Raw genomic sequence first — 72,089 nt, 5'->3', positions numbered from 1 at the left:
TATGTCCACTACTATTTCGTTTGGATTTCTTCCTTGTTTGACTTTGAAGTCTAATATTTTGGTTATTTATTTTGACATTGTCAAGATTTTTTGCGTCGCTTATGTGTATTAACATTTAGCGTTATACGCGAAGTACTTGAGGAGGGGATCAGTCTCCTAAGGTTTTTGTTAAGGGTCGTGCCCTTTGTTTAGACCACTTGGGTCTTAAATATATTTGTCCGTGGCCACGTTTTAGAAGTAGCACCTTGTGAAACAGTTAAAGGGACTTAGATAATCCAGCTGGCCAGGCTATACGGATTATCTAAATATCTCTAAGTGTTTGTAAGGTTATTGAACTCGTGGTACTAGGTAATTCGTGTAGATGTAATATCACAAAGGGTAAAGCAAAAATAAACTTGATTAATTCGATGATAGCAAAAGTGCACTGATACAAGCCTATGTGAGGCGAATGTAGATAAATAGTTAATGCGATAGGCCTACGTGAGGCGAAGGTAAATATCTGCTACTAAAGCAAGTAAACTGATTCGATAAAAAAAATTCTAAATGATTGTACTACACTTATTCTTCTTCCACGTCTTCCTTGTACTCGTTCGTTTCGCTGTGCTGATGGTAAACTGAATTCATTTGGAGTCTCTATGCCTGTCAAGTATAATTGAGGAAAAGGAATTTAGTTTAAGCATTTGTATTGAAGACTTAGTAATTGAAGCTGAGGGGATGTGCATTGCCAATCCACATACCCTACTATGGGGATGTTTTTTCTTCCTCGCACTTCGAGATATGAAATCAACTCGTGAGTCGATGTGCTTTGCTGTGTGATCATGCCTGCTAGTGGAATTATTTTTTCACGTTAGTAAGAGTAAACAAGAGCATGCGTGTGTTGTAGTCTAGTGGAAGTATTGTTACCCTTGGCGATGTGGTATGGAGGATCCTGGCTCTTTGGGCCATTGATTGAGTAATATGCATCCTCTCGTAATTGGTTCTCAATCTGTAATAAGATGGTGAGGTGTGATTATGCATTGCTGATGTAAATAAATTCGCTAGCCCCCCTATGTAGGTAAGATGTTAACGCACCTAGTTATGTAGTGGAAAATTTCCAACCATGTAGGAACAGCTTTACAAGACGAGTGACGTGAAAGGTCGTGGAGCCTGCAGGGGTGACAATTTGTAAGTAACTTTCATATAGGAGGGGTATGGGTGGTGACCCCATCTGATCTGAAGTAAAGGTGGATGCATACCTTAAGCGTAGAACCGTTTGAGGTTTCCTATATTCCATGTTCTGGGTATAGGGTTTCCGTCAGCGTTCTCGAGGCGATATGCTCCAGTGTTATCCACTTTTGTGATTTTATATGGTCCTTCCCATTTTGGATCGAGTTTACCAATGGGGTGAGAGGCTTCAGCTTTCCGGAGGACTAAATCTCCGACTTGAAAGGAGCGAGGACGGACCTTTGAGTTATATGCCTTGGCCATGCGTGATTTGTACATCTGTTGTCGGATGTATGCGATCTCTCGTAACTCATCTACAAGGTCTAGGCTTCCTCGCATAGCTTCTTCATTAGCTGCTGGATCATAATTGGTGACTCTCCAAGATGGTTCACCTATTTCAACGGGTGCTATAGCCTCTGTGCCGAAAGCTAGATTGAATGGCGACTCTCCGGTTGCTGCGCGTGGGGTTGTGCGATAAGCCCATAGGGCGTTAGGCAATTCTTCCACCCATTTCCCTTTGGCACTTCCAAGCCTTGTCTTAAGGTGTTGGAGGATGGTGCGATTTGTAACCTCTGTTTGGCCGTTAGCTTGTGGATTTGCTACGGATGTGAAGAACTGTTTGATGTCCAAGCCGATGCACCAATTCTTTACTTTGTCACCGCAAAATTGGGTTCCATTATCTGAGATAATGGAACGTGGGATTCCAAAGCGACACACGATATTTTTCCATAGAAATTGGATGACCTCTTCTTCTCGGATGCGTGCTAAGGGTTCAGCCTCCACCCATTTGGTGAAGTAGTTCACTGCTACAATGAGGTATTTGCGTCCTCCTGTGGCGGGCGGGAATGGTCCAACTAAATCCATTCCCCATTGGGCGAAAGGGATGGGGCTGTCGATTGGTTGCATTAATGCTGCTGGCAGGTGAGGAATATTGGCATGCTCTTGGCAAGGCTTACACCTTCGGACTAATTTTTTCGCGTTTTCATGCATCGTTGGCCAATAGTAGCCTTGCCTCAGTAGTTTGAGAGCTAAGTTTCTCCCGCTCAAGTGATTGCCGCAGATGCCTTCGTGTACTTCTCTAAGTACGTAATCCGCTGTGGTCGGGTCGAGGCACTTGAGATAGGGGAATGAGAACCCTCGTTTGTACAACTCTTCTCCCACTATGACGAAGCGAGCAGCTCTCGTTTTTAACTTTCGTGCTTCGGTGGGATCCGCTGGAAGTTCTCCCTTCTTGAGGTACGTCTTGGAGTGAACCAGCATGGTTCATCCTCCTCGGTGTACTGTACTTCAGTGGGTGAAGTTATCTCCGGCTGAGGTGAGGTGAGGAGCGTCACCTTCCGACTTCCGATGCTAGCCATGGAGCTTCCAAGCCTAGCTAATTTGTCAGCATGGACGTTATTGGAGCGAGGTACTTGTCTTATCTCGTAGCTCTCGAATTTGGATAAGAGAGTGTGCGCGAGAGCTAAGTATTTGGCCATGGTGTCTTCTTTAGCCTCGTAAGCTCCTAGTACTTGGTTGACGACGAGCTGAGAGTCGCTTTGGATTAGGAGCTTGCGCGCTCCGGCTGCTAGGGCGAGGCGGATTCCCGCTATCAGTGTTTCGTATTCAGCTACGTTGTTTGAGGCTGTGAATTCGAATCGTTGAGCATATCCGAATTCGTCTCCGTCGGGGTTCGTTAGGACCATACCCGCTCCACCTCATGTGGCAGTGGAAGATCCATCGACGCTGACGGACCAAGTTGGTAGAGAGGTGCTTTCTTCTACTGAGGTCATTTCGACTAGAAAGTCAGCCAATATTTGCGCTTTGATAGCCGGGCGGGGTTTGAATTCCACTCCATATTCGCTTAGCTCTATTGCCCATTTTGCTAATCGCCCGGATGTCTCGGGACTTCTCAGTATCTGCTTCAGAGGATAATTGGTGAGAACCACCACTTGATGCGACTGGAAGTAGGGTCGAAGCTTCCGAGCTGCGTTGATGAGGGCGAGATCGAGCTTCTCCATATTGGTATAGCGTTGTTCGGCTCCTTGGAGGGCGCGACTTATGTAGTATATGGGTTGATGACCTTTTCCTCCATCTCGGATGAGGACTGCGCTGATGGCATCAGCCGAGGTAGCTAAGTACAGCATGAGGGTGGTGATGCGAGGTATGACTTTAGCTCAGTGAAGGCTTTTTGACATGCCTCATCCCACTCGAACTTTTTTCCTCCCCTTAAAATCTTGAAAAATGGGAGAGCCTTGTTCGCTGATCTTGAAATGAATCTGTTCAGGGATGCCAAACAGTCGTTGAGCTGTTGAACTTTCTTGATCGATGTTGGCGGAGCCATGGAGGTGATTGCTTCGATTTTCGCGGGATTAGCTTCGATTCCTCGCTGCGAAATCATATAACCCAAAAATTTGCCTCCCCGAACTTCGAATGAACATTTGAGGGGGTTGAGCTTCATCTTATATTTTCGCAAGGTGGCGAAACACTGATCCAGATCAGTTAGGTGGTCCGAGACCTTGACACTTTTGACGAGCATGTCGTCGATGTACACCTCCATATTTTTACCGATCTGATCTGCGAACATTTTGTTCACTAGACGCTGGTAGGTGGCTCCTGCGTTTTTTAACCCTAAGGGAATGACTTGATAGCAGTAGATGCCTTGGTCAGTGATGAAACTAGCCCTCTCTTGATCTTCTGGCGTAAGTAAGATCTGGTTATACCCTTGGTATGCATCGAGGAAGCTGAGGAGCTCGCATCCCGAGGTCGAATCGATGAGTTGATCGATTCTAGGTAGAGGAAAAGGGTCCTTAGTGTTAGAGTAGGTGACCGGCAAGCCAACTTGTGGCTGTGGTCTTTCTCTTTTCTTTGTAATAAAACAATCGTTTTTCGTTCGTAATAATAAAATATCTTATTTGGCATTCTATATCTGTTATCCCATGCAAGCAGCATAGATATAGTCCTAACGAGTTACTCTATTACTGTGAGTTGATCTAGTAGAATCGTGAGATAACTCAGCAATGTAATGTAACTGTTAAACCTTGTTCCTAGTCGATGGGTTACGCCAATAATGAGGATACCGGCCTTTCCCTTTTGAGACTAGCACTTAGTGTATGTGTACTGCGTCTCATCAGTCCTCGGTGTTGTGACATCGGCATACTTGAGTGGGTGCTCATACTGGATGAGTTCACTGAACTCCCTCGCCCTAGAAATCTATAAGTGGTTCTCATTCATCGAGTGATAGGTTTCTAAGATATAGTTGTACACCATTAGTCCTTAAGACCCAGACATCACCGTGACTTCACTAGAGGACCGATTGTATCGTGACCTGTCCCTGAGTCCCACCGCGGACCGCTCCAAGGGCCAACGTTCGTGCAATCCGAAATCTAGTGTGAAGTCTGTGCATTGTAGTAGGGGATTCGAGCGCTTGAGTAGTCATGGATGTCCTGTGTGTTCTGACGGTTTATAATCCATGGAATCTCTGGCCAGAGTTGATAGTGGGGTGATTAGGGAAATGTGTTTCCCTAAGTCGCACACGAACGGATTTATAATACCTAGAACGTTCGCACGGTTATTGAACTTTATAAGAGGTCTCGGTGAACCAATGCCTCTAGTTCAATCGGGACATGTGCTACGAAGAGATCGTACTGTACGCTAACTATATCATAAGGTTCTTGCAGGCACTTCATTTGTATCTAGGGAATCATGATGCGTAGTTGCTAGACGCCAATCTTGATTCGTTGGGCACCGATTTGATCGGGATTAGGTAAAATGAGTTTTACTCTAATCGGAACTCTTGGGAGGAGTTCGTATAAGAGCAATGTGTTGTTCGAATCACAAAGAGTTGTGAGCCCACGGCTAGCATACACCTGAACCATTGAGGGTCACACTTCTCGTGTAACATGGATCCTTGATAACAATGAGCATAGATTAATATGTTAATCTTTGCAAAGTTGGAGGTCAATATGATTGAGTCCAAGATTCGTGATTGTGGATTACGAGTCGGAATAAACGTGGAGAAAGAGAAATGCGGAATTTAGTGAACTTTCTAAATTGGGAAGTTTCCCGATTTAGCAAGTCCACTAAAGTGGAAGTTTCCAATTTTGGAAATTGGAAATTTCGAAGAGGCACTCGTATCGACGAGGACTTTAAGCTCGTCACAAATATAATTTTGTTATAATTTTGTGGACGATCGTTTATTAGAAACGAGGCCGACGAGGGAATGGGCTTAATGCATCAGTGGGTCAAGCCCAATGACTTAAGCCCGCTAGGGTTGAAAACCCTAGGTATAAATAGACCTCAAACAAGAGTTTGAGATCAGATTTTTACACACCAAAACCCTAGCCGTCCAGCCCTAGCCGTCCAGCCTCTCGGCCGTTGCTGCCCCGCCGCACCACCGCCGTCCGCCGCCGGAATCCGCCGGTTTTTCCCTCTCCTTTCTCTATCGTATTCCCTTGTTATCTAACCCCTTTGTATCTAGTGCTACAGTAGGGGGAGATCCGTTTATTCGAGGTGAAACCTAATTGGAGAGGAGCTGCTGCCCCGACGGAATTGCCACACCGCCGCACGCGCCGCTGCACCGCCCACGCGCCGCCGCCGTTGTCACGCACGCGCCGCCGTCGCTCCACCTTCGGACCAGCTGCCGTTCGGTGGTGTTCCTGCAGCCCCGAGGATTGGTAATCGCAGCTTGTACGTGATTGGTTCTTGATTTCGATTCGTCGAAATCTCACGCTACAAGAGGTAAACAAATCGAAACTGTCGTAAATTAATTCGAACATGTTTGTATGAATTGTAATTTATGATTATGAGTAATATGCGATTACATGTTTCGATTTCATTACATGATGTATAAGCATGTTTCGTAATTTTCGGTTTTACGTATTTTTCAATTAAATCGATAATTACCATATGTATGGCGGAAGCGTTAAGGTACGTTGACTATGTGATTAGTTTATGCATGTAATCGAAATTAGTTCGATCTAAAATTTTTAAATTCCGCTGCGTATACATGCACGATCCCCAACAGTGGTATCAGAGCCACGGGTTAATCGTTTATTTGTCAACGTGTTTATCGTTTTCGAAAGCATGCTTCGATTTGTTGAATTGTTGAATTATTAGTGTTATCTAATTGGGTGTTTTAATATTAATTAAATATTTTGAATATTTCAGAAAATATAAAATTTTTAATTTTGAAAAATTCGATTTTTGCTGCTGTTTTTCAGCTGACCGAACCGGTCCGGTCGGACCGGTCAGCACAACAAAAAAAAAAAAATTCTAATTCGATTTTCTGAAATTAATATTAAAAATTAATTGATTTTTAATTTTTGAAATTATTTATCAATTAAACCCAAATTAGATAATTGATCCATTAATTTAATTTGAATTCAAAGAATAGTGTTGGATTAATTATTTAATTTAATCGTTAAATTAGTTGAATTAATGGAACACAAATTAGATACCAAATAATTAATGGACTTCATTCTTATTTGATTGATTTATGAATGAAGGGAGTCCGTTAATTATATTTGCAATTTATCGTATTAATTAAATAATTCATGAGATGAATAATTGTGATCAAGTACGATGATGATCGTATGTCTCTCTTAGGATCAATATGCGTTTCCACATACCTAGAGAACATAGTTGTAGGAATCACAAACGATCATAACCTAAAACTTCCGATGAGCTAATAAGATTTAATAAATAAAACCCCTCATTCTTAATCAAGAATAATTATCAAGCTATAAAGAAAAACCAAATTGTTGAATTTTTCTTTCCTTCTACCAACAATTAAATTATGTGTAGCCTCTCATAATAGTGCAGTAAGCCGTGTTAGCGGGGAGTGCTATTGTGGGATAAGCTGTAATTTAATTGACATCAGATGGAGATACGGTCATAGATAAAATTATATTGGATTAATGTGGTCGGCTATATTAACTAGGGATTGCATTAGTTTGATATAGTTGGATCTATGACATCTCATATTGGTAGGCTAGACTTGACACACGAAGATTTTGATATTCGCTAGATTAACTTAGGTCATTATCAAGTGTGAGGTAAAACGAACTTTAGGGTCACATAGTGATGTGATTGATAGTACTCTACCTTTAGGCTTATGTAATCGGGATAGATTAACTACGGGTTACATTAGCGCTATTGGACCTAAAGCCCATTAAAGAAAAATAAGTTTTCTCGATTATCTGCTAGAGGGTGGTGGAATTCGATAAAATTAGTGGGAGAACAATTAAAACATAAAAGTCCAAAATTTTAATTGTAACGATTATTACGAACTAAACTCTAATTATTGTCTTCTTAAAATTTTCTCAGCAACAATGTCCAAACATCCCCTTTCCTCAATCCTCGACCAAAACAAACTCACCGGTCCAAACTATTTGGATTGGCTTCGCAATCTGAAACTTGTGCTCCAAGTCGAGGAGCGTCTCTATGTGCTCAATGAACGTCCCCCCGCTGCTCTTCCTGCGACTGCTACTGCTGACGAGACTGCCACTTTCGAGGCATGGAAGAAGGACGACCTCCATGCGAGGTGCTACATGCTAGCATCCATGGTGCCAGAGCTCGCGAGGAAGTATGAGTCTCACGTGCATGCTTATGATATCAAGCATCATCTTGAAAGCATGTACAGTGAGAATACTAGGGCATCGAGGTACTCAGCTACCAAGGAGTTGATCACCATGAGGCTGCGTGAAGGGGCTTCGGTCCACGAACACGGTCTCAAGATGATCACTGTCCTTGAGAAGTTGGTGAACCTTGATGTCACCCTCCCGGCCGAGCTCTCGGTGGATTTGATCCTACTGTCCCTTCCTAGTTCTTATGAATCGTTCATAGTGAACTTCAACATGAACAAGCTCGATCCACCATTGGATGAGTTGTTGAACATGTTGGTCAGCTATGAATCCACGATCAAGAAGGAGAAATCAGTTCTCCTAGTTGCTCCTTCTGCAAAGAAAGGTTCTTTCCAGAAGAAAAGGAAAGAAAGGAGTTTCGGCCCGAGCAAGAAACTTGAGAAGGGCGAGTCGAGCGGAGTGAAGAATGACAAGGTCACCAAGCAAGTTGATGACGCTTGCCATCATTGTGGAAAGAAGGGCCATTGGCGACGCAACTGCAAGGCTTACCTCGATCAGAAACGTTCTGAAAAGGGTACGTATTTAGTTGAAGTTAATTTGTCCGTTAAATCTTCTGCTTGGGTATTGGATACTGGTTGTGGCTCACATCTTTGTAATGATTTGCAGCTCATGACAAGAAGTAGGAAGCTTAATGTGGGTGAGACCTACCTAAGAATGGGCAACGGAGCAAGAGTTGCTGCTGAAGCCATTGGGACAATTTATCTTTCTGTTTTGGATTCTAGTTTTTCTATTGTTTTGAACAATTGTTTATTTGTTCCGTCACTTATTCGAAACCTTATTTCTATTCCTGTTTTGGATAATGAAGGTTTTACTTTTGTTTTTGGAAATTCGATTTGCATTATACAAAAGGAACAAAATATGATTTGTAAGGGACAACTTATAAACAACTTATATGAACTGAATCCAAGTGAAATACCTATTAACGTTATATCAGCAAAACGAAAAGATATAAGTCTTAACCCCGCACAACTTTGGCACGCTCGACTAGGTCACATTTCCTTGAGAAGGATGAACAAGTTTGTTAGTGAAGGAATGTTCTCCTTGGAGGACGTTAAATCACTTCAAACTTGTGTATCCTGCCTTAAAGGAAAAATGACCAAGACTCCCTTCAAAGGGAAGATGGAACGGGCCGAAGGTCTTTTGGATTTGATCCATTCTGACGTGTGTGGTCCACTAAGCGTTAGTGCTAGGGGTGGTTTTAACTACTTCGTTTCCTTTACCGATGATTATTCTAGGTATGGTTTCGTGTACTTAATGAAGTATAAGTCTGAAACTTTTGAAAGGTTCAAAGATTTTAGACACCAAGTAGAAAACCAACTCGGTAGACGTATTAAGAAACTACGATCCGATCGTGGTGGCGAATACTTAAGTACTGAGTTTATAGACTATCTTAAAGAGAATGGGATTCTGTCTCAATGGACTCCTCCTGGAACTCCTCAACTTAATGGAGTTTCCGAACGTCGGAATCGAACACTGTTAGACATGGTTCGATCTATGATGGGGTTCACCGAGCTACCGGCATACCTGTGGGGTCATGCACTCCTAACTGCCGTGTATTTGCTGAATAGGGTTAATACCAAAGCAGTTAACTCCACACCTTATGAACTTTGGCACTCCAAGAAACCCACGTTTAAACATATTAGGATATGGGGTTGTCCCGCTTACGTGAAGCGGCTAGTGGGAGATAAGTTGGATGGAAAATCCGACCTATGCTATTTTGTGGGGTATCCCGAGGATTCCATGGGATACGAATTCTACTATGTTTCCGAGGCTAAGGTGTTCGTCTCGAGAAATGCCGTGTTCCTTGAGAAGGAATTTCTATCGGATAGAAAGGGCAGTGTAGTTGATCTCGAAGAAGTTCGAGAACCACAATCTGAAGTTCAAGCACAACAATCAGATAATGAACCAATTCAACAAACCACTAACATACCTCCTGAACCGTCGCTGCGTAGATCCGAAAGAGTTCGGAGAGCGCCCGATAGGTTATTCCTCGTTGATGAAGTTGACCAAGGATGTGATCCTAGAACTTTCAACGAAGCTGTATCGGATACAGACAAGGGACATTGGCTTAATGCCATGAAATCCGAAATGGACTCTATGTACTCCAACAAGGTATGGACCTTGGTAGATCCACCCGAGGGAATTGTTCCCATAGGCTGCAAGTGGATCTATAAGAAGAAAATTGGAGTAGATGGAAAGGTATCGACCTACAAGGCTAGATTGGTAGCGAAGGGTTATACTCAAAAGCAAGGAGTTGACTATGAGGAAACATTCTCTCCAGTTGCTATGCTTAAGTCCATTAGGATTTTGCTGGCCATCTCTGCGTGGTATGACTACGAGATATGGCAAATGGATGTGAAGACCGCTTTCCTTAATGGGGACATTGAGGAAGAAATTTACATGGCGCAGCCGGAAGGCTTCATATCTTCTGGAGATGAGCAAAAGGTTTGCAAACTCCAGCGATCCATTTATGGATTGAAACAAGCATCCCGTAGTTGGAACAAAAGGTTCGACACAACTATCAAAGAGTTTGAATTTGTGAAAAACCCGGAGGAACCTTGTGTCTACAAGAAGGTTAGTGGGAGTGCAGTGACTTTTCTTGTACTTTATGTTGATGACATACTACTCATTGGGAATGATGTAGGGATGTTGCAGTCGACTAAAGTATGGTTATCCACACGTTTCTCGATGAAGGATTTGGGAGAAGCATCCTACGTATTGGGAATACGGATCTATAGAGATAGATCGAGGAGATTGCTTGGCTTGTCCCAATCCATGTACATAGACACCGTTCTTAAACGGTTTAGCATGGAAGAATCCAAGAAGGGATTCTTGCCAATGTCCCATGGGGTTCGTCTCTCGAAATCCATGCGTCCACAAACGCAAATGGAAATCGAGGAGATGAAAAGGACACCTTATGCATCCGCTATAGGAAGCATAATGTATGGCATGCTGTGTACACGACCTGATATTGCGTATGCTGTGAGCGTCACAAGCAGATATCAGTCCGACCCCGGCCCAGCCCATTGGAAGGCTGTGAAGGACATTCTCAAGTACTTGCGAAGAACTCGAGATTTGTTTTTGGTCTATGGGGATACCGAGTTGAAATTAGAAGGCTTCACGGATTCTAGCTTTCAATCGGACGTGGATGACTCAAAGTCAAACTCGGGGTATATATTCAAAGTCAACGGAGGTGCCGTGTGTTGGAAGAGTTCCAAACAAGGCACGACGGCTGATTCCACCACCGAGGCTGAATATATTGCAGCATCAGATGCTTCAAAGGAAGGGTCATGGATTAGGAAATTCATCCAAGAGTTGGGTGTATTTCCGAACGCTAGCGATCCAGTACGGCTGTACTGCGATAACAACGGAGCCGTAGCACAAGCTAAGGAACCAAGAGCTCATCAGAAGTCAAAGCACGTGTTGAGAAAATACCATGTGATCCGAGAGATCATAGAGAGAGGTGAAGTCAAGCTAGACAGAGTCACCTCGGAGGACAATATTGCAGACCCCTTCACCAAGCCATTGTCAGGATCAGTCCACGAGAAACATCGAGAGTCGATGGGACTTAGATTTATGAGTAGTTGGCTTTAGGTCAAGTGGGAGATTGTTAGAGTAGGTGACCGGCAAGCCAACTTGTGGCTGTGGTCTTTCTCTTTTCTTTGTAATAAAACAATCGTTTTTCGTTCGTAATAATAAAATATCTTATTTGGCATTCTATATCTGTTATCCCATGCAAGCAGCATAGATATAGTCCTAACGAGTTACTCTATTACTGTGAGTTGATCTAGTAGAATCGTGAGATAACTCAGCAATGTAATGTAACTGTTAAACCTTGTTCCTAGTCGATGGGTTACGCCAATAATGAGGATACCGGCCTTTCCCTTTTGAGACTAGCACTTAGTGTATGTGTACTGCGTCTCATCAGTCCTCGGTGTTGTGACATCGGCATACTTGAGTGGGTGCTCATACTGGATGAGTTCACTGAACTCCCTCGCCCTAGAAATCTATAAGTGGTTTTATTCATCGAGTGATAGGTTTCTAAGATATAGTTGTACACCATTAGTCCTTAAGACCCAGACATCACCGTGACTTCACTAGAGGACCGATTGTATCGTGACCTGTCCCTGAGTCCCACCGCGGACCACTCCAAGGGCCAACGTTCGTGCAATCCGAAATCTAGTGTGAAGTCTGTGCATTGTAGTAGGGGATTCGAGCGCTTGAGTAGTCATGGATGTCCTGTGTGTTCTGACGGTTTATAATCCATGGAATCTCTGGCCAGAGTTGATAGTGGGGTGATTAGGGAAATGTGTTTCCCTAAGTCGCACACGAACGGATTTATAATACCTAGAACGTTTGCACGGTTATTGAACTTTATAAGAGGTCTCGGTGAACCAATGCCTCTAGTTCAATCGGGACATGTGCTACGAAGGGATCGTACTGTACGCTAACTATATCATAAGGTTCTTGCAGGCACTTCATTTGTATCTAGGGAATCATGATGCGTAGTTGCTAGACGCCAATCTTGATTCGTTGGGCACCGATTTGATCGGGATTAGGTAAAATGAGTTTTACTCTAATCGGAACTCTTGGGAGGAGTTCGTATAAGAGCAATGTGTTGTTCGAATCACAAAGAGTTGTGAGCCCACGGCTAGCATACACCTGAACCATTGAGGGTCACACTTCTCGTGTAACATGGATCCTTGATAACAATGAGCATAGATTAATATGTTAATCTTTGCAAAGTTGGAGGTCAATATGATTGAGTCCAAGATTCGTGATTGTGGATTACGAGTCGGAATAAACGTGGAGAAAGAGAAATGCGGAATTTAGTGAACTTTCTAAATTGGGAAGTTTCCCGATTTAGCAAGTCCACTAAAGTGGAAGTTTCCAATTTTGGAAATTGGAAATTTCGAAGAGGCACTCGTATCGACGAGGACTTTAAGCTCGTCACAAATATAATTTTGTTATAATTTTGTGGACGATCGTTTATTAGAAACGAGGCCGACGAGGGAATGGGCTTAATGCATCAGTGGGTCAAGCCCAATGACTTAAGCCCGCTAGGGTTGAAAACCCTAGGTATAAATAGACCTCAAACAAGAGTTTGAGATCAGATTTTTACACACCAAAACCCTAGCCGTCCAGCCCTAGCCGTCCAGCCTCTCGGCCGTTGCTGCCCCGCCGCACCACCGCCGTCCGCCGCCGGAATCCGCCGGTTTTTCCCTCTCCTTTCTCTATCGTATTCCCTTGTTATCTAACCCCTTTGTATCTAGTGCTACAGTAGGGGGAGATCCGTTTATTCGAGGTGAAACCTAATTGGAGAGGAGCTGCTGCCCCGACGGAATTGCCACACTGCCGCACGCGCCGCTGCACCGCCCACGCGCCGCCGCCGTTGTCACGCACGCGCCGCCGTCGCTCCACCTTCAGACCAGCTGCCGTTCGGTGGTGTTCCTGCAGCCCCGAGGATTGGTAATCGCAGCTTGTACGTGATTGGTTCTTGATTTCGATTCGTCGAAATCTCACGCTACAAGAGGTAAACAAATCGAAACTGTCGTAAATTAATTCGAACATGTTTGTATGAATTGTAATTTATGATTATGAGTAATATGCGATTACATGTTTCGATTTCATTACATGATGTATAAGCATGTTTCGTAATTTTCGGTTTTACGTATTTTTCAATTAAATCGATAATTACCATATGTATGGCGGAAACGTTAAGGTATGTTGACTATGTGATTAGTTTATGCATGTAATCGAAATTAGTTCGATCTAAAATTTTTAAATTCCGCTTCGTATACATGCACGATCCCCAACACTTAGGACAGGCTTTGTTGAGGTCGGTGAAGTCTACGCATAGTCTCCACTTGCCACCTGGCTTGGGAACGAGTACCACGTTTGACAGCCATTCAGGATACTGAACTGGTCGTATGTGGCCTGCTTCAAGGAGTTTTGCCACTTCTGCTTTGATATGCTTGTTGCGTTCGAGACCAAATGTCCGTTTTCTTTGTTTGACTGGCTTCAACCGTTTGTCGACGTTGAGCCGGTGTAGAGCTACCTGAGGAGGAATGCCCGATAAATCTTGGGCTTTCCATGCGAACACATCTCCATTGTGCCGCAGAAAGTTGATTAGTTGTCGCTCCGTGGTTGGATCTAGATCGGATCCTATTCGTATGAGCTTGGACGTATCTCCGGGAGTGAGCTCTATGAGCTTAAGCTCTTCGACAGCCGCTAGCTTGACGCTATCGTCTGGTACACTGATGAGGATTTCTTTATTGTCCTCAATGATCGCATTGACCCACTTCCACTTGTCGGATTTTTGGGTGTCGCCTCCCCTTCCGGATGGTTTAGGCTTCTTGGAAGGTTCTCATAAGGCCCTTGCATAGCACTCTCGGGCGAGACGTCTATCTCCAAGTACTTCCCCCATTCCGTAGGGAGTAGGGAATTTCCACTTCTGATGGTAGGAAGAAGGTACTGATTTGAAGGTATGGATTGCTGGCCTCCCTAGAATAATGTTGTAGGGGGATGGCTTGTCGACGATGAGAAATTTGATTAGTTTTGTGATTCGACAAGGGTCTTCCCCTAGAGAAACGGGCAGCTCCACTTCTCCCATGGACAAAATGCCTTCTCATGTGAATCCTTTCAGGGGTGTGGAGATGGGATTAAACCGGGCATTATCTATGCCTAGCTGCTTAAAAGCGTGGATGTACATGATGTCAGCTGAGCTCCCACCGTCCACTAATATCTTCTTGACCAAGAAGTTGGCCACCGTTGTTGTTACTACCAACGCATCGACATGATCTTCATCTGGACCTTCAAGGTCGGAGGAGTTGAAGACTATGCTATGACCAGGTCTTCGTATTTGATAGATGCGTGCGGATGGAGAAGCACTTTCTTGATTCACGCGTGCTGATCGAGCGAGGGTGCGTCTTGCATTTTGTGAATCGCCACCCGCTGGTCCTCCGGAGATAAAGGAGATGATTCCCCGGGTGGGTTGGTTATCGTTGTTATCTGGGTCACGTCGATGACCCCCATCCTCTCGCCTTTGCTGTTGATCTCGATTATTATCTCGGCGTGGAGGATCATCACGGCGCTTATATCGAGGCTTATCAATGTATTCGCCTAAATGGCCTTGTTTGATCAGCCTCTCGATCGCCACTTTGAGTTGTGCACATTCCTCCGTAGTATGCCCTCTGTCCTTGTGGAATCGACAATAACGATCCGACTTTTCTCACTTTGCGTTTGGCTGCATAGGACGTGGAGGCTCTGCTAAACCTTTCTGTTCTATCACGTGAAGGATTTCCGTGAGGCGAGTGTTTAGCGGAGTGAACCTATTGTAGGAGGAAGAGGGTTGGCCTTGAGCTGGAAGTGGTGGACGTCGATCATCGCGCCTCTTATTGTCTTGACGGTCATCTTCCCTTTTCCTTTTAGGAGGAGCATGGGTCGAGGCTTCCTCTATCCGGACGTATTTTTCGGCTCGATTCAGCAACTCCTCTAGGTTGCCTGGAGGACTTCCGGCGATAGATTCTTTGAATCTACCCGGTTTCAAGTTCTGCTGCATAATCCCGGAGAGCATGTCTTGTCCTACACTGGGGACTTCATGGACTGCTTCTACGAAACGCTTAATGTAATTGCGGAGCGTTTCGTTATCTCTCTGTACTACAGAGAAAAGATGAGCTGGGGTCTTGGCGTATTGTTTGTTGATGGCGAATTGGTTGGCGAACCGGGTTGACAACCGAGCAAAGGTGTCGATCGACCCTATGGGTAGAGAGTTGAACCAATTCATTGCCCTCTTGGAGAGAGTGGTGCGGAACATTTTGCACATCGCAGCATACGTCGGGCCATATAAATCCGCCATGGCATTGAATTTCTCTATATGCTCCTGTGGCTCGGTGGTCCCTTCAAATTGAGGTAACCCCGAGATCTTTACTCCTTGAGGTAATACCTCGTTGAGAATGTCTACGGTGAAGGGACTGCGTCTTGTTGGGACAGACACTCTTTCACCCATTAGATTATTTGGTAGGGGGAAAAGGTTTTGGCGAGACATTCTGATGTTTACCTCGCCTTCTCCCTCATTAAAGAGAGGGACTCTTTGTGGTGACGCGTTCCCACGTGGGGGTGAGCGCCGACGCTGTTGTCTGGGCTGTGCCCCTCTGTGATTAGTAGATAGCTGCACTCGGGACCGTGGGTCCGAGGTAGAAGAGGAGACACTTATTTGATTCTGGATTGGCGGTGGGGCCACGGGTGGCACTATAGGTGGAGCTGGCGCTGGTATCGCATTGGGAGCGTTTGCTCCCATCGTGGCGATATATTGAGTTACGGCCTCCATAGCGGCGCGAGTTGAGGCTTCTGCTATCATGCGTTGGAGTGCGTCCTCGGTTATTTGAACCGTTCGAGGAGCAGGGAGTTGTGAATCGGCGAGTGGTGGATCCCGATGAGGGATCACCTGAACCTCGCGAGGTGGATCTGCCACACGTGGAGGAGCTGGCTCCGCGACACGTGGGGGAGGTGGTATGCCAGATCCTCCACGGACTGGAAGGTTATTAGCTGTGTCATTTTCTCTCCGAGCTGACGCCTGAGGAGGATCTTGTTGGCTACGTGATCTGGTTTGCATCTTTCCCACAGACGGCGCCAAAATGATGATGCTAAAATATAGCTCACCTGGGGTATTATAAAAAACGAGCTGGGAGAGCAAAGCTGATCAGTAGCTAGTCAACTTGATGATCCTGAGGTCCCTGCGAAATAAGCACACGTGAACTAAGCCGGGGGTTGATCCGGCGGAAACCCCTCCGACGCTCAAGTCAGATGTACGGATCGTAGAGATAATGGAGAGGATAAAACTCGAGATTGATTGTGAATAAATTAGAACCTACCTTTCTGAATGAGTAAAACGTCTATTTATATATCGGTGATTGGGTTGGGCTTACTTTGTTGGGCCCAAGCCTTACTTTGAAGGTGTTTGGGCTTTCGCGTAGTGGGCCTAATTAGTAGATAAATTTGAGGGCCCGTTAGGCCGGCCCATTTAGGTATATCACCATTGTTCTAAATATTGCATAATTGCCCTTGGGAAATGTCCTCCTAATTTCCTAGTCTAAGCAACTTCCATACGGCAATCCTTTCTTCCTCTTGGAGAAGAAAGTCAGCTTTTAGTCTCCCTCATTCATTCAATACATACAGAAACATTTCTCAGTCACTTTCTTCCTCTCAGGCAGCCTTACCCCGAAGACTCATCAAATTTCCCCTTCTTCTCTGGGAAGTTTCACATCTAATTAATGGGATTAATTTCCCTATAAATTCCCCAAACTATCAAGAGGATCGGACACTCCGTAGCCTCCAAGTTCATCCCCAAAAGCGTTCAAGCCAAAGCTCCGAGAATCCTTCGGTTTACTCTTTCCCTTGTCTTCGATTTTCTTCAAAAAGGTAAGGACTTTAGTCTTTACTGAATTGATGATACATAATAAGATGATGTTTATATGTTTTAATTGATTAATATGCTTAGGAATCGAATTTATGTTGAAGTAACACTCTTTGTGAAAATTCTATCTTTCAAGTGTGATCTATGTTTTTAAGAATGAAAAGTACATCGACTTTTTCCAAACTTATTTTCTAAAGGATCAAATAGGATCCAAAAGTTTTAATAAATTCCTTTTTTTTAAACCGTATTCTAAATTTTATAAACGACATGGATGGTGTTACATCATAAGTAGGGATGGATTGTAAGACCGACTTTATCATTGTCTATTTACCCGCTCTAGATAATTGCTTCTCAACCCACCCTTTTACTTTGGCCCATATTCAATCTCTCAAATAACTAAAAACCTCTCATTTGCTACGCCCAATGACACACGACACCCCAAGGCACTTTCATGACACTCCTCCACCTTAAACCCTAATATGTGTTGCACCCGGCCAGTTTTTAATATCTGACGGCGTAGTTGGACTAAAGACCATCGTGGATTTATCTAGTTTAATTTCTTAACCTGAAATCCTCGCGTAAGTATCAAGAATCTCCTTCAGTGCTCTAGCATCTGTTTCTGCCGCACTACAAAAGAACAAGGTGTTGTGTGCGAAGCACAAATTCGTGACCATTTGAGCAGTCGTCTGCGAAGCACGGAATTTTTTGGTGAAGAGGGTAAAGGTAGGGAATCAAATGACTTGAAATATAGTTTTTAAATTTCAAATGAAAAAAAACTTTATCATACATTCCATGCCGGTACTGGATTGATTCTCTTAAGGTGAGTAGAAAAATGTTTTGGTTTGCTAGGTGGTTATGATTCGTGTCTTGTAATTATTAATGGATAATGACATGTTAACTTTTATTTAGTTTTGACATTTGAAAAATGAGTGTTTTTTTGTTTGGAAAAGCCTTGGCACCTGTTGAAACTATATGTAGACCTATGATCATTCATTATGTTTTGTATTTTTCGCAAGTAATGTAATTCGCATTTTCTATTTTGTTCTTCATTTTCTTAAACATGTACTTTTTTTTGGCACATGTTTTGTTATTTGTATTACTTCTATATAAGAGGCAAAGAAGGGCAACATGAAGTAGGATTTATTATAATCATAAATAACTATAATCATATATATATAGTTGTTACACGATAGAAACATATATATAAATTATTTGTTCTTGTTTGAAGAACATATGCGCGTCAATGTGTTTTTAATTTGATCTATTTTTTATGGTCATAAGTTGATCTATAATATATGATTTTGACTTGATTTTTTTTCTAATTTTCTAGAGCTCAAGGGACATCTCAAATGAGACCTAGTTGATAACCCTAAAATAAAAAAAGACCCGAACATAATATAATTAGAGTCTTTCTTTTTTCTTTTCTTTTTATACTGTCAACATGGGATGTTCTTTTCTTCAACAAAAGAAACACAAAAACCCACTTCACCAGATCTCTCTCTCTCTCTCTCTCTCTCTCTCTCTCTCTCTCTCTCTCTCTCTCTCTCTCAATTTTGAAGATACAGTTTTTGAAGGTATAGCAATGGGGATCATGCAGGTGGTGGAAATAACACCACATGGATCAAATCAAAAACAGCCCCCTTATGCTTTTGATGTCTCCGGTCCTCGCAATGTTCCTTCTATTCACTTCTTCGATCTCATCTGCTCCACTTGGTCAGCTCTCTTCTTTTTCTCCCCGGTCACTTATTTTCTCATTCATTCATTCATTTTTTTTTTTTTTATTATTTGTCTGTTTGATCAATTCTTTCATAACAACTCTCTTTCATTTGCCAATTAAAATGAGGTTGAATGTAGTTTGTTAGACTAGTTGCAAAGATCAGTATGCTTTCATCCTAATCAATAACTTAATATTCAAGAGGGATAATTATACTTTTGGTCCCTCATGTTTGGCCCGATTTCACTTTTGATCCCCCTTGTTCCAATATGAACAAAGTTCACCTCCAAGTTTCAATTTTAAACACTTTTGGTCCCTGTCGTTACATATCCGTTAGCAAGTAACGGAAAACACTATTTTGGGGTGAAAATTGAAATTTTAAAATCTTTTGGGGTTGAAAATAATTATAAATTTGAAATAGATTACTTATAATTTTAAATAATAAAAAAAGAAAAGAAATTAACAAAACAAATTATTTTTTAATATACTTAATATTATTATAATTATACTACTTATAATTAATCTTTTAATAATAAAAAAAATTAACTAAACAAGTTATTTTAATCATACTTGATATTATTTTAATTATACTACTTATGATAAAAAAATTAATATAAAAAATAAATAAATTAACTAAACAAATTATTTCTAATTTATACTGAATATTATTATAATTGTACTACTTATAATTAATTTTTTAATAATAAAAAATAAATTAACTAAACAAGTTATTTTTAATTATACTTAATAGTATTTTTAATTATACTACTTATAATAAAAAAAAAAAAATAATAATAATAATAAAAAATTAGCTGAACAAGTCATGTATAATTATACTTAATATTATTATAATTATACTACTTATAATTATATTTTTAATAATAAAAAAGAAATTAACTAAATAAATTATTGTGCCTTATACTTAATATTAGTTTTCATTATACAACTTATGATTATTTTTTAATAATAAAAAAATAAATTAACTAAATAAATTTCATTATACGTAATATTATTAAAAGTTTAATTATAAGTAGTCTATTTTAAATTTTTAATTATTTTTCAGCCCCCAAAAAATTAAAAAATTTAATTTTCGCCCCAAAATAGTGTTTTCCATTACTTGCTAACGGACATGTAACGGCGGGGACAAAAAGCGTTCAAAATTGAAATTTGGAGGTGAACTTTGTTCACTTTGAAACAAGGGGGACCAAAAGTGAAATCGGGCCAAACATGAGGGACCAAAAGTGTAATTATCCCTATTCAAGATATGAAAAACAAATACGAATCAACCCATGGTTCGCTGGAACGGAACAGTGCATTGTCGCGGACACTGCCGTTCAAGTTCCGTTGCAACGTCGAGGCTGCGTCGCGGCTGGAACGGACACATTTTAATTAAAATACGAAAAATTAGAATTAATGTCAAACAAGTTTTTAATATTAATATCACGGTAGAATAATATACAAACTATCATTAAAACTCCAATTTTTTTAGAACAATTTTTGAAACCTTAAGAAGTAGAATTAAGGGTGAAAATGTAAGTTATGAAAATATCTCTTTACATAGGAGAAATAAAAAACAATTTGGACTAAATTGCAAATTTTGCAAACTTAAAAAACCTACTCTTAATCATTGACACGTCGTTCCCTAACCCCAAATCAATCTACATTTAGAGTGTTGGAGCTAATTGTAATTTTTTTAAACTCTTAATTAAAATTTAAAACACTAGTTTGAGATCCTTAAATCGTAGTTGGAGACCTGAAAAAGTAAATTATGATAATTCATATCATTCCAATCCTGTTCCATTACGCGTGACAACCACGACCATCCGATTTATTGCCATGTCCTGGTGTTCTAGCTGTTTTTTGCCCGTTTGGCAACGTTTTTTGTTGTGGAACGGTTTGGTTATGGTTTCCGGAACGGAGGGCACCGTTCCCATTCCGTTCCGGCGAACCATGAATCAACCTGATTCAAATAAAATTTACCAAACCCTAGTTTTCCCTCTTCTCCTTCATTTTTCCTCCTTTCTAGGGTCTTCTCTATAATTACACGTCTCACTTATAAAAGAAAACCCATTATATTTCTAATATAAACTTTTAATTAAGCCCACTGATTATAATACGAATTACAAAAATATCCCCGATTAATAATTATGAAACCCAATAATACTTTTTTACTCATAGGGTGTTCAATAATCCACTATACACTATTATATAATAAATAAATTAAAATAAAATTGTAGAAAATTACAAGTAATGCGGGCATTCTAATTGTTTACTATACCCATTTGGCTGCAGATTCGATAAATATGTATATTTAGACTCTTTGGTTGAAGGATTTAAAAAACGAAAATAGTGCGACAAAGGAAAAAAAAAAACCGAAAAGAAACAAAAATGAAGCTTGTTTTTTATGGAAAGCAATGAGGACATTATCATTTTCTTGGGGCTTTTCTCTCATTTCCCCTTTGTCAGAAACACAGTTTTCCTCAATTAAAATAATTTTGCTGCAAGTTTTCTTTTCTTTAGTATCTTCCTCTATCATTTTTGTTTCGATTTCCAATTTTTTCGAAAAAATCGGAATCGGAATCGGAAATTGATATAAAATCGAATTTATGAATTCCGATCCTAAAATAATTCTGAATATTTCCGAATTTTTCCGAGTAATTCCGAAAATTTCCAACATTTTATATATTTATAATAATAACACACACACACACACACACACACACACACACACATATATATATATATATATATATATATATATATATATATATATATATATATATATATATATATAACATATTTTTATACTTAAAATAAGGCCACTATAATTTTCTGATTTTGGGCTGAGCCATAATTATTTATTTTACAATATTGACATTTTTAACCCATATAATTCGGCCCATTTTTAGTTACTATTACCCTTCTTTCATGTTAAATCCTAATTCTCATTTACTACTTTGTTGTTGGCAGCGCCACTGCATCTTTGCCTTCTTTCCTTTTCTAACCTAATTCAGCAACTCCATCGTTGTACACCTCCGCCACTCCGTCGGTCTGTCGCTCTTTGTGAAGTCGTCGCTCCTTGTGTATTGACCATCTCTTTGCTTTCTAATCTAATACATGTGATACGCTCCGCGATCTCCTCGTGAAGCCGACGGTCGCGCCTTGTGTATTTGTTTTCTTCTATTTCTTCCTTGCAAAAGCTTTTTCTCTTCAATCAAGGATTTTCTTCCTTGCAAACCTTGTGGGATTTTTTTTGTTTCTCTTAAATCCGTAAAAAAATCCGAAAATATTCGAAAAAATCGGATTCGGATTCAGTTTTTTAATTCCGAAAAAATCGGAATTTGAATAGAAAATGGTTTTACACCTCTGAAAAGAATCGAAAATTTTCCGAAAGGACCATTTCCGATCTGATCCGTCCGATTTACGCCCCTACATGTGTTGATATAGTAAAATTCTTCTAGGTATTTTCCTTTTAAAGATATGTGTATCTAGTCAACATCTCTCATGATCGACGTTTCCTTCCATTATTTTATCTTATCTTCTTTCATTGTATAATTTATCTTCTTTCATTATTTGGTATAAAAGATATATTTGAATCCACGTCTTTAACGACTCCTCTATCGTACGTTCGGCCTATTACGCGCTTTCCTCCCATGCGTAAGAACATATTCCGTAATGGTGCCCTTTACTTCTTGACGAGCATGCCGCTCGGCCTCCCTCTAAAAGAAAACTCTCAAGCCCATCCATATTGCTTATTCCCTTGGGCATTCATCTTCATTATTTCGTTGATCTAACTTTAAAGCACAGGATTGCCAAATTGCGCCCCATCACTCCCCTAAACCTAAATAGCCTAAACCATAAAATCTCATTCATTTCTATTTTTCTATATAGTTTCTTGCTTGTTTATTGGGTGAATTGCATTATAATTGCACCCTGAAAACCACAGTGATTGACAATTTGCACTCTGAAAATGTTGAATTAGCAAAATTCACCCGCAATTTATATAACTCATGGCATATTGCACAATTTTCATGTCATTTTAACCAAAAAATCAAATGAATCACTATATCTTAAATTTTTAAGTGATTTGTATTCTTGAAGGTATTTTTTTATTTCATATTTTGTACTTTTAAATTATTATTTTGCTCGTAAGCTAGATAAAAAGTAAAAAAATAATAACTTGTGATTTTATTTTATTAGTCGAGTTGAACTTAAAATTATATGTACTACATAATATTTTTCTCCTTTGAATTTGAAAGATCAAAAAATAATCCCATTAAAAAAATCAATTATTATGTATTTATATTATGTGTATTGTGGTTACTTACTTTATTCTAATCTTTTTTTTCAATAATTTAATTAATGATTGTCTACATTATGTCATTTTAATATCTTAACTACATTTCTTGTCAAAATAAATTGAAACTTAAAAAAATTATCAATTAATTTTTTGATTTTTTTTGTAAATTGGAACTGATATTCAGATGTTCAACTTTTTGAAATAAAAATTGGAAATAATCTTACACTATAAAAAGAAAAAAACTGAAAACCCTAATTATATTTATTCAATCAACTAGTTTCGATCAATTACTCCGTTTCTGAATTAAAACAATTCAAATCCAATAAAGTAAGATTATATATATATATTTTTTTTAATAAATTAATATTTAAAATATTTAAAATTTTAGAGTTTTTAAAAATATTTTATAAAATTAAAAGTTGATCAAATTAGAATTTTGATAATTTTTGATATAATTTTGACTGCGATTAAAAAAACTAAAAAAAAAAATCATCTGTTACATTTGCTTTTTATTTATAATAAAATAATTTAGAATCTAAAGTAAGAAAATATAAAAGACAGCAAGAAAGAAACTTCAAAATCCAAAATATCATGATATATTGAGTTTATTTTATTCACATCTCACTTGAAATTGATATATAATGCATTTTGCAATGAAATACATCATTTTAGGGTGGACTTTGCCATCTTTAAGATTATAGGGTGTAAAGCATCATTTTTTATACAATTTTTAGCATAAAAAAATGTAAATAAATAAACAGGAAGAATGATGGCAACTACAAAAGGACCGTAATCGCCTGCTTCGTACAAGCAGTCTACGTACTCGAACACGACAGGCGAGAAAAGAGAACCGATAAAGACGATGCCGTAGCTCCTGAATGGTGGACCCCCTTCAAGTACAAACTAGTCGAAACCCTAATCGACCAAAGAGACGGTTCCATATTCGGTGCAATATTCAAGTGGGACCGATCAGCCGCACTGTCGAGCTTTGGAATTCGACCTAGTGGTGCACCGAAGGCCGTTTTAGCTCTCAGAGGGACCCTTCTCAAGGGCCCCACAATCATACGGGATATTGGAGATGACTTACGTTTCTTTACATGGGAAACCCTAGAAGGGTCCGTTCGATTCGCCTCTACTCTCAAGGCTTTGAAAAGAATTTCCGGAAAATACGGGAGCACCAATGTATGTATCGCGGGACATTCTTTAGGAGCGGGATTCGCTCTACAAGTGGGAAAATCGTTGGTTCAAGAAGGGATTTTTGTGGAGGCGCATTTGTTCAATCCACCCTCGATTTCGTTAGCTTTGGGCTTAAAAAATTTGGTGGAGAAAGCTTCGATAATGTTGAAGAAGATTGTTAGATCAATTAAGTTTACTTCGAGTAGCGCAAATTCGTCGTCCGATTCTGATGGGCGAGGGGAATCTTCGACGATGTTGGGGTCAAAGGGGTGGTCCCCGAATTTGTACGTGAATAATAGCGACTATATTTGTTGTCGTTATATCGATCCGGAGAAGCCCAAAAAGAGAGATGGTGATAAGGAGAATGTTAAAGCTGGGACGATGAATAATTGTGCGGCGAAGCTATTTGTGTTTTCGAAGGAGAAACAAAAGTTTATAGAAGCACATGGATTGGAGCAGTGGTGGTCTGATGATAACTTTGGAATTAAAGAGTTTGTGAATAAAAGTAAGCTTATCTGTACGCAGTTGAAGTGATTGTATAGCTCTCGATCTTCTACATTTGTTTTTTTTTTTTTTTTTTTTTTGAATTTGAATATAAATGAAAAATGATAAGACAATAACACCAGTTCCATGTTGTAGACTTGTAGTAGTACTGTTTGAATTGTGATTGGACGTTGTCAGCATTCTTGTTTGGCTTTGTATGAATATATGTTTCTATTTTGTGATTCATAGACCTACAACTTATCAATTACTAGGCCCTTGGGCCACGGACTTGCTTATACTTTTTTCATGCTCTGTAAATTATAGCTTACAACCCATGCGGAAATTGCAACTGCGCGATTTTCCCATCATAAAAACATTAGCAAAGAACCCCGTGTTAATTTTTAGGATACACACTCGACCCATTTATCTTTTGTTCGTTGACCAGCTATGAGAAGACGAAAATGCCCTTCCGTTATTAACAAGGGACTGAATTGCAATTGTCCGGTACATCTTTTGTTCTTTTCTGGCAGCTTCTTTCCGGTACATCTTGATCCCAGAATCTTGGCGAAGGCGTACCATTCATTGGTGAGCTCCGGCGAGCTGGTGAAGAGGGTAGACTTCTGATGATGCTAATTACTTAGATCACCTAGGGTAGTGTAGAAAACGAGCTGGGAGAGCAAAACTGATTAGTAGCTTGACAACTTGATGATCCTGATGTCCCTGCAAAATGAGCACACGTGAACTACGCCGGGAGTTGATCCGGCGGAAACCCCTCCGACGCTCAAGTCAGATGTACGGATCGTGGAAAATCGTAGAGAGTCAGAGAATCAAACTCTAGATTACTTGTGAATAATAGAACCTACCTTAAGGAATGAATTCAAACCTTTATTTATAGTGTAGTTGAGATTTTCGGGCCCAAACCTTACTTGAAGGTGATTGGGCCTCGGTGATAGCGGTCTTCAATATTGGGCTTGTGGCCCAGTAGGTAAATAATTTGTAGGCCCATTGGGTTGGCCCAATTAGGCATATCATTAAGCCCCCCACTCTCGAGTCGATGTGGGGGCCATGTCGAAATGGGTTCTCGATCGTGTCGAGAGTAAAAATTGCAGTGGTCTTTCTTTGGCATATGGCCTGATGGTGTGCGAAAACGCGTTGTGTGTCGGAGGGGCGTGAAGGCGTGTTGGCGCGTAGCGCGACCAAGTTGTCGAAAACGAGCTGGGAGAGCAAAGCTGATCAGTAGCTTGACAACTTGATGATCCTGAGGTCCCTGCGAAAATGCTAGAGGTCCTTGACACGTGTTGAAGGGGTCGATAGGAGGGATCCGCCCGATGTCCTGCAAAACCAATCGAGACACTTGATAAGTGCTTGTTTTTCACGATTTTCACTTGTTAAATCTTCGAGTTTTGGTTTTTGGTCGCCTGAGTTTTCGGCTTTATTCATATATATTATTTTTTCTTGTTTTATTTCAGTTCTAGGTAAATGAATGCTATTTTTCCCGATCCGAAACCATTTGAAAGCGAAACCGATATTCAAGCAAACAAAAGTGGGTAGACTCTAACTACACTGGTGACGGGGGTTAGAATATTTTAGCGTCTAGGTTAGCTAATTGGAATTTGGTATTAGATAACGGGTTGTAGATCGTTTTTATAGTACATTGGTAGATTTTGCCCTAGAAGTCCTTTTTAAATCGAAACCCTCCCGTTAAGAGTTGTCACTATTCCATTTACGTTTATTCTATATTTCTATGTTTAAGAAGTTTGTCTGCTGTTGACAATTATTAGGTTAACCACTATTGCAACCAATTACGACCGGCTATATAATATAACGATAATATAATTACATTATTCAGCATGTGAATCTATAGGTCCCTGTTGATCGATGTCTGGAAACACTGTTCTACAAAATGCTATCTATATACTTGCGGTAATTTATACGTAAGGAAAATGCGTATCAACACTAAGTGACTCGCCGGGGATGGGCCCGACGATTACACTCCGACTCTCAAGTTAATGATTGAAAATGATATTCTGCAAATGTTCAAATATCACCCCAAATAAAGTTGACTTTCCAATTGAAAAATACCATTGTATTTATAGGTGAACTTGATTGCTAATTTCTTGTAAAGATTCTACGTGGAACAATAGGGTAAGAGTTTTGAGCCACAAATAGTCTTTTTCCCTCTAATTGGGCTAAAAGTCCATTTAGGTATGTCACTGTCATATTTGTTATATAAAACGTAAGTTTATAAATAAATATATACACATTTTATATGAATAAATGGGAACGCACAACCAAATAGTTATTAGTAAAAGGGTCTAAAATTATCTTAATGAATATGAGAGATATAATTGGGAATCAAATGACTTGAAAGATAGCTTTTTGAATTAAAATAGAAAAAACTGATTATGCTATGAGTGTGGTGTAAGTAGCAAAATGCTTTGGTTTGCTAGGTGGTTATGATTTGTGTCTTTTAATTAATGGATTATGATATGTTAACTTTCATTTAGTTTTGACATTTGAAAAATGAGACAATATCAATGGTAGTGTGAACTAAGGGTTTTTTGTTTGGGAAACCCTTGGTTTTTTTTTTCTTGGGTAAGCCTTGATTTTTGTTTGGGAAAATACAACTGTTGAAACTTGAAATCAAAAGTAGGTATATGATAATTGTTTTTTTTTATTTTATCTAGGGATGGGATTGGGTTGGGTGGGTCAATTACCAGCATAAAAACTGACTCATCTGACAAATAAATTTTGCTTAAATTTGAAAATCGTTGCCGACCCAACTGTTGTGGGTTGGTTGATGGTTGACAACCAAATATTTGGTTTCAGAATGGGTCGGTTGATGGGTTGTACCCATCACCTAGTTCACTTAAAAAAAATCAAATGTTGGGGTAAAAATATGCACATTTTGCATAATTTCACTGCGTGATCATCATTCATCGGTTCAAAATAATTAATAGCAATTTGACAAAAAAATATAATTAAGAAATTCTAAGTTATTAAAAAAATCCACCCCTTATTTTATAAATTTTAATAAAATTTTAATGAAAAAGTTGATTGATTGATAATTATGGGTGAGCCAACTTTTGATAATATTAGAAACCACCAACTGATCCACTATAAATGTGTTGGTTGAAATTTTCGACCCGATCCATTCGATCGGTTAAAAAAATATTATCCACCTAAAAATATGGTCGGTAATGGGTCGGTTGGTGGATAAAAACCAATCCAGTCCCAACCCTAATTTTATCATGTAACGTAATTCGCATTTTCTTTTTTGTTCTTCGTTTTCTTTAACTTGTATTTTTGTTTGTCAATGTTTTGCTATTTGTACTACTTCTATATAAGATGCAGAGAAAGGGCGAATTGAAGTAGGATTCATGCTACTATAGATCACTATAGTCATATATAGTCACATGTAGTAACATACAGTTACATATACGTTATTTGTTCATGTTTGAAGAATATATGCATGTGAGTGTATTTTTCGACCTATTTTTGTTGGTTAGAAATTGATCTATAATATAAGGGTTCAAATTGTGAGTTTTGTTCATTGGTTGAGATGATTTTTTTTTTTTTTTGTGTATATATACTCGATTGACCATAATTGTTGTGGTAAAAAGAAGGAACATAACTACAAATGACTATAGTTAATTATAGTAATTTGAAGTTTTTTTTAATATAGTAAACGTATTGAAATTTAAAAAAATATAAAAAAAAAATATACAATATAAAATATAAAAATAGGGTTTTATAAAAATATTGAAAAATACTAAATGCAAATGGCGAAAATACTAAATGCATTAAGACCAAAATTGCATATAAGATGATGCATGCATCTCCAAGTGGGTATCCATTAGGATAATTTTGACTTGTAGTTTTGTAGGGCTCGAGGGACATCTCAAAGGAGACCTAGTTGATAACCCTAAAATAAAAAAAGACCCGAACATAACATAATTGGAGTCTTTCTTTTTTCATTTCTTTTTTTACTCTCACCATGGCATGTTCTTTTCTACAACAAAAGAAACACAAAAACCCACTTCACCAGATCTCTCTCTCTCTCAATTTTGAAGATACAGTTTTTGAAGGTAAGCAATGGGGAAGATGCAGGTGGTGGAAATAACACCACATGGATCAAATCAAAAACAGCCCCCTTATGCTTTTGATGTCTTCGGTCCTCGCAATGTTCCTTCTATTCACTTCTTCAATCTCATCATCAACGTAACTCCACTTGGTCAGCTTTCTTCTTTTTCTCCCCACTTATTTTCTCATTCAATTCTTTTTTTTTTTTTTTTGTTCTTTTTTTAAATGTTTGGCTGTTTCATGAATTCTTTGAGAATAATTATCTTTCACTTGCCAATTAAAATAAGGTTGACTCTAGTTTATCATAATGTTTCCAAAAGTCTGTTCTGTACATGCAAACATATAATATAGTCAAATACACACATACACACACATCATATACTCTATATATATATATATATATAAATCTGCACAAACAAACCACACGTATAATTGCAAAGCTCGGTATGCTTTCTTCCTAATCAATAACTTAATATTCCGGATATGAAAAACGGATAAGAACTAACCTGATTCAAAGCAAATTTACCAAACCCTAGTTTTCCCTCTTCTCCTTCATTTTCCCTTCCTTGTACGGTCTTCTCTATAATTACACGTAGGGGTGGATTCGGCACGGCTGCCAAACATTTTGCTCCTTACCACATACCAACCATATTCTTCGGTATTGTACCTTTACCGTATCAAACATTGCGGTCAGGGGCGGGAACCAGGATCAAAATGTAGGGGGCTGACTAAAATTTTGGGGTTCGGGGCAGCGCCCTGAAAAAAATTTTAGGTTCACAAAATATTGCAAAAACTAAGTTTATATTACTAATTTTAAATTAAAGTATCATATATATTATAATTATATCATCACAAAAAATTCGAAATTAATCCAAATTATTCTAATAATATATTGCACTTAATATTTGAGGATTCATGGCACGATCTCGTACTATTTTTATAAAGGCAATGATAAAAAAGTTCAAAAATAAGTAATATTGATAAATTTTATTTAAAATAATACAACTTTTAACCATTTTATTTTATATTTTTTTTATTAAATATAATATATTTATGTATAATTTATATAAGATTATGGAGAAAAAAAAATAAAGGCTTAAAACACATATTTACAAAAAAATTGAGGGGACAAAAATAATATTCAGAAAATATAATGCCAAATAACTAAAAAAAAAAAAAAATCTTTCTTGGGGGGTTCACGGTCTTCTTAAGAATCTGCTTGATCTCTCGGTTGGATAACTCGGCAAGGCCCTTGGTTTGCGGATGATAAGCTAGCGCAATTTTATGTCTGATCCCCTACTTGTTTATGACATTGGCGAGTAGTTTGTTGCAGAAATGGGATCCGTCATAGTTAATTATTGCCCTGGGTGTCCCGAACCTTGAGAATATGTTCTTGTGGAAGAATTTGAGGACCGTACGAGCATCTTTGGCAGTGCTGGCAATGGGTTCGACCCATTTGGACACATAGTCCACGGCAAGCAGAATATACAACTTTCCATTCGAATGAAGGAATGGTCCCATGAAATCTATGCCCCAAACATCGAAAAGTTCCACCTCTTGCATATTGTTTAGTGGCATCTGGCTTTTGTTCGATAGATTCTCGGTCTATTGGCATCGATCAGACCGTTTTACGAACTCATAACTGTCTCGGAATAGGGTTAGTCAAAAGAAGCCTGATTCCAGAACTTTGGCGGCTGTGCGAGATTCCCCGTGATGCATGCCACAAGGTGAAGACTGGCAATGTTAGGATCTTGTGTGTTTAGGCATCCGGAACACATCGTCGGATAACTCGATCTGGGCCGGTTCTGAATAGCAATGGCTCGTCCCAAAGAAAGAAACAACTGTCATGGAGGAATTTATTTTTCTGGTGATAAGATAGACCATCATGAATGATCCCACTAGCCAAGAAGTTGGCCACATCGGCATACCACGGAGTGTGACTGCTAGTGGCGAGCAACTGCTCGTCTGGGAATGATTCATCAATGTTTCCCTCAACTGGAGCTTCGTAAAAAATGAGGCTGGAAAGATGATCGGCCACCACATTTTTGCTCCCCTTTTTTTCTCTGATCTCCAAGTCGAACTCCTGGAGTAGTAGTACCCATCTGATGAGTCAGGGCTTGCCGTCTTTCTTCGCAAACAAATATCGAATAGTTGCGTAGTCTGTGATATCACCTGTGAGCCCGAGACATAAGGTTTGAACTTGTCAACGGCATACAAAACTACAAGCATTTCTTTTTCGATCGTAGAATAGTTTTTTTGTGCCCGGTCAAGTGTACGACTCGAATAGTAGATGGCTTTGAAGATTTTATCCATTCTTTGTCCCAATATCGCACCTACAGCATAGTCGCTCGCATCGCACATGATCTCAAATGGTTCTTCCCAATCGGGAGTGATCATAATCGGTGACTGGGTTAGCTCTCCTTGAGAAACGTGAAAGCCTGCAAACAAACATAATCAAAATCAAAGACAACTTCCTTCTCAAGCAAATGACCTAGGGTTTCAAAATTTTCAAAAAATATTTAATGAATCTACTATAAAACCCAGCATGCCCTAAAAAACTCCTAACCCCCTTGACATCTTTCGGTGGAGGCAAATTTTCAATAATTTTGATTTTTGCCCTATCCACCTCAAGACCTTTTCTCGAGACCTTGTGACCTAGAAAAATACATTCACGAACCATGAAATGACATTTTTCCCAATTTAAAACCAGGCTCGTTTCTTTACATCTTCTTAAAACAAGTTCTATGTTATGCACACAATGATCAAAAGACGATCTAAACACATAAAAATCATCCATAAACACCTCAAGAAATTCTTCTACCATATCATGAAAAATAGACATCATACAACGTTGAAAGGTAGCAGATGCATTACACAAACCAAAAGGCACCCTACGAAATGCAAAAGTGTCGTCGGGGCAAGTAAACGTAATTTTCTCTTGGTCTTCCGAGGCGATTGAGATTTTATTGTATCCTGAATAACCATCTAGAAAAAAGTAATACTCAAATCCTCCTAACATGTCCAACATTTGATCGATAAAGGTAAGGGGGAAATGGTCATTTCTAGTGGCTGCATTCAATAATCGGTAATCAAAAAACACACGCCGCCCAGTGACTGTTTAAGACGGAATAAGTTCATTTTTATCGTTCACAATAACCGTCATTCCACCCATCTTTGGGACAACCTGTACCGGACTGACCCACGCACTATCAGAAATTGCATAAATCATACCGGCGCCTAACAGTTTTAAGACATCATTTTTTACAACCTCTTTCATTGACGGACTTAACCGCCTCTGAGGTTGGACTCTCGGTTTATAGACATCTTCCAATAGAATTTTGTGTTGGAAAATAGACGGGCTAAGTCCCTTAATGTACTCAATAGACCAAACCTATAGCCGACTTATATTCTCTAACGACCTCCAACAGTGTTTTTGTTTCTGCCTCGCTCAAACCGGAAGAAATGATCACTGGATATGTATTGTCTGCTCCAAGAAAAGCATAACAAAGATAGTCTGGTAATTGTTTCAATTCTAGTACGAGGGCCATTTTCACACTAACTGGTATCTCAAGAAATGACCCCTACCTCATATATGCCCAAAATCTTGGCACACTCAAATTGGTGTTTCAGGGAAAGCATAATGCAAATCAATAGAGTTAACAATGCAGTGCTCAACAGAATCACATAACTCATACAAATCAGAAATGGAGGAAACACAGTCCTCAATCACGTTTATTCTACTGCAATGCTCAACAGGTTAAGAGTGTTTAAATGTATTCATCAAATTAAAAACAATCTTGTCCCCATTTACCCTAAGTTTAAAAGATCCTAAGTCCATATCAATCATCGCCTTACCAGTGGCCAAGAATGGACGACCTAGAATGATTGGTGCTTCAAGTACCACAAAATCGACATGCAAAATGATTTTTTCTACTTTAACTAGCACATCTTCTAAAATCCCATCAGGGTATTTCAATGAACGACCAGCTAATTGTAAAGTCATGCGCGTGCGGTTCAAATTTCCTAAGCCCAGTTTTAGAAACACAGACATAAGCATCAAATTAATACTTGCCCCAAATCACATAAAGCTTTATCAAAGTAGAATTTCCAATAATACAAGGAATAGCGTAACTCCCTGGATCTTTCATTTTCCGTAGTAAATTCGACTGGAGAATGGCACTGCAAGTTGTCGTGAGCGTTAATGACGTGTCTTCTTGGATTCTTACTTTCTTTCCTTCATGAATTTTGTGTAGTTTGGCATTACCTCCAAGGCTTCTGCAAAAGGGATGTTGATTCGAATTTGTTTGATCCTTTCGATGAACTTCTTAAATTGATCCTTGAGCTTCTTCTTTTCCAATCTCTCTAGAAAAGGAATAGGAGTTATTAGAAGAGTAGGATTATCAGGGAAAGAAATGCTATTGGGCTTACTAGCCTCATTTGTACTACTCTATGAAATGGTGATTTCCGGCACGACCGAAGTCGGTTGTTCGGCTGGCTTTGGTGACTCGTCTGTCAGATAAGGAGGATCGTTCATTTGTAAACCACTTCGGGTGGTTATGGCTTGGCAACTTTCTTTCGGATTGACTACGGTATTGCTCGGGAATCCACCATTTGTCATCGTGGACATAGACTGGGCGATTTACCCTAGTTCATTTTCCATGTTCTTCATTGTTGACTTCAGGCCCTCCATCTCCTGTACTTGTTGGTGAAGACGTTCATCATAAGTCGGCCGTCGTTTTTCTGTTTGATGGTCTAAATCGGAAGGTGGTTGGAGAGCATTCTTTGGATTGACGTAGGAGAAGTTCTCGTGATTCCGAATCCCCGGGTAGTAGTGAGTAGGGTTCTAATTCTGATTGTTGTATCCCCAGAAATTATTGAATTGGTTGTTCATATAGTATGCCTTCCCCCAATCGTCATTTGTGAATTGCGAGGTATTCCGCTGCCACTTATTCAGTTTGTGGCCCTCGAACTGATAATTGGGCGACCTAATTTGATAGGGTCGCCAACTATGCTTATAACGAAGCAAATGGATTGAGTTGGTGGACTCCAACCACCTTTTGTGTAACACTTCGTTCGGACGGCCAACGGTAATCATTTTCACACATTCGCTCGATAATGTCTCCAGCGTCGGTGGGAGTCTTGTTTTGCAACGATCCACCTGAAGCAGCATCGACTAAAGATCGGGCGGGTTGATGGAGCCCATTGTAGAAGAACTCCATTTGATCCCATGGGTTGAATCCGCGTTGCGGGCATTGTCGTAATAAGTCTTTGAACCTCTCCCATGACTCGTGCATTGACACTTGGCTCATCTGTCTGAAGTTGCCGACATCTCTTCGTAGTTGTGCCGTCTTCGAGTGTGGAAATAATCACGCCAGAAAGGCTTGTGATAATTCTTCCCAACAAGTAAATGATCCGGGATTAAGACTTAGAAGCCAACTCTTCGCTTTGTCTCTGATAGAAAATGAGAATAGCTTCAATCGAATAGCTTCATTAGACACACCGTTAACCTTGATTGTGTCACAAATCTCCAAGAAATTGTCAAGATGGAGATTTGGATCGGCAGTGGCTGCTCCGGAGAATTGGTTCGCCATGACCATGTTGACGAGCCCCGTCTTTAGCTCGAAGTTGTTCGCAGCTTTCGTCGGTTTCCTGATTCCTGAATAGTTATCATTCACAGCTAGAGTTCGGTATTCTCTCATTATTCTCTCGGGTGGTAGTTTCTGTCTTTGTCGTTCGTGCTCTCATCCTGGCTCTCGATCGTACTCAAAGGCCAGGTGCACTGGATTTCCGTGATCGTCGGCCATTGGTTCGCTTTGTTGGCTACGCGTGGCTTTTTGTCTTCGACATGTCCTTTCAATCTCGGGATCGTAAGGTATGATTTCCAAATTTCGACGCAAGGGCATAAACAAAGTGATCGGTTGGAATCAAATTAAAAATTGAAAATAAAGTTGGTAAATGGCTAAAGTAATACTCAGATAATTGGTAACAATATCAACAACGATAAAATCAAATTGGTCCTCGGCAACGTCACCAATAACTTGATATGCGTTTTCTTTATGTATAAAGTACCGCAAGTGTACTGTATCGCATTTTGTAGAACAGTGGTTCCAAATATCGATCCACAGGGACCTATAGATTTACATGCTGAGTAATGTAATTATATAATCGTTATATTATCTAGCCGATCGTAAATGGTTGAAATGGTGATTAACCCTAATAATTGACAATAAACAAAGTCGTGAACATGCAAATATAGACTAAACATAAATAGAATAGCGACAACACTTCACGGGAGGATTTCGATTTAAAAATGACTTCTAGGGCAAAATCCACCACTATATAATAAAAACCGATTTATAAACTCGTTATCTAATGTCAAATTCCTATTTGTTAACCCATACGCTAAAATACTGTAAACCCCGTCTCCAGTGTAGTTAGAGTCTACCCACAGGTCCGACGTCTCCATTCAGAACCTAATATTAAGAGAGCATTTAGGTCAAGTCCTAAAGGGCTACCTGAGGTGTATCACGTATCCGTCTCCACAACGCATGCTACGTTTTCCTAATTGCAAACAAGAAATCCTTATTCATGTTCATTCCTATTTAACATCAATCCGAGAGATAATCAATCAATCAGAAGCATTTAATACAAAAAAACATAAACGAAATCAAAACACTAAAAATAGATAACAGAAATAGTTGAGATCGAAATCAATATATACAAGGTTTCATTACCCTGGAAAAAAATGTTCTTAGTTTATAACAAACATAGTATCAAAAGAATGTACACAAGAAATGAAGAACAAAACATAAAGAAATTGCTTACGAAAAACCCGAGTCGAAACTCCTATCGAAGAACTGTCGAAAACCGAAAAATAGTTGAAGAAGTGTTGAGAATGAAAGCGCATTCATATTTATAGTTAATTCAAAGCTTCATCAAAACTCTATGTACGTGCCCAGATCGCGATACGGAGCTTCACGATCGCGATCTGGCGGCCTCAGGGAACTGCCCACCGCCTTGCCAGATCGCAATTACTTATTGCCAGGTTGGAGACGTACATAGAGTTTGGCAAATTGAACGTCGACAAGGCATATGAATGGTTCCGGGTCAAGGCTCCGATCAAACTGTGGGTTAAATTGCTTTGGTCTCAATCGTTGACACCGAAAAATTCCTTTATCCTATGGATCGACGGACGTGACCGCTTGCAAACGATGGACCGTGTAGAGTGTATGGAAAGAATCCCCCTGCAAACTAAATGTATCTTGTGTGTCTTTTGTGGTGTTGTTAAAGAAAACCGAGCACGTCTATTCTTTTGGTTTAGCATGTCAATGGAGGTATGGAATCGTATTAGGGTGTGGCTAGGCATCGTCCGACGACCGACCACATTAGATGCTGCAGTTAAATGGCTCAAGAAAGAAGTTTGTGGAAATTCATATTGAAGTAAGGCGTTACGATGCGCAGTGGCGAGAGTTGTTTACCATATTTGGGCGGCTCGGAATAAGTGAAAATTTGAGAAAATCAAAACTACAACGAGCGAGTTAGCGAAGAAGATACAAACGCATGTTTACTCAGCCATGTTTGGGAAATACTCGGAGATGGTCACTTCGAGGGGAGGTGGGATTTCGGGCAGCCTTATGCATACTTGAAGATGTTTTGGAAGGCCGCATGTGAGGCGGTATTCTAGGCGGCGCAGGCGCGCGACGCGAGCGCGCATGAGGTTGATGTGGTTGTTGTACCGGGCATCCCGGCAGGGCGCGAGCGCGCGGGAGGCAGATGTGGTTACTGTACCGGGCGCCCCCGTGCGGTGTGAGCACGCAGAAGGCCGAGGACGTTGCTGTACCAGGCGCCCTCGCGCGGCGCACGCGCTCGTGCACGGCAGCGGATGGTTGGGCAGGGTTTCGCTCCCGGTAGCATATATTTTGCTCGACTGGTCGGATTTGGACGTGTGAGCTACCGTTGGATTCGTCTCGAACTGAGCTTCAATTTGATAGGGTTTTCAGCAGCCCTACTTAGTCTTATGCGACTTAATTCGATTGTCATCATATGGATGCATGTTATGTTTTCTTTTGGGTGGCCTAATCCGACTACCTTTTTGTCCTTTTACGCTTATGATTCATTTCGATGTTTCGCTAATGTTCAGCGATTCCTCGGGTATGCCCGTTGTAATTGTCTATCATTTTTTTTGATTTATAATATTTAATCTTTCAAGTAAAAAAACATAAACGGCAAACCAAGGTACTTCATTATGAACAACAAGCAATTGTTCATCAGGAAAACTCTTATTATTGCAAATTTTATCGTTTTCATCTACTTCTTTCTCAAGTTGAGATAACTGATCGCCTATTTGGTTTTCACTACCCTTTCGATCACGACTTTCGATGTCAAATTCTTGCAACATTAAGATCCACCTAATAAGTCTAGGTTTTGCATTTTTTTTTGTCAGATAAGTACTTAAGAGCAGAGTGATCAGTAAACACAACAACCTTATGACCCAAAAGATAAGACCGAAACTTTTAAAAGCAAACACGACCGCTAATAACTGTTTTTGCCGTAGTGGTGTAATTTAATTGAGCATCATTAAGAGTTTTAGTAGCATAATAAATTGATCGAAATTGTTTCTCTCTTCTTTGACCTAAGACGGCACCAACCGCATAATCACGAGCATCACACATAAGCTCAAACGGTTCATTACAATTGGGCACATAAATAATAGGAGCAGACACTAACCTTTTCTTAAGATCATTGAAAGCTTGAAGACACTCCCCTTTTCTCGTATTTAAAAAGAGCTCGAGCCCGTCAAAATTGGCTCGAGCTCGAGCTCAAGCTCGAGCTCAAAAAAAAAAAAACTCGATGAGCTCGAGCTCGGCATAATGAACTTGAACTCGAGCTCGAGCCTCCTAAAACAGCCGAACTCGGCTCAAGCTCGGCTCGTTCACGCCCAGAATCTCACCCCATTTTGTCTCTTCTCGTCTCTTTCTGTTTCATTTTTTCCCTTCAGTTTTCTCCATTTTCTTTTCATTACTTTGCATTTTCGTCTACATCTCATTTTTTTATCGTTGAAATTCATCTATTTTCTACTCTATGAATACCAGATATCATGATTTTCATCGGAGATTAGATTTTAATCGTCGGTATTCCATTTTACAACACCATAATATCTTAAATTGAAAAATAGATAGTAAATTAATGAAAAAATCATAGTTAACTACATTCTTTTTAAAGTTGAGAAAAAAAAAATTATAGTTGACTTCGGAAATATTATAGTTGACTTCGAAAAAATTATAGTTAACTATATTATTTTTATAGGTTATTCTGGGAACAATATAGTTAACTACCCTTTTTTTATAATTGACTTTGGGTGTAGACTACAATTGTTTTGTGTTTTTCGCCACAATCTTTGTTGTGGACTCTGATAAAAAAATTATGGGAAATAAATATTTATGAATCAATAAATAGTACGATCATGGATTTGTAGATCTTTTAAAAACAGCTTGTTTAAAAACTTTGTTCTCGAGTAATCAATCATGAAAAGATTTCGAACCGTCGCACATGGTCGCCGTGAACCACCACCCTTCGACGTTGCTGCACATAGGCGCCCATCGCCGCCGTTGCCCCTCCGTTGTTGCTAAGCATAGAAGAAAAGAAGAAGATGAAGAAACGGTGTTACGAAGGAGTTGATTTTGCGTGAATTGCTTTAAACTATCAGTTAATTTGGTAAGATGGTGGGGGATCATTTCCAACACAAAATATAAGGGTAGTTGTTGGTATGAAACAAATTGAGGGATTTGAGTTATCAAAAATAGAGAGGTTTCTGGAAAAATCGTACGAAACCCTAAGGGCAATTTTTCCCGCTCAATTGAAGGTTATTGTTGTACATATCCTATTTAATATTTTATAATATTTTTTTATTGAATTTTTGAATTTCATTTTATAATTATCATTTTCAATATTTTTTCAGCATGATGTTTGACAATCATATTTCTATCAATTTTCAAAGTATTTTTTTTACCAATTTAAAAAAATAATTATGATTATTTTGTGCAAATATTTTTAATGATCGTAAATATAAACCCATTAATGATTCATAAAAATATCAAGCATAATAAATACTATTGTAACACTGGAGTATAGAAAATTATGATTACTTTGTGCAAATATTTTTAATGATTGTAAATATAAACCCATTAATAATTCAATAAAATATAATGCATAATAAATATTATTGTAACACTGGAGTATAGAAAATTATGATTACTTTGTGCAAATATTTTTAATGATCAGAAATATTAACTCATTAATAATTCAATAAAATATAAAGCATAATAAATATTATTCTAACACTAGAGGATAGAAAATTATGATTACTTTGTGAAAATATTTGTAATGATGGGAAATATAAACTCATTAATAATTCAATAAAATAGAAAATATAATAAATATTATTGTAACTCTGTAATATAGTATAGTATGTGTGAAGCCTACTTATTTTGGACACTGCACATACAATTTTAGATTACAATTACGATTTTATTTTGTACACAACTTTAAATATTTATTTTGCTAAATTCTATAACAACGTATCTTTATAGGTTTGCCATTAGGCCTAAATAAAATTAAATAAAATATAATGCCAAATGAATTGAAATGTACACTTGAATACATAAACACAGGGGCGGTACTACATAGGGGGGGGGGGGGGGGGGGGGGGGGGGGGGGGGTGGGGCAGTTGACCCCCCAAGAAAAAAAAAAAAATTTTTTTGCTGTTTTGGCATAATATTTTTTTAATATTACTTTTGGCCCCCCAAAGGTTTTGTAAATATGCATTTTAATCCTTAATTTTTTTGTTTATTCTCCACAATTTTATATAAACTATAGATTTATATTATATTTAATATAAAAATATAAAATAAAATGGTTAAAACTTGTACTATTTTAAATAAAATTTATGAATATTTACTTATCGATCTTTAATTTTTTATATCAATGTATCTAAAAAATAATACGAGACATGCCATAAATCCCATTAAGTGCAATATATTATTAGAATAATTTAGATTTTTTTGTCATACTTGAAATATGATAAAATTATATATATATATATATATATATATATATATATATATATATATATATATATATATATATATATATATATATCATTTTAATTAAAAATTCGCAGTATAAACCTATTTTTTTAATGTCTGGTGAACCCCGAAATTTTAGTCTGCCCCCCCTACTTTCTAATCCTGGTTCCGCCCCTGCATAAACATAATAATTATTTTACTCTTGACAATATTATTTTCTACATACTTTTGAAGTCTTATTCGTATAATGACGTATTCTTAATAGGTTTGCCATTAGGCTTAAATAGAATTAAAGAAAATATAATGCAAAATGAATTGAAATGTACACTTGAATACAAAATTATGATAATTATTTTACTTTAGACAATATTATTTTCTTCACACTTTTGAAATATTATTCTTATTTTGAATTAAGTAGATTATTAAATATGCCTATTTATTTAACATGACAAATGTCATTTTAGGCTATAGTTGCGATTTTATTTTGTACACAATTTTGAATATATTTATTTGGTATAAACTTTATAGTGTATCTTGGGGTGAAGGGCCAATAAACGTCGAGCAAAACCGAATCTAGTCACTATGTCACCGGAAATGGAGAGAAATGTAGAGAAGGAAATTGGGAAGGGGAGAATGTACAAGGACAGGTGGAGTTTAATGTTTTTTTTTTTTTTTGAGTAAATTCAACTCCATTACATAGGGAAATAGGGTAGGGGAGACTCGAATCCTAGACCTTTACCCTATTGGTAAAAGGTAGGTACCAACTCTTCTAATGAGCGTTGGTAAGTGGAGTTTAATTAAAGTGAGGTTTAATTAAATAAGAAAAATTGTATTCACTAAATAAAATAATGTAGAAAAGGTGGATAGTAAAGTTAAAAAGTTGATAGAAATATATAAATAAATAGAGAAAATTGTTATAAAACTATGGACTTTAGCACATTAGAAAATATGGTATTGACAAGTGTCCTAGATAGGTGTCACAATTAAATTATAGAAGTTACCTAGTGATGACATGTGTAATGGTGACTAAGGCATTCTCATGCCTATAAATACTTGTATTTTGAATTGAAATGAATGAGATAATATACAACATTTACTAGCATCTTTCTCTCTACTCTCTCTCTCTCCTCTCACACACACTCTCTCTCTATCTTTCCCACTCACTTGCTCTCTACACATATATTATATTATATTATATAGTGTAGTGTAGTATATTATATTATATTAATTAGTATATATACATATATACATATCCGTATATACTAATATATATTTATATATACATATGTATATATTAGTTCATCATTAAAAACTAGTTAATATTGATTAATTAATAATATTCACACCATTAGTATTTCTAATAAAATATTTAATACATTAGCTAATGGGAATTATTTCACAACACGTTATCAGCACGAGGTTCTGCTCGAAAAAAGGTAGGTTATGTAAGTTTGTTTATGTTATTTTATTTTATTTGATAAAATCCAGATCCTCGATATCAAATGGTGAAGCGAATACTACAGTATTTATACGCCACCGATTTTCGGAGGAAAGGAATGATATATATCTATAATTATGTGCATATTAATTTATGAAAAAAAAAAGGTTATTATCTATATCGCCTCGGCTATAAATTTTCAACTTGCATTACATGATTTTGATTTTGTAAATTTAGAAACTTGTAATTGGCATGTGCAAGTTTCAATTTATTTATTTAATAATCTTGTTTAAATTAGCAAAAGAAAATGGGCTGATTTAGATAATGAGAAATGAAAATGACTCCGTCGCATATGAATTCAAATTAAGGATCGATTTAAAGTCTATGATAATTACTCCGAACATAATGTTCGTAGAGATGGTGGACGTCATATAACTTCGGGTGTGATACCCGTAGAGTCACTAAAAGTTGTGATTCCCCTCAAAGGCCAATGAGGTTATTAAAATAAAATTAATTGGGTGTACTATATAAACGATGGACATTTTTGTTAAGGGTCCAATGAAAGGCCGCCATAATAAAATTAAATATGGGGTTAGGCCTACAACGACGAAGTGAAAGATAGTCCTCGTCAAGATGTTCTTAAATTGACAAAGGTGGATGCAAATATTTCCGCTTAGATAATCATTTGGTCAAAATAAATTAAAACTCACGAGTTTATTGCTTACAAAATATATTTTGACCTATGAGTAAAGGTTATATATTTGAGATCATGCATGATAATATTCTTAATGATTACGATATAACTCTCGATGTAACGGTTTTCGAGATTGAATTTATTTATTTATGAACATACCTCCCTCGAACGATATATACACGAGGTTGAGCCTATAATATTTTCTCGAGATAAATATAAATGACGTCAAATTTAAATACTTCTCTCAGATGATTTTGTTCCCGAGATTGAGCTAATTTCTAAGATAAAATTTATATATATCTCTCGGACGACATATGCCTGAGATCGAGTTTATAATATCTCCCTCGGACGATACATTCCTGAGGTCGAACTTAATTATATATTCCCCAAATAAAAATTTACGACTCTCTAGCTCGGATGATTTATTCCCGAGTTTAAGTGAATAATACTCCCATGGAAGAAATATTCCCAAGGTCGAGCTTATACACCCCTGATGATATTGTTAATATTTCAAGGTTAATTTGATATGTCTACTAATTGTGTAACATGTACATATCTCTCTCGGATGTTAAATTCCCGGGATCAAGTTTGCAAAACTCCCTCGAACGAGAAATTCTCGAGGTTGAAATTGTATATCTCTCTTGGTTGTTGAATTCCCAAGATTGAGTTAACATTTTATTGTCATATTATTTAATATGGATGTACATGTGAAACACAAATATAATAGACTATTGTCTATATATTATAATTTCAAACTTTGAAATTGAGTTATATATCTTTCTCGGACTGATTCCCGAAATTAAGATAAACTACATATCTCACTTGGGTGACATATTCACAAGGTCGAATTTTAGAAGTTCTCCTTCAGATGAAATATTCCTGAAGTAAAGTTTGCATATCTCCCCTGAAATATATATATATTCCCGAGGTTGAGTTTAAATATCTCCCGGACGATGTATTAGTCAAATTGAGAATTTAATATATTCTAAATTTTATTGAGTGTGATATTGCACAAAGCACGAAGTAAAACTAAATTACTTTCCGTAGAGATCATGGCTCGGGGAATAAATAATTCTTCTGCTTATGATATTAAAAGCATTAGCTTTTGTATATTGTATTGTGTCCTAATTCGAGTTTTCAATTCATACACCACCATGTCATATAAGCTGGTTAATCCTGAAATGTTCAGGTTTTGGCATGTTGATATGGGGACGCCTATTAAATATTACGATGGCTTGAATTAAAGAATATACTACGGACATTTGTACGATATAGGATCCTTATGTCCAAAGAGAATTTCTGTAATTTATAGAAATCTCGTTATATAACCTTTAGTGCAAAAGTATTGATAAAATTTATGGACCAATACAACCTTTCAAGTGGACCAATATCTTAAATATTTATGATTTTGTGAGAAGCATCTTATAGATGGTCTCGCGTGTGTTTATTATGCACGTGCAATACGATTTTACACGTTTTTTCTGCACAAGTTACTATACCCCGTGCATATGAGAATGCATAGTACCGGAGAAACTCGATTAAAATAATTTTGATAAGATTGTGCAGTACATGGGATAAATATACTCAGTACATTGTAGCACACCTCACACTCATATGGATTAATTGAATCCACTGAATAAACGGGTCATAATAAACATACTCCAGATAAATCTGTAGAGCTTATCACTCAAAAAGGATAATTATAATTATTCGGGATGATTATGCCAGTGAACCACCTTCAAAACAATAGAATGTCGGCAGAGCCGAGTTTGGCCTAAATGCGAGAAAGTGATTAAATCGGAATTGACTTTCCTAGAGAAACGAAATAAATATGGGCTAGTTGTACAATATAAAATTCCCTGGATATAAATGGGGTTTTGTTCGTTAGAGGAATAATGACAATAAAATTGTACAATATAATGTCGGCCTTATAACTCAAGGATTCTCCCAATGATATGGAATTAATTCTGATTAGATTATATTCAATGGTAATGAATAAAATCTTTTTTCGTTTCCTAGGGTTGTCCATGAGGGAATGGACATACGTCCAACAGACATACTAATGTCATCTTTATGGTTCACTGAATTTTGATATTTAAACTCCTGTGAATCTAAAATGCGTAAAGCAAAGACGAAGTGATAATATGTTGCACTCTTTTTTTCCCTTCTGTTCGGTCTTTTTCCTATGTGGTTTTCCCGACATAAGGTTTTTAACGAAGCAACTTATGATTATTAAATAGCCTATTTTGGAGGCCTATATTATTTGTTTTAGGGGGAGCACATAATGCTATGATGTGTTGTACTCTTTTTCCCTTTTGACTGGTTTTTTCCCATTCCAGCTCAAGGTTTTTAATGAGACAACCTACAAATTGATTGATAGCCCATATTGGGGGCTTATATTGTTCATTTCAGGGGAAGCAATAGTGCACTGCACTCTTTTTTCCCTTACGATTGGTTTTCATCCCATTGGGTTTTCCAGCTAAGGTTTTTAATGAGGCAGTTTATGCACACGACTTGGATTTGAATCATGCACTCTTTTTCCCTTTTGATCGGTTTTTCCCACTGGGTTTTCCGGCTTAAGGTTTTTAATGAGGCATCAATTCAGTCGATACAATTGTGCTACGTCAAAGGGAGAGTGTTATAAAACTATGGACTTTAGCACATTAGAAAATACGGTATTGACAAGTGTCCTAGATAGGTGTCACAATTAAATTATAGAAGTTACCTAGTGATGACATGTGTAATGGTGACTAAGACATTCTCATGCATATAAATACTTGTATTTTGTATTGAAATGAATGAGATAATATACAACATTTGCTAGCATCTTTCTCTCTACTCTCTCTCTCTCCTCTCACACACACTCTCTATCTTTCCCACTCACTTGCTCTCTACACATATATTATATTATATTATATAGTGTAGTATATTATATTATATTAATTAGTATATATACATATATACATATCCGTATATACTAATATATATATATATACATATGTATATATTAGTTCCACATTAAAAACTAGTTAATATTGATTAATTAATAATATTCACATCATTAGTATTTCTAATAAAATATTTAATACATTAGCTAATGGGAATTATTTCACAACAAAAATGGTATTTTTAGTTAATAAGTTGTGTGAAATATATATATAAATAAAAAAATGGTAATTTTAAAGTACTAAAATTTATGAATTGTTATAAAATAAAAAAATTTAAGAACTCGGTTTCGACCGATTCAACTGTAACCCGAATACCTTGTCGATTTTATATCCGATCCGGTTCTCATAACATTACTTCAAAGTATTGAAAATATATCGTAATTGCTTGCCGAAGGAAAATGGTGGTCGATATATTCACAAAAAGTTAAAATTATATATTCGGCCAGAAAAATTCAAAATTATTATATTTGACACGACTCTGCTGGGGATCGAACCCAGAGTCTCTGGTTTCGTAGACCAGCGCCTTATCCATTGGGCCACAGAGTCATTGTGTAAAATATTTAATTATGTGTTGTAATAATACAATATATTGTAGTTAAGTAATAATTATCTCTCTGCTAAAACAGCATCATATTTTTAAAACACATTTACCGAGTCGACTCTGCTGGGGATCGAACCCAGAATCTCTGGTTTCGTAGACCAGCGCCTTATCCATTGGGCCACAGAGTCTCTTACGGTAAAGGTTATAACACATTATAAAATTTATATCGACGCTTAAAAGCAGCAAAGTTAAGAAAATTTGATGATTTAGAAAAGAATGCTTCAAAGTTCAAATAGTTTCCTATCTACTCATATATGATCTTGTAGGGGTTATTTATAAGGAAACTTAAACCATAGTATTCAATTCACTGTTATAACGTTTCTTATATTATTGCAATTTAACAAATATTAACACACTCACGGACGAATTCAAAATTTTATCCAAGAGTGTCGGATTGAATATAATAAAAATATGAAAAAATTAGCAAGACCCCTCCTATCTATGAAATGTGGTTAGGGGTGGGCATTCGGGTCGGGTCGGGTTATTCGGGTTTTTTGCAAAAAAAAATATTACCCGAACCCGACCCGAAATAACCGGGTACCCGGGTACCCGGTTATTTCGGGTCGGGTTCGGGTTCGGGTTTTGCTGTTCTGATTTTTTTTTTTTTATTTATTTCTTTTTAATTATACATCCAAGTCTACATATGAAATCACACTTCATATTCCCAAACATTTTCACACTCCACAGGACCACAACAATTCAAAAATACACAACATAAGTTAAAAACAAAATCAGTTCAAACTTCCAAAATCCAGACAACTTCAAATATTCAACGGTCCAAAATGTAGAAGAATTAATTGGAAAAAAATAATAAGAACCCAAATTGGGGAAAATCAAAGAGTGAAGAACTCACCAATTCAGAGAAGTGAGGACCGCTGTTCGGCCTTCAGTCCACCGGAGAAGAAATTGGAAATTGAAATTTGTGGAGAAGGAGAAGATGGGAGAAGAATGTAGAAGAACTAAGATATTTTTCCTTCAGTGGCGTACTGCGTTATTTTGTTTATGTGTTTTATGTTTTTTTTTTCTATTTTTACTTTATTTTCTTATAAAATTATAAATATAAGATTTATTGCAAAAATAAAAATGGGCTTGGAATGGGCTAGTGGGCAGTGGGCTTAGGGTGCAACTGTAAATTACAAAGTGGGCCAAATTTGTGAGATTTTTTTTTTTAAGCCGGGTACCCGGGTGGAATTCCCAATACCCGGACCCGACCCGATATATGAGCACCGGGTACCCGAACCCGGTAAAACCCGGTTGAGTAAAAAATTACCCGACCCGGCCGGGTAAAACCCGACCGGGTCGGGTCATAACCCGAATAACCCGATCCGATTGCCCACCCCTAAATGTGGTTAAAAGAAACTCCCCTCTCAATAATTATTAGAGAAAACCCCATTATGTATATTTCCAGTAAAATGAATTTATAATAATTCTCAAACTACCCATATAAAGTCCATACATACCCTAACTCTAATTTTCATCGTTCTTCATTCTCTCTTCCATTCTTTTCGCTCACAGAAACACCAGCGGCGGGGGGAGGACCATGTCTCAAGTCATCGGCGACGGAGACGTGAAGACCATGGCAGCGGGGGAGACGATGGCAGCGGCGATGGAGAGTGAAGACCATGTCCCAAGTCATCGACGCCGGAAAACCATGTCTCAAGTCATCGACGCCGGAAAACCATGTCTTTTAAGTAGCTCTAATTTTTTTTCTCTGATCTAGTTGGTTTCAATCTAGATATATATTCTGTTTTTTATTTCAATTTAAATCTAGTAACAAGGAAAAATGGTTTGTTTGGGTTCAAGGATTGTGGGTGGGATGAAGTCGCAAGGTGTGGGATGGAATGGGATGAAGTTGTAAGGATTATGGGATGGTGTGGTATTGTGACGGCACGGGGGAGGCAAACTTAGGGTTGTTTGGTAAATCGGACGGAGGGCAGCACAGATAGAGAAATTCGCGCAGACTAGACCCTTAATCGGCTACGTACTTGTTCAGTAGTCGATTAAGGTTAATCGACTCCCATTTTTAATTTTTCTTTGGATTTTTTGTTTATTGATTCCAATTGTATAAATCAATTATAATGTTTAAAATATAGTTGATTTTGCATTTTTTTTAATTGTGATTTGTTATTTTTAGTACCCAGATTCTTAATCGACTGTACTTCATAGGCGATTAATATACCTGATAGGAAAAAAAAATTAAAAAACGAAAAACAAATTTAAAAAATTAATTTTTTTAAAGAATTTCCTTAATCGAGTATGCTTCTTAGTCGATTAATAAAAGTGATACATAAAAAAGTTAAGAAAACGAGAAAAAAAAAAACGGCCGATAACCAGGGCGTGACACAATGATGATGTGGGCGCGGGACATAGTGATGATGTTGCGAGCGGGGGCAAAATTGTAAAAAAGGGGCGGCTAAAACAAATACCGTTTCTTTCTCACTTCAATACCACCAATATAAAAAATAAAAAATAAATAGGCTCTTTGATATAACCCATCAATACTTTATTATTTTTATTTTATTTTTGTAATGAAGGAACCCGTAACCAACCATATAGGTGCATTGGGTAAACATACACTCTCGTATAATAGCTTGGAAAACATACGAGAGACGTAAACCACAATAGGCTAACCATGTGTGACAAGCTCGACCTAGCGACCGTTGACAAGGGGACTTGAACCTGAGTCAATTGACACAGAACCCTTTGCTCCAACTGCTAGGCCATCCCTTGCGGGACAAACCCCTCAATACTTGTTTTAATAGGGAGTGACCCAAACTATTTTGCACCATTTCAAAAAAGCCCCTTCCTAATTTCAGCCATCCATTTTTTTAAATTATGTCCATGCCACCTCATCAACACTATCACCAATTATGTCCCTGCCTTTTTTATATATTTTTTTTAATTTTCTTTAATTTTTTTTGGTTTTTTAAATTTAAAAAAAATATTTTTTAAACTTTTTTTTTCGTTTTTTTAACTTTATTTCTCTATCAAGTTTATTAATCGACTATGAGATATAAGCATAGTCGATTAAGAAACTGACTACTAAAAATAAACAAAAAAACACAACTATGTAAGAACGAAAATCGACACTATTTTTACATAAAAAATAATATACATAAATTTTAATTGATTTATACAAATCGGAATCAATACACAAAAATCTAAAAATGAATTAAAATAAAATCAAGTAACCTTAATCGACTACCAAAACAGTCGATTAACACTTTAATCGACTACTAGAGCATAATTGATTAACTTAATCGACTACCAAAAAAACACATAGTCGATAAAAGGTCCAGCATGCGCGAATTTCTCTACCCGCACCATCATCGGCATAATCTACCAAAAAACCCTAGATCTGCTCCTCGTTGTCACCACGCCGCTGCCACACAACACTATCACCGGCACACTTCCATATTCTGACGGTTTTTAATGACACATAAAGTAAATTACAACCCGCACCACCAACCCAAACAAAACCACCATCATCAAAACCACCAAAACAAAGTCACCCAAACCCAATTTTCTTCATGACCACCGCCATATCAAAAAATAGGCAACCAAATCAAATTAAAAATCCATAACTTGCGGCGATGAAGAAGAAATCTTCGCAAAATCGAGAAACTGTGGGTAAGGGGAACGCTACTAGGGTATTCGCGAGCGCGAGATCCTCCGCCGCGTCGTCGCCATAGTCTTCGTCGTAGATTTTCAGAAGTTGTTCGTGATTTAGATTTTAGACCATGGTAATGGCGAAGGGGGAGAGAGAAGTCTGAGATCTGAATATTGATAAGATAAACGAATTAAACGGCGCAAAGGAAGAAAAGGGTATGAAAAGATAGATATATAATTAGGATTAAAATAGTTATAATCCAATAAGGGTAGTTTTAGAATTATGAAAATATCATTTGGATGGAATATTAACCAAGGGGGTTTTCTCTAATTAATTTTGGGAGGGGGGGTTTCCTTAACTACATTTCTTAAATGGAGGGTTCTTGCTAATTTTGCTCTTTTAATAATTGGGCTCTTCGAGGAAACCCCCTCAAAGACTTCTTTTAATGAAGAGATGTCCAAAATATTTCTCTCCGTTTGAGAAAAGCACACACCTATTTTCAACCATTTGTTTTTCCAGCTTTGCCCCCACCCGACACATCATCAATGCGTCACGCGCTCAACGATTTTTTTATCTTTTTTTTTTCCGTTTTTTCTTTCTTCTTTTCTGTATGAGTTTCCTTAATCGACTATGAAGCATAGTCGATTAAGGAAATTCATTAATTTTTTGTTTTTAATATTTTTTTTGTTTTTTAATTTGTTTTTCTATATCAGGTATATTAATCGACTATGATGACGTATAGTCAATCAAGAATCTGCTACTAAACATAACAAATCACAACTGCAAAAAAAATGCAAAATCAACTATGTTTTACAAAAAAACAAAAAATATACAAACATTATAATTGATTTATACAATTTGAATTAATAAACAAAAAAATCCAAAAAAATTAACCTTAATCCACTACGAGAGCATAGTCGATTAGCTTAATCGACTATTGAACATATACATAGTCGATTAAGGTTCCAGTCTGCGTGAATTTTTGTACACGCACCGTCCTCCGCCCAATCCACCAAAAAACCCTAAATCAGCCTCCCCATCGTCACCACAACACACCGCCACACCACACATATGCATCCCACGTCATCGCAAAAAAAATATTATTTACCAATAAAATAGACAAAAATCATAGTTGATCTATAATTGCTTTAATGCAATGGGAAGCATCAAGTCAGCAAGGTAACACTAGCTGGTTTCGAATCAGACAAAAGCAACTGGGGCTGGAATTGGTTGGAGAGATGGATGGTTGTTCGCCATTGGGAAATCTGCCACAAATGAAAACTCCTTCTCGTTCAATCCAGAACGAGAAAAGGGTTGTGTCCTATTCTGATGACTGCAGTCGTTCTTCACCCAAATATGTCGGCCAATGTTCGTCAGAGCAGTATTTAACGGCGTCAGCCGAATTCTGATCGAGAAGAGAAGAAGAAGATTGAGAGAGAGAGAGAGAGAGAGAGAGAGAGAGAGAGAGAGAGAGAGAGAGAGAGAGAGAGAGAGAGAGAGAGAGAGAGAGAGAGAGAGAGAGAGAGAAGGAAAAGAAAAGAATAACATGCGTAAGATGAGATGTCAAAATTTAGTGTTATGAGTAAGGATATAATTGGAAGATTACCTTTATTAATTATCCAAGTTAACAACAAAAGGGGTTTTCTCTAATTATTTTTGGGAGGGGATTTTCCTTAACTATATTTCCTAGATGAGGGAATTCTTACTAATCTTATATATAAAAGAAAGAAACGCTAGGGCAACCCTAGGAAACCCTAATGTCATATTTTAATTATTAGTTTTTTCAATTTTTATCTCCTAAATATTATTGAAGTTTTATTTTAAATTTTTATCTCCTAAATATTATTTTTGATTTTTATCAATTTTTATCTCCTAAATACTATTTTAAATATTATTTTCGAATTTTATCAAATTTATAACGCCTAAATATAATTTTAAATGTTATTTTCGATTTTTATCATATTTTTATCTACTAAATATTATTTGCAATTTTTATCACCTAAATATTATTTTAAATTTTATTTTCAAATTTTATCAAATTTATATCTCCTAAATATTATTGTAAATATTATTTTAAATATTGTTTTCGAGTTTTATTAGATATTAATCTCCTAAATATTATTTTCGATTTCTATCAGATTTTTTAATCCTAAATATTATTTTTTATTTATATCAAAAAAAAATTCTCCTATATATTATTTTAGATATTATTTTTCGATTTTTATCAAAATTTTATCTCCAAAATATTATTTTAAAAAATATTTTTTTATTTTTATCATATTTTTATATCCTAAATATTATTTTAATTATTATTTTATCATATTTTTATCTACTAAATATTATTTGCAATTTTTATCACCAAAATATTATTTTAAATTTTATTTTCGAATTTTATCAAATTTATATCTCCTAAATATTATTGTAAATATTATTTTAAATATTTTTTTCGAGTTTTAACAGATATTAATCTCCTAAATATTATTTTTCGATTTCTATCAGATTTTTTACTCCTAAATATTATTTTTTATTTATATCAAAAAAAAATTCTCCAATATATTATTTTAAATATTATTTTTCGATTTTTATCAAAAATTTATCTCCAAAATATTATTTTAAATAATATTTTTTATTTTTATCATATTTTTATATCCTAAATATTATTTTAATTATTATTTTATCATATTTTTATCTACTAAATATTATTTGCGATTTTTATCACCTAAATATTATTTTAAATTTTATTTTCAAATTTTATCAAATTTATATTTCCTAAATATTATTATAAATATTATTTTAAATATAGTTTTTGAGTTTTATCAGATATTAATCTCCTAAATATTATTTTCGATTTCTATCAGATTTTTTACTCCTAAATATTATTTTTTATTTATATCAAAAAAAAATTCTCCTATATATTATTTTAAATATTATTTTTCGATTTTTATCAAAATTTTATCTCCAAAATATTTTTTTAAATAATACTTTTTATTTTTATCATATTTTTATATCCTAAATATTATTTTAATTATTATTTTATCATATTTTTATCTACTAAATATTATTTGCGATTTTTATCACCTAAATATTATTTTAAATTTTATTTTCGAATTTTATCAAATTTATATCTCCTAAATATTATTGTAAATATTATTTTAAATATTGTTTTCGAGTTTTATCAGATATTAATCTCCTAAATATTAATTTCGATTTCTATCGGATTGAATTTTATCAAATTTATATCTCCTAAATATTATTGTAAATATTATTTTAAATATTGTTTTCGAGTTTTATCAGATATTAATCTCCTAAATATTATTTCTATCAGATTGAATTTTTATCAAAATTTTATCTCCAAAATATTATTTTAAAAAATATTTTTTATTTTTATCATATTTTTATATCCTAAATTTTATTTTAATTATTATTTTATCATATTTTTATCTACTAAATATTATTTGGAATTTTTATCACCTAAATATTATTTTAAATTTTATTTTCGAATTTTATCAAATTTATATCTCCTAAATATTATTGTAAATATTATTTTAAATATTTTTTTCGAGTTTTAACAGATATTAATCTCCTAAATATTATTTTCGATTTCTATCAGATTTTTTACTCCTAAATATTATTTTTTATTTATATCAAAAAAAAATTCTCCAATATATTATTTTAAATATTATTTTTCGATTTTTATCAAAAATTTATCTCCAAAATATTATTTTAAATAATATTTTTTATTTTTATCATATTTTTATATCCTAAATATTATTTTAATTATTATTTTATCATATTTTTATCTACTAAATATTATTTGCGATTTTTATCACCTAAATATTATTTTAAATTTTATTTTCAAATTTTATCAAATTTATATTTCCTAAATATTATTATAAATATTATTTTAAATATTGTTTTCGAGTTTTATCAGATATTAATCTCCTAAATATTATTTTCGATTTCTATCAGATTTTTTACTCCTAAATATTATTTTTTATTTATATCAAAAAAAAAATTCTCCTATATATTATTTTAAATATTATTTTTCGATTTTTATCAAAATTTTATCTCCAAAATATTTTTTTAAATAATACTTTTTATTTTTATCATATTTTTATATCCTAAATATTATTTTAATTATTATTTTATCATATTTTTATCTACTAAATATTATTTGCGATTTTTATCACCTAAATATTATTTTAAATTTTATTTTCGAATTTTATCAAATTTATATCTCCTAAATATTATTGTAAATATTATTTTAAATATTGTTTTCGAGTTTTATCAGATATTAATCTCCTAAATATTAATTTCGATTTCTATCGGATTGAATTTTATCAAATTTATATCTCCTAAATATTATTGTAAATATTATTTTAAATATTGTTTTCGAGTTTTATCAGATATTAATCTCCTAAATATTATTTCTATCAGATTGAATTTTTATCAAAATTTTATCTCCAAAATATTATTTTAAAAAATATTTTTTATTTTTATCATATTTTTATATCCTAAATTTTATTTTAATTATTATTTTATCATATTTTTATCTACTAAATATTATTTGGAATTTTTATCACCTAAATATTATTTTAAATTTTATTTTCGAATTTTATCAAATTTATATCTCCTAAATATTATTATAAATATTATTTTAAATATTGTTTTCGAGTTTTAACAGATATTAATCTCCTAAATATTATTTTCGATTTCTATCAGATTTTGTACTCCTAAATATTATTTTTTATTTATATCAAAAAAAAATTCTCCAATATATTATTTTAAATATTATTTTTCGATTTTTATCAAAAATTTATCTCCAAAATATTATTTTAAATAATATTTTTTATTTTTATCATATTTTTATATCCTAAATATTATTTTAATTATTATTTTATCATATTTTTATCTACTAAATATTAGTTGCAATTTTTATTACCTAAATATTATTTTAAATTTTATTTTCGAATTTTATCAAATTTATATCTCCTAAATATTATTGTAAATATTATTTTAAATATTGTTTTCGAGTTTTATCAGATATTAATCTCGTAAATATTATTTTCGATTTCTATCAGATTTTTTACTCCTAAATATTATTTTTTATTTATATCAAAAAACAATTCTCCTATATATTATTTTAAATATTATTTTTCGATTTTTATCAAAATTTTATCTCCAAAATATTATTTTAAATAATATTTTTTATTTTTATCATATTTTTATATCCTAAATATTATTTTAATTATTATTTTATCATATTTTTATCTACTAAATATTATTTGCGATGTTTATCGCCTAAATATTATTTTAAATTTTATTTTCGAATTTTATCAAATTTATATCTCCTAAATAATATTGTAAATATTATTATAAATATTGTTTTCGATTTTTATCAGATAATAATCTCCTAAATATTATTTTCGATTTCTATCAGATTTTGGTCTCCTAAATATTATTTTTTATTTATATCAAAAAAAAAGTCTCCTATATATTATTTTAAATATTATTTTTCGATTTTTATCAAAATTTTATCTCCAAAATATTATTTTAAATAATATTTTTTATTTTTATATCCTAAATATTATTTTAATTATTATTTTCTTATTTTATCAAATTTACTACCTTTTTTTCCCCGTGCGATGCACGGGATATTATTTCAAAAGTTAAAAAAAATAATCAATTTAATACATAATAAGAAAATATATTACACTAACATAGTAAAATACTAAAATTTAATAATGCAGTATTATTCATATTTTATATAGCATTAGTTTTTTTTTAATCATACATATTAAGATTTATAATCCAAATATATAGATTAAGAATAATTAGTAGAGAAAAAAATAGTTAGAAAATTATTAGAAAAAGAATATTAAAAAAAAAATTACAGATGTACCATTAGGGTAGGATTCTTCACGATTTAGTTTCAATTTTGATAATTGTTAAAAATTATAGTTAGAAATTAATAAATAAATATATTAAAAATAAATAATTACAGAAATACCATTAGAGTTTTTTAGGGTTGCCCAACGTTTCTTTAATCATACATATTAAGATTTATAATCCAAATATATAGATTAAGAATAATTAGTAGAGAAAAAAATAGTTAGAAAATTATTAGAAAAAGAATATTAAAAAAATAACAATTACAGATGTACCATTAGGGTAGGATTCTTCACGATTTAGTTTCAATTTTGATAATTGTTAAAAATTAAAGTTAGAAATTAATAAATAAATATATTAAAAATAAATAATTACAGAAATACCATTAGAGTTTTTTAGGGTTGCCCAGCGTTTCTTTCTTTTATATATAAGAATGCAGTATTATTCATATTTTATATAGCATTAGTTTTTTTAAATCATACATATTAAGATTTATAATCCAAATATATAGATTAAGAATAATTAGTAGAGAAAAAAATAGTTAGAAAATTATTAGAAAAAGAATATTAAAAAAACATTACAGATGTACCATTAGGGTAGGATTCTTCACGATTTAGTTTCAATTTTGATAATTGTTAAAAATTATAGTTAGAAATTAATAAATAAATATATTAAAAATAAATAATTACAGAAATACCATTAGAGTTTTTTAGGGTTGCCCAGCGTTTCTTTCTTTTATATATAAGATATCTCCTAAATATAATTTTAAATCTTATTTTTGATTTTATCAATTTTTATTTCCTAAATATTATTTTAAATATTATTTCCGATTTTTATCAGATTTTTATTATTTTCGATTTTCTATCAAATTTTTATCTCCTAAATATTCTTCTAAATGTTATTTTCGATTTTCATCAAAATTTTATCTCCTCAATATTATTTTTAATTTTTATCAGATTTTTATCTCTTCAACATTATTTTCGAGTTTTATCAATTTTTAATCCTCGAAGCAGCCCAATCACTCCTATTTTCAACCATAAATATATCTAATGCACAACCAATTAAATCTCCTAAATATTATTTTATCTCTTAATTTTCAGCCATAAACATCTTAATAGTAAATATTATTTTTTGATGATAAAATACTAAGTATCATATTCCCAAAGATGGACGATTCCCAATGACTTCTCTTAAGACTCACAACTCTTTCAACTTCTCTCTTCCACTTCAACACGTTTGTGTTTTCTCTTCTTATTTATATCACACCTCTCAACTTCTCCACCCCACTTTTATCTCTCCCCTTTTCTACCAAATATTTGTGGCTTCATAAAAGGCTAGGTATTTTGCAATTTGTTTTCTCTTCATAGTTCATGATAAATCTGATTTTCGATTTTTACAAAAAAAGGTAAATAAATCTGATTTTCATCCCTGTCGGATTTATTGACATCGTTTTACATAATGTCTGCAACATTTGAATTTTATTTCTTCATCCGATCTAAGGCTTCTTTTGTTAACCCAACTTTAGAATTTTTGTCTTATTTTCTTCTTTATCCTATTGACTGTGTGGTAATTAGTTTGCATTTTTCCATCATGGCTTATAGGTAATTTCATTTTGTTAAATTATGTGTTTCATTAATTTATACCAATGATTTCAAATTTTGTGTATAACAATTATTTCCTTTTAGATGTTATTGGATATGTTGTTGAAAGTGATGATTTGAGAGAACTAAGCAACAATGGACGGAGCCACAAGCTATTGGAAGTCGGCCTTCAAGACTTATTGTTTGTATGCGATACTTAATTTATTGTTTATATTTATTTTTGCTTCTTAATTTTTCAATTGTTATTTCCAGTGGCAAAACATGACCAAACGAGGCAGTGGATAAGGGCTTAGTCACGATGCAAGATGTATAGATGGTCTTTTACGATGGTATGTTGTCGGTAGTTTAGTTTTAATTATGTTAACTAAGTTATTATATCTAATTACTTTTAAGCTCAACATGAAAGACATAGTTGATGATTTTGTTCCAGGTTCAATTTTTCAATCTACTGGTATTAGCTGATTCAATCCATTTGGAAAATTATTCAACAGCAAAGTTATTTGGTCATTATTTTTTTTTTTTGTGTGTATATAGTATACTTAGTTTACTATGTTCCACTGATGAATTATTAATGAATGATTATAACAGAATTTTGATCATACGATACATCAAACGTTTTTTATATTCTTACAACATCAAAACAATGCAATTTTTTAATATTACATAAAGAATTTTAGTAAACGTAGACGCTTTATTTAAAAATTCAAAACTCAATACATCTCATCTTAATGTTTCCAAACTCTTTTTTTATAAGTCTTACTGTGACTTATGTTTCAATTGTAGAGATTTTGGACAGAGGAGGATTTGAACCAGGAACCTTTGTACCCATTGGACTACAACTCAGATTTGTAAATTATAACATGTGTCAAAATATAACACAAAATTAATAAAAAAATAAATTAAATGAGGGTGTAGTATTAAGGCAATGTTTGGAATCGTTTTGGATCTTATTTTGATTTCATTTTGAGGAAATATGTTTTGGGGAATTAATTTGAGAATGAAAGTAATGTTTGTTTGTATTTTGGAAGGAGACAAAATACACTGTACCAGTCAAATCGTGTTTAAAGGTGTTAGCAATTACAATATATTTTCAATAATTTGTGAATGAAAGTAATGTTTGTTTGTATTTTGGAAGGTTTTTTGTTGCTGCACCACCGCATCCGCCGCGCCACTAAGATGCCAATACTCGAAAATCTCCACCAATTGGATGCACGAATCTCAAACATTGAATAAGAGAAATTCGAAAACGGGAGTGGAGAGAATCAGAAAAATGAAATGGAAGGGGTTTAATAATTTTTGTTTCTTTTCTTCGTCGCGATTCAAGCAAGGAGTCGGGCGGTCTTTCGGTTTCTCCACTTGGTTTTTGCTGGAAAAAGTGTCACATTGAAGAAGCGGGGCTGGGAAGATGCCTTTTTTCTGGAAACATGAAGGATTGAATTGAAAATTTGAAAACTTCACTTTGGATTTAAAACTTTTGGTGTGAATCTATAATTAAAAAAAGTTCTATATCAATGGTATTTTTGTGGTGTTTGCAAAAGATTATTTAAAAGAATAAGTTAATGGTTGTGAGTTAAGTTGATATTAAGTGCTTAATTTTAAAAGATGGGGGTGTTTGCAAAAAATCTGGAAATCAATTTAAATAGAAAAAAAAACAGGTACATGGGTGGTTTTAAAATTATAGTTTAAAACAGCTTATTTTAAGAGAAGTAAAAACAAAAGCCGATTTTGCGAACACCTAAAAGCAGATTATCTGGAGAAAAATGCTCATAATTTATTTTTAAAAGTTTTTGCAAACACCACCTTAAGTCTTTTTAGGCAAAAAAAGGCACCCCTACTCGCATATATGGCGAGTGTATGGCACGCACACGATAAGCTGTCAAGGACTTTTTGGCTTTGACAAATTTTTATAAGGGGGGGTCTTCCTAATGTTTTGAACATGGGAATGTTTCCGACAATTAAAGATTTTACAGCGGTAGTTTCTAAAAAAAAAAAAAAGAACCCTAAAAGTAGTTGCGTTAAAATTTGAAAAATTATAGATTATGCAACATATTCTGGAGCATAGAGGAAAATAGTTTGAGATTGTTTTGCAGTTGCAAGGTTATACGTAGCACCGACACACTTAAATATTTACTTATTTATGTTCCTCAAGTTTTTTAATAAATTATGCCATTATCTATACTATCTATAAAAGTGTGAATCTTGGGTGAGGTTTCTTCCCTTTTTTGTGCTTACAAATATGCCCATTCAATTAGGTTTATTTGAAGGGTAATTTCGTAATATTGCTTAATTAGCTAAATAACTATACCATCTGATTTAAAATAAATAATTATATTCAAGTTATTTGTTTGCCAAATTATTTCTTTGCAACTATTTGTATTCCCTCACTTTACTTCCAAGGCTTCGTAACTGCAAAACTCAATTTTTTTTATGTTATTTAACATATAGTGACTTATTTCTAACACAATTAATGACAATAAATATCATTAACAACTCATTAGTTAATAGGAATACATGAACATTCTATCGGATTATCTTTGGGAATGTCAAAATACTGCAAAATACTCCATGTCTTATGGAAAACATGCACCAAATCTCTCTATGTTAATTTTATTGCGTGGGATCTCCTTATGTTTGATGCGATCTCTCGAGTATCATAAATATTTCCTACGAAACGTAAGATCTATTCTTTAATATTTTTCTCTTCATAATAAAACCCTAGCACAATACGACTATTTAAAGAGAATAAAACCCTAGAATCTTAATCTAACTAGGAAAGATAATTACCTAAACTAATAAAATACTTAATATCTATCCTATAATCATTAAGCCTACGGCTCTAACTAAATTAATACTTAAATAATATATATTAAATAATTAAATAATAACTAATGAATAAATATACGATATATTAAATATATATCGTATCAATGTTTTATTTTATCTTGCATGAAATCCCCCATTCCTTTAACAATTAACACCGTTAAATATTTTTGGGGAATTCAATGCATGTTTTTCATAACACAAGGGGGTTTGGTGCATGTTATTTACGATAAAAGTGAAACTTATGTAAAATTTATTTATTTATTTGAAAGTTGAATTATTTTTTGAAATTAAGTCAAACACGTTTATTCAATCTTTGAAAGTCGAAGTTTAAAAATTATTGATATAAATATTTATATCAAACTAAATTCAAATTTATAAATTTATATTCATTGACATATAATACATACAAGCTAAATTATATAAATATATAAACATTTTGATATTATAAATATAATATTTTTCTAAATACATTGATAAAATAATTTCTTTATTCAAAATTTGAAATTTCAAAAAAATTATTAGTTTCAATTTTGATGCAATTGTTTTTTAAAAGAAATAAAATCGAAATGAAGAAAAAGTTCTAAAATTTATAAAATTTGAATTGGAAACGGTAAAATAAAAAAATAAAAAATAAATAAAAAAACAAACAAAAACTTGCTAGAATTTTCATCATTACCATCATTACCATCAGACTTAATTTTAAAAAATAATTCAAATTTTAAATAAATAAAATATTTTGCATACGTTCCCATATATTGATGAAAAAATGCACCAAACCCTCTCGTGTTACGAATATATTGCATGGAACTAAACAGTTAACGGTGTTAATTGTTAACGGAAAAAAGGATTTCATGTAAGATAAAATAAAACAGAGGAGAATTCTATGCAATAAAATTAACACATAGGTGTTTGGAGCAGATTTTCCATAACACAAGGGGGTTTTTATGCAGTTTACCCTGTTGTTATATTTGATGTTTTATTATTAATTTGGTGATAAATAGTTAAATGGCCGAAAAAGAATGACATCGAAAGTTTTATAATGCAAAATGAGGTATCGTAAATTGAAAACCAACTCTTAGCTCTTTCTATTTGACAAAACTTTCGTAGGATATATGGTGTCTTTAAGTTTCTTTGTGTTGGTAGTACTTTTTGTTATTGGTTACTTAGAGCTTTAAGTCTCTTTCCACGCTCTAACTATCACACCGGGAAGAGAAAGATCTTCAAAGATTTATCCAAATTTGGTCTCGTGCATGGATATATATATATATATATATATATATATATATATATATATATATATATATATATATATATATATATATGAATTCATAAGTAAAATCTCAATTCAAATCAAATACGTTACGTGAATGTTTATTGACACTTTATCATTTGTTGGGTAGTTATTCTCGAATTGTATTTATCTACCTATTTATGAAAAAATAATTATTTGCCTATTATTTGAAGAAATCTACGATGCAACGTAAGCCTAACAATTAAGTTCCTTCATTTTTATATTCTTATAAGTTATAATGTTGTATGTGTATTTCTTAAATATATTTATATAATCGTTTGGTTTTTTTTTTCGTTGGGAGGCATAATCTATTTTCTTACTAATTGCTTTATTTTTATTTTTATTTTTCTTATTATTATGTCTTAAGAGGTCACAATATTTGTTCCAGTAAATGTGACAACAAACTCCAGGTTGAAGAAAAATTGGCCAGAGTTCTGTGAGGATGGTCGTCCAAGCAATTGTTCCTAATAGATCGTTTCCAAAAGAGTGCAACATATTTTTTTGAAAATTTCGATCAATTAAGATGATCTTGATGTTGAATGTACATATTGTTTTAGGTGGTTGTGATAGTGAATAGTGATTTGAAACTGAAAACTCCATAATAAAGTGAGATATCAAGAGATTAGTATAAAATATGGGAGGTGCTAAATATTTTTTCAATATTTTCATGGTACTGTTTCGATTTCAAATATTATTTACAAAAATTCAAACTGGATTTGGCAAACCTCAAAACAATAAAAAAATGGGAGGTTATATAAATAAATATTATAGCTTGTAGGTGTGAATTACATATAAAATAATGTAATTTGATTTACTTTAGTTTATTTATTTGGATGTAAATTATAATAACATAGAAATGAAAATATCACTCCACGTGATACAGTGGGATCTATTTATATTTTCTAGCTATGGGTCAAAGAGAATAACAAAAGTAATATTGTAAAAGGATATTAAAAGAATAGTCATATCAAAAATTACTTTTGATGCATATAATTTACGAAAAAATATGCAAGGAAAAAAATTGTTGAAAGAGTAGTTAATATTGCGACGATATTTAAATTAAGTAAAAACGAAAAAATAACACGTGTGAAAATTTTAAGAACGAGAAGTCTACGACTTAAGATAAAGAAAAATAAAATATTTTAATGAATCTACATTAAAAAATATCACTTAGATTTACATTAATTATTAATTAACTATAAAGTACTGTGGAATAAGTTTTGTGTTCATAGTTTTTTATTAACTTTTTTCAAGAAGAAATTGGTTCTAATAGTGATCAATATTGGCATATATTAAAGCAATTCTACCTGAAGAGTAATTAATAGAAAATATGCAAAAGAAACATAAAAGATAGAATTGTGCATTTCGGAGTAGGAATTAAACCCTCTCGATGTTGTTAATGATTAGTGTTGTTAATAGTTAGTGATAGTGATTAATTAATGATTTTACCATAGCTCAAGTCGTTAATTGTAAAGACTATAAATATTAAAAGTCTTCATTGTCGGTCTTCATTTTCTATCAATTATTATGTTAATAAAATATGACAAAATTATCCTTAAAAATTTACAAGTGCAAAGGATAGTTTCGTTCATATAAAAAAGGGAGGAAATATTGGTTCTAATAGTGATCAATATTGGCAAATATCACCGAGATAGTGATCAACAATGGCAAATATTGATTCTATTAGTGATCAATATTAGAAAAAAACATACTAATATCACCGAAAGATATGGTTTTGGGTGCATCATCTTTCCACGAGTTGGCTCGCTATGGACTTGAAATTATTTACAAATCATTAAAAATATCATTTAGATTGATATTAGCTATTAATTAACTATAAAGTACTTGGAATAAGTTTTAGCGTTTATATTTTTTATTAATTTTTTCCCTATATCATTTTGTAATATTATATTAATGGAATAGATCTTATATATTAATATTATGAAAAATCATAAACCACGTGCAACGCACGTGTCACTTACTAGTGGCATAAAAGGAAACAAAAGTTCCGAACAGAGTTCATTAAATATATAATTCCTATTGTTCCTAGGATTAATGAATTTACAGTTTCATATATATATATATATATATATATATATATATATATATATATATATATAAGATAAACTCCTACTTGTCTAACAATCACTTACTCTCTTTCTCTCTCTAGCTCTCTCTCTATGGCATCAAAGTCGAAGAAACTATTTGAGATTGAGGAGAAAGCCTTTGGAAAATTGACTAGGGTTCTTTCAATTGATGGCGGTGGCGTTAGAGGAATAATCCCAGCACTTATTCTTGATTTTCTTGAATCAGAGCTTCAGGTAATTAATTACATATAGAGTTTCTTGTTTTTCTCCTGAATTTATTTATTTGTCCAATTTGTAGCAAAACGAAAAAAAAAAAAGATTATATATATGTTTTTCTTTACGTGCGCGTGTGCTCAGAAATTGGACGGTGATGAAGCGAGGATTGCAGATTATTTCGATATAATTGCTGGTACAGAAACCGGCAGCGTGACTACTGCAATGCTTACTGCCCCAAAACTAAATAATAATCGCCCGTTGTTATCTGCAAAAGATATCAAAGAGTTCTACATTGAGCACTGCCCTAATATTTTCTCCAAGAGGTAATTTTTTTTCACTTGTTGTAGTTTTCAAGTACTATATATATATATCGTTTAAGCGTGTTGCTTAAGTCTTTCGTTCTTGAATTTTACTTAATCGTTGTTGGTTCAGAAATAATGTGTTTAGCCGTGCTGCAAAGATGGTTAAATCTTTTTCCGGGGCAAAATACGATGGCAAATATCTCCATTCTCTTCTCAAGGATAAACTCGGGGACACAAAGTTGCATGAGACTCTAACTGATATTGTGGTTCCTACTTTTGATATCATCACAAGTAAACTACTCTTATTCTCCAACCCTAAGGTGGTTTGTGTGACTGTGTCTATATATATATATATATTTTTTTTTTCCCAATTAAATTGATGTATAATTGATCTTCTTTCTGTATAAATAACACGACTCGTTATTATTTAATTAGGTGAAGAAGAATAATCCGATGTTGAATGCTTCACTGGTAGACATCTGCATGGGAAGTTTAGCTACTCCGACTTATTTTCCTCCACATTGTTTTGAAACAAAAAACTCAAACGGAGAATCCACGGAATTCACCCTCGTTGGCCCTATTATTGCTAACAATCCGGTATATATAGTTTTTTTGCAATTTCAGTATGAGTTCAACATACTCTATGACAATTGAAATTCAAGAAAATATATATAATGACTTTTCTTTTTTTTTTTTTGGGTTTCGATTTGCAGACGATTGCCGCATTGGCGGACGTACCGATTGAGGCTCGTGCAAGGCTTGTTGTTTTATCGCTCGGAACTTGTACGCCTAAATACAACTCCAAAAAGGCAAAGGCATGGGAATTTTACAAGGCTACAATGTCGAATGCACTTCGTAAGGGTGTAGCAACACTGACTGGCTATGACTGGCTTTTGTACCATCAAAACTCTTGGCCTGAAATTGGCCTTGTACACAATAACTACCTTAGAATTCAGGTATATTATTTCTTTCAAACTTTTTCAACATAATAATTAAAATAAATTATTCTAATGTCAATTGGTACAACTTTTAACAGGACGATTCGTTACGTGGAGCGTGTCAGTCTTCTGTGGATATTGCGACCAAGAAGAATTTAGAAGAAGTTGTGAAAATCGGAGAAAGATTGTTGGAGAAACAAGTATGTAGCATTGACCTCTACAGGAGATATTATGTGCCATGTGATGGTGAGGGAACAAACAAGGAGGCATTGATTAGGTATAGTACGTATACGCACACACATTTTCTCGATTTATTATCAAGTTATTAATTGAGATTTTAATTTTAACTACAAATAATTAATAACTTGGTTTCGTTTGAATATCGATTATAGGCTAGCTGCTGTACTATCGAAGGATAAGCGACTTCGAGATTCTACTAATAACGGTCTCAAATCAGGTTGCTGATATGGTTGCTGCTTATACTTGATGATCAGATGTGTCATTTGAGGTATATAGCACCGAAACAATTTGTAGATTATTCTGACATTTCACACAAGTATTTAGAAAATTTAATAACTCAGGTGTTTAACTCAATCTGAGTTAAGTGAAGAGAAATTAAATTGCTTCTTAATTGATTTTTCCATCTATGCATGAAATTTAATTTTTATACATATTATTGGAAAATAAGTCTAAGGCCGCGTTTGAGGGTAGATAGCACAAAACTTCCATGTGTTAAAGAAATCCTGCGCCAAATCCTCCTGTGTTTTTTTCTTGCATAAAACCCCATTGTGTTTCATTTTACTTTGCACGAAATCCCCCTCTCCGTTAAAAGTTAACATCGTTAACTATAGAGGGGATTTTATGCAACTTTTTGATAACAGAGGGGGATTTAGCACATATTTTCTACAATACAAGGTGATTTTATGTCAAATTAATTTATTCATTTATATTTCACATTATTTTCTTAAATTAAGTCAAACACATTTATTCAATTATAATATGAACAATAGAAATTTAATAGGTGTGGTGAATAATTTAAAAGAAAATCAAATTTTATATGATATAATTTATTAATGCATTTAAGAATTTTGATTTTTTAAAATATATAATTATTTTATTAGAATTATCATCTATTTTTATAATTTATTCAGGATTAATTATATGTGAAAAGAACATATAGTTTGACAATTGTTCCAACTTCTATCTCGAATATTATTTTTTTAGTTTTCATATTTTAGATTAATAGATGTATTCGACTTAATTTAAGAAAATAATTTGGATTTTAAATGAATAAATTAATTTTGCGTAGACACCCTTGTGTTGCAAAATCATGCACCAAATCCCCCTATGTTACAAAAAACTTGCATAAAACCCCCTGTGGTTAACGGTGTTAACTTTTAACGGAAAAGGGGATTTCATGCAAAGCAAAACGAAACATAAGGGGATTTTACGCAAGAAAAAAAACATAGGAAATTTTGGTTCAGGTTTTCCTTAACAAAGGGGATTTTGTATTGTTATCCTCGCGTTTGATGGCCTCTGAACTGAATTGCTTCTGCATGGGCAATTCTCTGTTATTTAGTATTTATCTCTGAACCTTCACCTCTTATTGATTCTGTTAAAATTGTGTGTATTCGTTCAGATATATCTCTAAACACATTAAGACAAATTTATCCTCATTAAAATTTCAGAAATCCAATATTGTCTTCCATGGCTTTGTATTCAATTGATGTGGCTCTCAAATCTGAACTCATTTCTTGTTTTCTTTTAATCACACAACATATTGACACGCATAGTAGATACAATGGCAAAATAATAAAAGGTAAATGGAAAAGTGAAATCTTTTGAATTTTGTATGATTTTATAATTGAATAAATTTTTAAATTGTAGTTTCGAATGACTTTGATTGAGTTATTATTTATACAAAAAAATGTCTGATTTCAATATATTACTATAAGTGCATCTATTATTTTTAGGAGTTCATATGTTTGGGTCCGTCGTAGTAAATTTAATTAGAACTAAATGACAGCTCTAAATAATTTTTTTACTCCTTATTTCAAAATGTCTCAAATAAATCCCTAATTTTTTTAATTCCTAACTTGCCCTATACCCTAAATATAATCTCTATTTACGACGCTCCAACCCAAATCTGTTTCTTTTCGTTTATTCTCTCTTTCTCTCGTTCTCTCGTTCTCTCGTTCTCTCTCGCTCTCTCTCTCTCTCTCTCTCTCTCTCTCTCTCTCTCTCTCTCTCTCTCTCTCTCTCTCTCTCTCTCTCTCTCTCTCTCTCTCTCTCTCTCTCTCTCTCTCTCTCTCTCTCTCTCTCTCTCTCTCTCTCTCTCTCTCTCTCTCTCTCTCTCTCTCTCTCTCTCTCTCTCTCTCTCTCTCTCTCTATCGCTCTCCCTCTCTATCTCTCTTGCTCCCAGTTATGGTGGGTGGCTATGGCGGCGGTGGGGGTGGTCATGGAGGCGGCCATGGAGGCCACGGGTAAGGTGGGGATGTTATCGAGGCGGTCATGGCGAATGGCGGCAGCTAGGACGCGATGCGTATGGTGGGGGATTGTTATATGGAGGCGACTATGGTGAGTGGCGGCGGCTATGGAGGCTGTGGGTATGGTGGAAGTAGTTATGAAGACGGTTAAGGGCGGTGGTGATCGCAGTTACGATGGGGGGGGGGGGGGGGGGGGGGGGGTTATGGAGGTAGGGAAGGATCGGGAGGTGATGAATATGGAGGTGGTTGCGGCTATGGTGATGGTTTTGCAGATCTAGATTTTTATTTTGGCGGCTATGGCGACGATGGCTGTAGATCTAGTGTTTTATTTTGGATGGACGTAGATGATTGGATTATGTGGTGTCAATGGTTGTCTATGGCTGGTTGGGGGCTAGGGTTCAAAGAGGGAGTTAGGGTTTTTGAATTGGGCAATACAAATGACTATGGGTTGCTACGATTACTACGGGTTTCTACGGATTGCCTGGCTCTCGGGACTTTGAGGCGAAATGCGCCTCGTAAAATCAACACTTGTCCGCAACCTTTGCGCGATCACATCTCTAACTTCTTTTCTATCAACTAAGAAAAAATATACGACCTTGCGAGCAGGGCAAAACCAAGAAATTCGGTGTGTGTGTGTGTCTATATATATATATATATATATATATATATATATATATATATATATATATATATATATATATATATATATATATATATATAAACCTAATTCGTATTTTTGTAATTTTTTCTCAACTTATTATCTAATTATATTTTGGGTAAATAATATTAAACACCTAAACCTTTGCTCGTGCGGATTACCACCTCAAAAAAAAAAAAGTTGCACGATCACACCCAAACTCATTATTTTGTTCCACGTTGTCTATTTTCAGGCCATTTTAACCGGAAATCACAACGTTTGCATTGCACATGACTATTTCAAGGGCTTGATTGTTTTTTCAAATCAAAATCCCCTAATATATATTGTGCATTTTGTTTTTTAAATAAACAAATAAAAAGGCTAAAACGATGTCTTTTTACTGTCTAGTTTAAAAGAAAATTAATATAAAAAAAATTGAAATTGGAACACATATTATATTAGATTATAATTTGGGTAAAATACATTTTACCCCCTTAGTATGCTGTATGTAACACTTACCCCTCCTAGTATAAAATATACACTAACCCCCTTCAATTTAATGGTCAACATATTGAACCTTAATTGTGTTAGTAGTATAATAAATTTAATATATTGTTAATGATCTTTAACAAGCGACACACTATTTTCATTTAAAACATAAACATGTACTATGAACAATTTAAATAAACATTTAAAATGGAATTTGTTTTTGAAATATTGGATTAAAAATTATTTACTCGTTAAATATTTAAATTAAAAACTAATTTCAGATAGTATAAATGTTCATATATTGGATGAAATTATGTAATTCATGAAACGTGTTCATTAAAAAATAATATTTATTTGTAACATCATATCTCGTACAATTTATCGTAAATGCAAAAAAAAAAATTAATCCAATATTTAAAAAATATACATGTTAAATATTTATTTATTATATTTATTTTAATAAAAACAAGGTGCCATTTCTTAGGAATTGCTAAAAATATATTAAATTTGATGATAAAATTATATAAAAAGAATTAGTATACCAACACTGTTAGTAATAAAGTAGGTTGACCGTTAAGTTGAAGGGGTTAAGTGTTACCTAGCGTATAGTACAAGGGGTAAAGTGTATTTTACGTACACTTTCCTATATATAAAAAAGTGTACTTTACGCTTATAATTTCTATAATATTTGAAAGGTTGCGGCTATATGCAATACTAATTTCACTTGTGCAAGACAAAATTAAAGAAAGATTCCAAAAGATTCTATATTATTAAGATGAAATGACAAATATACCCATAAATTAAATTGACTTTTGTTTGCTCATGCAAGAACAAATAACAAATAATGGGAAAAAAAAACATAAAATTAAAAAAAGAGAAAACCCAGCCCCCTGTGAAACCCTTCCCGTCGACACAGAAACGCCGCCCAAGCTCCGCCGCCGGTAGAGTAGTCAATTGTTAATTCCTCACTTTGTTCAACCTTAAAAAAAAAAGAGGAAAAAAAAAATTGAAACTGGTAAAAATCGATACCAAGGTGTCAAAAAACTATGCTACAAATCGACATTTAAGCGTCGAAAAAAAGACCCAAATTTGACCTCAAAAGTATGTCGAATTTGATAGGTAAAAATCGACATTGAGATGTCAAATTCATAGCACAGATTCAACATTGTAAAATGTCGAATTTTATACTCCAAAATCGACATCTCATTGTCGATTTTTACCTATAAAATTCGACCTGTACATGTCGACCGCGTCTGCGTGAGATTTTTGCTGGAAAAACGATATTCTAGCTAAAAAACACATAAATGCATACCTTCTTGGGTTCTTCCACCGTAGAATCTTCTATTTTGATGTCTTCTGACTCCATACTTGCCATCTTTGTAAGATTTTTTGAGTTTTGATGATTTTAAATGTTTAGGTTTTGTGGGTTTATGGAGGAGGAAGGAGAAAGGTTTTGTGGGTTTTGGAAGATGGAGAAGATGAGAGTTGGTTTTGTGGGTTTGTGATAGAGTTTTTTGTGAGTTTTTTTGTATTGCACATTTGGAATTTTCTATTTTTTTAACAAATAAGGGTATTATAGTATTTATATATTGAAAATTTTAATTTGGTCTTGCACAAGTGAAATTAGTCTTGCATAAGCCGTAGACTATTAGAAATGATTCGTTGTGATATGTGTGTTGATATCTATGTTGTGTGTGTACAAGAGAAATATGTTTGATTTACATTTTAATTGGAATGAGTAATGAGTTAATATTTGTGAAAGAAAATACGTATTATTTACTATAATGTTGAATGACCATCTCAACCAAAAGCTTAAACTATTAGTGAAATATATTATTTAATATTAGTATCTCCAATACGCCCCCTCAAGGTGCAGACGAATTACATTTGAAGCGAACTCAGGACCTTTCATTTGGTCTGACTTTGATACCATATTCAATGACCATCTCAACCAAAAGTTTAAGCTCTTAGTGAAATGTATCATTTAATATTAATATCTCCAATATATAAACAGTTATATACAAACAGTTATAAAATAAAAAAATAAAACAACCGATCCAACCATGACCCAATAGCTTGTTCGGGTCAATGTCCAGTTCGATTTTCTAATCATTGGTCTCCATATTAGATTCCTACAATAAGGCACTACAAGAAAATGTAAAATAGGCAACGATTTCTATATCGACGAAATTAATTTCGTTGCTAATGGTTATATTTTTGCAACGAAATATAGTATTTGTGGCTAAAGATCGATTAACATTTTTGTAACAAGATATTTTTGTTGCCTTTGAATCTCATAGCCAACAAAATATATTGTTGTGAATAGTATTATATATATTTCGCAACGAATTTCATGTAAGACAACAACTTATTTTGTTGCAAAAGAGTATTTCTTTTTGCTACGATATAAAATTGTAGTAAATACATTTACAACGGCAACAAATTTATTTTGTCACTAGTATGTGACGAAAGACGACAAAATCTTTTGTTGTAAATGCTCCAAGAGATTTAAAAACAAAATATAATCGTTGCCAATTTAAAACCAACTCGTTTTTCTTGATTTTAATTTACCGTATATGTTATTAAATCAATACATATATATATATATATACATATTATATATAATAAAATATTATAAGAAAAATCTTATTTGTTTATATTATAACTCATGCATTTTTTTTATATTTAATTAAATCAATTGCTTGTATGTTTTAAAAATATCATCTATTATTTATATAACTATTTTAATCATTTTACCTTGTCTATTTAGTTTTTATAAATTTATTTGAAGTTTATTTACTTAAATGTAATGTTGCTCTAGCGGTTGAAGGGCTCTCTAACTTGAAATCAACCAGGGTTCGAATCCTCTAATTATCATGTCTACATATATTTGATATTTATCAAGCGGGGTCCCGTTGGGCTGAGTTCGACCCAACAGTGATATTTATCAAGCGGGGTCCCGTTGGGCTGAGTTCGACCCAACAGTTCCGATTCCTAACAGGGTCGGGTGGACGGATGAGTTTGACCCAACAGTTCCGATTCCTAACAGCTTATTAACAAAATAATTCCATTGAAGTGTCGGGTGGACGGATGAGTTTGACCCAACAGTTCCGATTCCTAACAGCTTATTAACAAAATAATTCCATTGAAGTGATTTGAAAAAATATAGGGTCGGGTGGAAGGATGAGTTTGACCCAACACTTCCGATTCCTAACAGCTTATTCACAAAATAATTCCATTGAAGTGATTTGAAAAAATATATGTATTATATTTGTATATTTAGAAATAGCGGTCTCAAGCAACCGAAACAATTATACTCGCGAATTTTGTCATGCAAAAAAGGAAATTACCATTCTGAGATTATTGGACACGTCGGATAATAACAAAAGGAAACGAAGTTACTAAAAAAGTTGATCAAATATTTCCTTTTCTTTTTTAAGGAAAAAAAGTTTTGAAAAGTGTTGATTAAAATTTCCTTCCTTTTGTTCGTAAGATTTATGGATTAGGAGATTGCTATATATACAACATAAACTCCTACTATTTGACTCACAAACTCTTTTTGCGTTTTATCATACGAACACTTTGTTTCTCTGAATAATTTACTTAGTTTAATTTTTTTAATGGCATCGAAGTCGAAGAAAGTATTCGAGATTGAGGATCAAAGCATTGGAAAATTGATTACGGTTCTTTCGATAGATGGTGGCGGAGTTAGAGGAATAATCCCAGCAGTTATTCTTGCTTTTCTTGAATCGGAGCTTCAGGTAATTTTACGTTAATCATTCATGATCATATACAATATAATATAACTATATATATATTTAGAGTTCCTTTTTTTCCTACTCAAAATTTTTATTTCTACAATATATTAGAAAATAAATAATTACATGAATGTTTTTTTTTTTTTGATATGTTCAGAAATTGGACGGTAAAGAGGCGAGACTTGCAGATTACTTTGATG

At 34.6% G+C, this 72,089-nt stretch overlaps 3 protein-coding genes and 2 non-coding genes across 5 annotated transcripts; 2 read left to right on the top strand and 3 right to left on the bottom strand.

The window, feature by feature from the left end:
- Positions 1-24,008: 24,008 nt before the first annotated feature.
- On the top strand, positions 24,009-25,156 carry LOC105961773 (GDSL esterase/lipase At4g10955; the record flags this gene model as incomplete). The annotated part of the gene is made up of 1 exon (XM_088811759.1): positions 24,009-25,156. A coding segment is annotated over one exon (957 nt), but the record flags the coding sequence as incomplete, so codon positions are not given.
- A 9,207-nt stretch (positions 25,157-34,363) lies between these two features.
- LOC148765854 (uncharacterized) lies at positions 34,364-34,696 on the bottom strand. Its single transcript, XM_088812383.1, has one exon. It carries the CDS (start codon positions 34,694-34,696, stop codon positions 34,364-34,366), a length of 333 nt encoding a protein of 110 aa, XP_088668509.1.
- A 10,938-nt stretch (positions 34,697-45,634) lies between these two features.
- TRNAR-ACG (transfer RNA arginine (anticodon ACG)) lies at positions 45,635-45,707 on the bottom strand. The gene has a single exon. It is a non-coding gene; the product is annotated as a tRNA-Arg (tRNA).
- Positions 45,708-45,817: 110 nt separating this feature from the next.
- Positions 45,818-45,890, bottom strand: TRNAR-ACG (transfer RNA arginine (anticodon ACG)). The gene has a single exon. It is a non-coding gene; the product is annotated as a tRNA-Arg (tRNA).
- Positions 45,891-63,156: 17,266 nt separating this feature from the next.
- Positions 63,157-64,984, top strand: LOC105961783 (patatin-like protein 2). Its single transcript, XM_088812381.1, has 7 exons — positions 63,157-63,297; positions 63,421-63,602; positions 63,712-63,904; positions 64,023-64,178; positions 64,295-64,537; positions 64,618-64,796; positions 64,912-64,984. Exons 1-7 carry the CDS (start codon positions 63,157-63,159, stop codon positions 64,982-64,984), a joined length of 1,167 nt encoding a protein of 388 aa, XP_088668507.1.
- Positions 64,985-72,089: the final 7,105 nt, after the last annotated feature.

Source organism: Erythranthe guttata, chromosome 13, assembly GCF_056151865.1.
Source record: "Erythranthe guttata isolate IM_541 chromosome 13, IM_541, whole genome shotgun sequence".
NCBI classification, from domain to species: domain Eukaryota; kingdom Viridiplantae; phylum Streptophyta; class Magnoliopsida; order Lamiales; family Phrymaceae; genus Erythranthe; species Erythranthe guttata.
Note: the sequence above shows the minus strand (reverse complement) of the source record. Positions and strands in the feature narration are given on the sequence as shown.

Bases quoted from the DNA above. Each gene is read 5' to 3' on its own strand.
- LOC105961783 (XM_088812381.1), top strand. From the start codon at position 63,157: ATGGCATCAAAGTCGAAGAAACTATTTGAGATTGAGGAGAAAGCCTTT. The intron at 64,538-64,617 runs GTATATTATTTC...AACTTTTAACAG, and splicing joins ATAACTACCTTAGAATTCAG to GACGATTCGTTACGTGGAGC. The intron at 64,797-64,911 runs GTATAGTACGTA...TATCGATTATAG, and splicing joins AACAAGGAGGCATTGATTAG to GCTAGCTGCTGTACTATCGA.
- LOC148765854 (XM_088812383.1), bottom strand. From the start codon at position 34,696: ATGAGAGAATACCGAACTCTAGCTGTGAATGATAACTATTCAGGAATC.